Source organism: Erythranthe guttata, chromosome 4, assembly GCF_056151865.1.
Source record: "Erythranthe guttata isolate IM_541 chromosome 4, IM_541, whole genome shotgun sequence".
Lineage (NCBI taxonomy): Eukaryota > Viridiplantae > Streptophyta > Magnoliopsida > Lamiales > Phrymaceae > Erythranthe > Erythranthe guttata.
Genome location: NC_142536.1, coordinates 13,639,569 through 13,703,435, shown reverse-complemented (window position 1 = coordinate 13,703,435; position 63,867 = coordinate 13,639,569). Strand labels below are relative to the sequence as shown.

The 63,867-nt window shown below is 34.1% G+C and overlaps 1 protein-coding gene, 2 non-coding genes and 1 pseudogene across 4 annotated transcripts; 2 read left to right on the top strand and 2 right to left on the bottom strand.

Moving 5' to 3' along the window:
• Positions 1-10,366: 10,366 nt before the first annotated feature.
• On the bottom strand, positions 10,367-11,177 carry LOC148771189 (uncharacterized; annotated as a pseudogene).
• Positions 11,178-19,270: 8,093 nt separating this feature from the next.
• On the bottom strand, positions 19,271-33,965 carry LOC105973490 (SNF2 domain-containing protein / helicase domain-containing protein / HNH endonuclease domain-containing protein). 2 transcript variants are annotated; one of them, XM_012998519.2, is made up of 22 exons: positions 33,493-33,965; positions 32,575-32,934; positions 31,598-31,730; positions 30,829-31,004; positions 29,907-29,980; positions 29,688-29,723; positions 29,514-29,604; positions 29,182-29,241; positions 28,587-28,770; positions 27,053-27,255; positions 25,952-26,053; positions 25,565-25,675; positions 24,532-24,597; positions 24,319-24,417; positions 23,417-23,668; positions 22,015-22,323; positions 21,713-21,900; positions 21,530-21,632; positions 21,279-21,424; positions 20,204-20,283; positions 19,941-20,116; positions 19,271-19,736 (listed from the first exon to the last, which is right to left on the bottom strand). In XM_012998519.2, exons 1-22 carry the CDS (start codon positions 33,844-33,846, stop codon positions 19,491-19,493), a joined length of 3,549 nt encoding a protein of 1,182 aa, XP_012853973.2. In that variant the 5' UTR covers positions 33,847-33,965; the 3' UTR covers positions 19,271-19,490. The 2 variants fall into 2 exon arrangements, with proteins under 2 accessions (XP_012853973.2, XP_088673050.1); XM_088816924.1 differs by having other exon boundaries at positions 29,514-29,585; positions 29,702-29,723.
• A 14,752-nt stretch (positions 33,966-48,717) lies between these two features.
• Positions 48,718-48,791, top strand: TRNAI-AAU (transfer RNA isoleucine (anticodon AAU)). Its single transcript has one exon. It is a non-coding gene; the product is annotated as a tRNA-Ile (tRNA).
• Positions 48,792-52,084: 3,293 nt separating this feature from the next.
• On the top strand, positions 52,085-52,158 carry TRNAI-AAU (transfer RNA isoleucine (anticodon AAU)). The gene has a single exon. It is a non-coding gene; the product is annotated as a tRNA-Ile (tRNA).
• Positions 52,159-63,867: the final 11,709 nt, after the last annotated feature.

The window sequence follows — 63,867 nt, the reverse complement described above, 5'->3', positions numbered from 1 at the left end:
TACACTTACATACTAAAGTTTAATAATGTAGTATTATTCATTTTTTATATAACATTGGTTTTTTTAAATATTACATATTAAGATTTATAATCCAAATATATAGATTAAGATTTAAAAAATCGTATTTCTATCTTTATCTCTTAAGATTTGAGATATATTGATGAAAAATCAGAGATTGATGATTGTTAAAAATTACAGTTAGAAATTAGTAGAGAAAAAATATGTAAAATAAATAATTACAGAAATACCATTAGGGTTGTTTAGGGTTGCCCAGCGTTTCTTTCTTTTATATATACTAGCATTTTTTCCCCGTGCGATGCACGGGATATTATTTCAAAAGTGAAAAAATAATCAATTTAATACATAATAAGAAAATATCGTACACTAACATAGTAAAATTTAATGATGTAGTATTATTCATATTTTATATAACATTGATTTTTTTAAATCTGACATATTAAGATTTATAATCCAAATATATAGATTAGGATTTAAAAAATCGTATTTCTATTTTTATCTCTTAAGATTTGAGATATATTGATGAAAAATCGGAGATTGATAATTGTTAAAAATTATAGTTAGAAATTAGTAGAGAAAAAATATTAAAAATAAATAATTACAGAAATACCATTAGGGTTTTTTAGGGTTGCCCAGCGTTTCTTTCTTTTATATATAAGATATATATATATATATATATATATATATATATATATATATATACATATATATATATATATATATATATATATATATATATATATATATATATATATATATATATATATATATATATATATATATATATATATATATATATATATATATATATATATATATATATATATATATATATATATATATATATATATATATTGTTAAGTAATGTTTAATTCAATTTTATTATTTGATTATATTATATGTTTTTAGGGATTACAATATTAAATTTCATTGGCTTTAATATTAATATTAAAAGAAATGTTACATTAAGATTTATCGATAAAAAACTTATATTTTAATTTTAATAAATTCAATTACAATATAAAATATAATACACGAAACATTTTATTTTGTTCTTTTTTTCTTAAATATTAATTTTAAGTCTAATAGTAAAAGAGATATTACAATTTTTTTTTGTTCAAGATGAATAATAATGTGAATTTCTATTGATTGCTCTACATATGTCTCTCATATTCATCACTTTTATTAAAATAAATGTCACAATATTTTTTTTGTAGAAATTTAATTTTACTAAATTCGAATACAACTTACAGCAATCTATTATGTACTTTTATGTTATTCATGCTGGTCGAATGTTTTAAATTACTTTATTATTATAAATATCGATACGAATAAAATAAAATAATACATCTTACAACGTAATAAAAATATGAAGATAATAAAATATTTAATTAAATTAATAAGGAATTTTATACAAAATTTAATGTATTTAAATACAAAATTCAAAACTTAATTCAAATATTTTATTAATTTTTAAGATATGTAGTAGATTTTTAGGGAGTATAATTATGTAGTACTAGAGCACTTTTTTTAGGGAATGTTAAATGTGGGTCCCACTTTTAGGGAGATAGTAGATTGAGTAGGTGGCATATGGACCCCATTGTTTAGGGAGTGTTTTTTAGTGTGAGTACATGTCACAAGGGAAGTAATGTCTGTTGGAAAGTAATGTTTGTTCATAAGTTGATGCCATTCTGAAGCATGACAAAACATATGGTTCACACATTAATACCATCAAAATTTAATTAGCTACCATAAACTTATAAACATGGCTAATATTGTAAATTAAATATATTAAACTAGTACTTCACCCGTGCGTTGCACGGAGTATTTATCGTAAAAATAAATTTTTTATTTAAAAAAAATCCTCGAAATAGTAAGATCAATGATATGCAATACAAATTAGTAAAAAAGTAAGAGAAAATAAAAAATATATTATGTATTGTGTAAGTAATGAATACCAGTACCATTACCAATATGAATACAAATACCAATACCATTACCGTTACCATTACCATCACCAATATCAATACCATTACAATGACCATTACCATTGCAGTTACCGTCACCAATACCAATACCATTACTAATGCTAAAACTAATGTTATTGCTAATCCTAATTCTGGTATTAACTCTAATTTTAATTCTAATACTAATCTCAATCACTGTTCTAATCCAAATTGTAATCCTGATGGTAATGCTAATCTTAATCTTAATACTTATTCTAACCATAATCTTAATCCTAATAATAATACGAATCATAATTCCAATCCCTATAGAAATGCAAATATGCTAATGCTAACGATAATCTTAATACCAATCTTTATATGCTAATGCTAATGGTAATGCAAATTCTAATTCTAATTCTAATTCTAATCACAATGCCGATATTAATACTAATTCTAATTATAATGTTAATCTGAATACTAATATTCATACTAATATCAATTCTAATACGCTAATACTAATTCTAATCTTAATCATAATACTAACTAACACTAATACTAATACTAATACTAATACTTATATGCTAATGTTAATATTAATCCTAATATACAAATAGTATTACTAATACTAATTCGCTAATGTTAATATTTATATACAAATGCTAATGCCAATACTAATACTAAGGTACTAATACTAATACTAATGTACTAATACTAATATACTAATATACTAATAATAATATACTAATACTGATACTAATATACTAATACTAATACTAATACTAATACTAATACTAATACTAATACTAATATACTAATACCAATACTAATATACCAATACCAATATCAATACCAATACCAATACCAATACCAATACCAATACCAATACCAATATCAATACCAATACCAATACCAATACCAATACCAATACCAATATCAATACAATTACCAATTCTAATATAATTACCAATACTAATACCAATATGAATTATAAAATTACTAATATCAATACCAATATCATTATCATTACCGTTACTATGACCATTACCATTACCATTACAATTATCGTTATCATTATTGTTACCATTGTCATTACCATCACCAAATGTAACATCGTTAGCATTACAATTACCATTACCATTACCAATACTACCATCAATACCAAGATCAATATCAATATTATAGGACCAATATCAATATTGATACCAATATCAATCATTACCATTACCATTACCATTACCATTACCTTTACAATTACCATTACTAATACTAATAGTAATATACTAATATTAAGACTAATCTGATAATAATACTATAACTATTAGTAATTCTAATGATAATCCTAATCGTAGTACTAACATTAATTATAATCCTAACAATAATACTAATACTAACCCTAATTGTAGTCCTAATACTAATTTCAATCATAATTTTAATCCTAATCATAATCCTAATCCTAATGGTAATACAAATCTTAGTTCTAATATTAATTCCAATTATAATCCTAATTCTAATAATAATACGAATCATACTTCTAATCATTATAGAAATGAAAATATGCTAATGCTAACACTAATTTTAATACTATTTATAATATGCTAATGCTAAGAGCAATGCTAATGCTAATGCTAATGTTAATGCTAATTTTCAATAATAATTCTAATCATAATGCTAATATTTATACTAATATACATACTGATATTCATACTAATATTAATTGTAATATGCTAACGGTAATGCTAATCGTAATCATAATCTTAATCATAATGCTAATACAAATATTAGTATTAATAATAATACTAAACTAATACTTATATGCTAATGCTAATGCCAATACTAATGTTAATCCTAATATACTAATGCTAATGTTAATCCTAATATACTAATTCTAATCTTAATATACTAATGCTAACTATAATTCTAATTCTACTGCTACTGCTAATGGTAACGCTACTACTAATACTGATGCAACTCAAATAATGATACTAATATAATTATGACCGAAAATGAAGGGTAAATAAAAAGTAATTATATGGAAATTATTAAACAAAAAATCATTACGAAAACAATAATAAACCATCTACCAATTATTACCAATAATAGAATTTTCTACCCCTTTAGATTTTGGAATAATCTAAGAAACTATAAAAAAGTATAGTTGGAAACATTATAGATTTAGTTTGATGGGAGTAATTTGAAAGAAGATTATGAGGAGTAATTAAAATTAGGGCATAAAGCTATCCAAAATTTTAGTAATTAATTTCATATATAAAAACAAATTGCATAAAATTAGGGGATATGTATCCCACTAATAAAAATTTATGACATACGTAGTGCCAAAAGTTGAAAAATGCGTACTAAAAAAAGTTTTACTTCATGTTTTAATATTTTATTTAAATTAAGCTTGAAAGGGGATCTAATTTTATAAAATATCGGATCCTACAACTATAAATCCCATTTCAATAAAAAACATTAAAATTTAAAAGAAACGTGAGGAATATTAATAATATATATTTGAATTGAGTGCGTGTTGAGGAAAAAAAAGTTGGAACAAAAGAAGATGGAGGATCGAGTACTGAAAATTACATATAATTATTAACACTAAAAGACGATTACATATGATAATATGAAGTAGATCATCATATGAAGTAGTTGGATCAAGTGCTGCAAATTATATATAAATATTAAAACGGAAACATAATTGGATATGATAATATGAAGTAGTTGGATCGAGTGTTGAAAATCACATTGTTGTGGGAGATTATATAGCATGGATTATTACGTAATTTTGGAAATATTTTAAAATTTCAAAATTTGAATTCTAGAATGAGTGACAATCTAAAATTTTGAAATCATTGACTATATAATGAAATGATTTTATTTTATTTGAATTAATTTTGAAATAGTTAATCATGGCAGTTAATAAATATGTATTAAGTTAATTTGGAAAAAAAAATTGATTGACAACTAATTGAGCCACCTAATCCGAGAAAAGTTAAGCCACAATAAAAGACATAATTTATTTTATTTTATGATGCATATAATATGGGGAAAAAATAGAATTGTGAAAAAATGTAAAACTTGTCATTATTTGATATACACATAATCCGGAACAAAAAATAAAAAATAAAGTTGATTTGAATGAATCATATCTTAAAATAGAGATAATTGAATATATATATGATTCAAAAGAAAAAAAGATGATACATGTCAATTGTGGTGAAACTTGTACACACAACAATTGTGGTGAAACTTGTACACACAACAATGTTGTCCAGTTCTCATTTCAAAATCAAAGAAAAAAAAAACTTTGATTTCCACGTTTCCACATGCAATACATGATTCAATGTCAATTTCTTTCATTTTTGTTTGACAAAACAATAATCGATTTTTGGATAATGATAAATATATAAGTCAATTAAATTAAAAAAACTAAATATAAACTTTTACATAAAAAAAAATAAATGAAATTACAAAAATTATATGCAATCCGTAACAATGTAGCACATAGGACATAAGTTAGATTCGTAAACAACATCTGCAAGAAATACATAAAGAAAAAGTATTAGCATAGTTTTTCAGTTAAATAAAAATATTAAACGGATTTAAACCATCTAAATTAAACCATAATACGCTAAATGCATGAAATCAATTCAAAAAAATTACAAAAAAAAAAAACAAAAAAAACAAAAAGAGAAAACGAAAAACGAAAAACAAAAACAACTCGAATGGAATGGGTAAAGAAGAATAGTGTATGGTGAAATAAATAGATGGGAGTTTATATAGTTTTGATAAGAATATAAAAATTAGGAAATTTTTTGAATTCAAATTTCAAATGACATGATTATAGGTGGAAAAAGAAAAAAGAAAAGGTAAGAAATCAAATCAATTCAATTCTGATGATTTGATTTCTATTGATTAGGAATTGATTTTAAAATATTAAAAAATATTTATGGTTGTTGAATATTTTCATTAAACTAAGTATATCAATTAAATATAATCATCTTAAATAGGTAAGAAATCAAATTTCATATCATAAAAATGTATATTCTGATTTTAGAAAATTTTAAAATAAATAAAACATACTTTTTTTTGTCTTTTTTTTTTTGGTATTTTAATAATAAAATTATAAATTTCATAATATATTATTAATATGTTAATTTGAAATCCAATTTTAATGCATTATTAAACAATATTAATATATTTTTTTTTAATATTTTTTTTATTGAATGGATATTCAAATATTCCATAATATTGAAAATAATAAAAAAAAAAACCGTACTCCTTTATTTTAATATTTGAATATTAAAAAAAACGTTTTTTTTCCGAAAATTATTTGAATATTCGTAAAAAAAATTTAGTGTACTGAATTTTTTTAAAAAAGACTACCAATAAAAATATTTTGTACTGGAAATGTAAATAAGATTTTCTTATTTCGATTTTATAAAATATTAATTTTGGAAATAATATATATACACGTGGTAATTGTTTAAATGAATGTATAAATGTTAAATAAGAAATAACTTAAATACATACCAAAATAAAATTGACAGCTCACCAATTGAAGAGTCCGCCTCATCAATTGAACTCCAACTAAGCAATTTTAATAAATGAGATCATCATTTGCCACAATCATTAAGGGCATAGATCATCTTTTTATATTATATATAGATTACCTAGTTTCCTTCATGTAAAACTGTTAGCAATGTTGACTTAAAAAATAAATAAGCTATTATTTACAAACTCATCAACTGGTTCATAACCCTATTACAGTACGCCGAAATTCTATCATACCAAACCAATCTAAAACTTTACAAACACATCAACTGGTTCATAACCCTATTACAGTACGCCGAAATTCTATCATACCAAACCAATCTAAAACTATGGAAATTAGTTGGGCAAGAGTTAGGTCATCAATATGTAATTTGTTTGGAGCATATTTCTTTTTAGTTATTACAACAACCCTTTAAGTTTTTTTTTCTTCTTCTTTTAGCTTTAAATTAGACTGTCGCAATTCTAATTCAAGTTCTAAAAACACATATTTTGGTACATTTATCCCAACAATTGTGGCCCAATAATTAGTTCTCCCAATCACATACAACTCCTTCTAGATCTCCCAATCATAAAAAAAATATATAAAATTTTCAAACGCAATCGCTCAAGCAAAAATTATTCAAAAAATATGATCACGCAAAATTTCCTAAACAATTCTCCAAAATAGTTTCCCGCTCAAACATCGCGCTCACTCAAATAAAAACATCTTATAAATATATACATACTTCACTTACCATAATCACCAATCTTCATATCAGAGAAATAAAAAATATAAAAGAAGAAAAGCAAAGATATAGGCATGACAAATAAGAAAAAAACTAGAGGTGCTCGCCAACTAGAAGATATAGTATATGACGGAAATATCTCGAAACTTCTTAAGCAAATTATGACAACGACAAGAAGAACAGTCAATCCCAATCGGATGGAGACAAGGAAATCGCGTCAAAATGGAGTGAAGCTAGAGGGCTGCTATGGCTTTGATGGAAAATGATGTGCATATCTACAATGACGTAGAGCTAGCTGTTGTAGGGACAACGAAAAAATATTACGCATTCGATGTTAGAGTTGTGATGGACAAAAGTTTATTTGCCACAAAAAGACTTACAGTTATTAAATTTGTAGTAGTATTTAAGTTATATTAGGTCAGTTGTTCTTTGATATTTAAGAGACACCGAAACCCCACTCTATGCTTATGAAAGAAATCTTATCTTTTGTGTTTTTCTTATTGTTCTAAAGACTTTTTGTGTTACTAAGAGATCGTATTAGACCCGGACCAAAACCATTATCATAATTACGGTATGTTACTTATAAAACAAATCGTGAACCGGCGTTTTTTGTCTATACATATAATTTAAAATTAAAAACTTAATGATTGTGATTTTTTACGGTGAAAATCAACATTCAAGATTACAATTTTGATCGAACAGGAAGTTCAAACCGTATAACATGTCGGTTTCCCACCAATTTTTTTATTTATTAAAATATTGTTATAGAACCGGTCGATCGAACCGTGAACCATTCCGTGATCAGTTAAGAGGAAACTGACATGGAACCGTGTGTTTCGAGGATTGATTAAGGATCTCATTTAGTAGACTCAGATAATATCGTAATCACGTCTAGGCAAGAGGTTAATTATGTGAGCTTAAGAGTCTCACAGACAGATGAAGTTGACAATACATAAAATCCAACAATTACTTAGATTGTTTGAACAAAACTAATTAATTAACATATGTTGCTTGAAATGAAAAGACCTACAAATATGTACGTTCAACATGTGGTGTATGTGTGTTTCTACAATAATTAAACATAGATTGGACTCATAATCTTTCATACGACTCTTATGGTAATAATGTTTTTGCCAACCTAGAAACCGGAAGAAACTACTACTAAAGTATATGAATGGTTTTTTTCCTTCAATTTTTATGAATACATAAATACCCCTTAATTACTAAGCATTTACTCGCACTTACATATAAATTAAAAATAAAATTAACATGTTGATATTTACTAAGCACACATGGAGTAATAATGTTTTACTAAAACAATTATTGCTCAATCAACCAGTCTATGAAAAGAAAATGTAAAATAAAAATAGAATAACATTATTTGATAAAATAGAATGTCCCAACATATGATCTCATATATATCACACAGAAAAAGATGTGTTGTTTCACGCCATCTCTAAGATATAAGAATCAAACAAATACAAGAGTTCACCGAAAGGATTAATAGAAGTAAATCAACATTTAGTCAACAAACTTGAGTTTTTCATCAATTATTTGGCGTGTTTGAACAAAACTAGTTAATTAACATTTGTTGTCGGAAATGAAAAGGCCTAAAGTTATACACGTTATACGGTTCAACATGAGGTGAATTTCCGTATTTCTACAATTCATTATACATAGACTGGACTCTTGGTCTTTTATACGGCTCTTGACTACTACTTTTGTGTTCAATGAATTTAAATTGATAAGTTTAATTACATTTGAATCAATATCACGTTGTTGCCCTTTAAATATTGCTTATGAAAATGATATTTTTGTCGAACACAAAAAATGGAAGAAGTATTCATTGTTTTTTAATTACTAGAAAATGGCACGTTGCACGTGTTTAATTAGTTTATAATGCTACGTATGTGATTGCAATCAAAATTTTGTATTGAAACATATGTAATCATTTTTTTTACTTGAGTATGTAATCACTTTTTATTGATATAAGTTAAGTATGGAAGTTGAAAGAAAATTTTATATTCAAGTGTAGATTATATAACCGTCATATGTAAAAAAAGGTTTATTTATTTTATGTAGGGTAGACCAACATATCTTCATAATTTATTCCTCGTTGTTATTTAAAAATGACCATATCTCCTTTGGGTAATTGAATCGAATGAATTTTTTTTTTCAGCACCATGTCTTTTTTCTTTTTGGGTTTGACCACGCGAGTTGAGGTCTTCCTTGCTTTCTTGAACAATTTTTCTATGGTCTCGTCGTCTTGTCTCGAAATGTTTATTTCATTAGAAATGTTTTTCTTTGTTCGTAGTTTTGTTGTTGTTTTTTCTTGTCCAGTATATTAATTAGATGTTCATCTTTATATTCAATGGCCTTGGACTTGTTTTCTCGTATTTTTTGCTTTTCGTCACCTTAGTTTCATTTGTGATATCCATTTCTTTTCCGGTAACTTCTTGATTGATTATGCTACAACATTGAGTTGGGCATTGATAATTGTTGCCTTCTTGTTAAGGGGAATGAGAAACTTAGATTTTCTTGTTTGTAAGCCCAATTCCTTATAATACTTGGATTTAGTTTCGTCCTGCAATTTATACAAAACAAATTGTTATGATAGATTGTGATTTGATGGAAAATTGAAGCAATATAATTTAAATTTATATTTTAGATGCTCTATTGATATCAAGTATATATTCATTTACGGGAAACCCAACATACAACGTTGTTGATTTCTCAAAGAGCGTAACGAAAGCTTTATCGGTTTCTTGTATGACATTTATGAGCAACATATATATGTATTGGATATTACCATATTTGTTAGATAGTAGATGCACAAACAGGCTGAAAATATTACTTTTATATTGTACATTGATGCTGTATCAACATGTTTATTGTTGCATTTTCTGCAAGCCACTATATCTCCATTCTTCGAGATTGATGTTATAACCTTTGCACGAGTCATATCAAATGTATGATTTATTTTTTACCTTATTCACAATGGATTCGATGAAGTAATATAAATATATAATATATGTTATATATTAGTATAACAAACGAATGAAAAACCCTTAAATTGAACTTGATCTGTACCTTGTTGTTGTCGTGGGATCTCCCCGTTGTCTCTCAATTTCCCAGAGCCCTACGCCTTGAAGAGCTTGATCTATTTATAGTAATTTTCAAAATATTATGGTCCCATCGTGTTTCACCTTTTGTGAAAAGAAGTGGATATTGCAATGGATCATAGCATCAATAATAGTGTTTGATTTCATATATATGACCTGAATGTGCATGGACTACAATGTTATGTTCGCACGGCATATTCTCATTGTTTCTTTCAACTCATATATAGCTGCAAATTGATCCGATGTGGGAGTGTTATAAACTATTTGGTCTAATTTAACATCATTTGATATATGAAGTTGCACATCGTCCATTGCAGGATAGTCTTTTAATCTTCTCTTATGGATTAACATCCATAATTTGGATAAGTTTCTCCACAATACTACCTAATAAAGTTGAGCTTTCAAGTATATTCAATCGATTATTAACCTCATTTTTCAGTGTCAACAAAATACAACTGGATTTTGTTAGGGACATCTTCATATGGATTTAATCCTGGAAGTTTTTGATAAACCATTCTCTGTGCTCGAAAAGTATATACCCCGTGCCTAGCCGATGCAAGCTTCTTATCTAGTTTCACGCTGAATGAAGTAAAATAGAATGTACAATTGAAGGCACGTATATTATTTCGAAATTCAATTGCTTCTTGTGATTGTGAGGTAAATAGATAATACGATTCATCCGGAACTTCAATAGGTGCAAGTTTAGTTTTGCCATTACCACAACAAAATGTTGGAGGCTCGTTTTCAAATCTTCTAGCACCACAACGAATACAATCAGGCATTTTTTTTTCAATTAATGTATATATGAGCATTGTGGATCATACATAATTGAATTCCAATAGAAAAAAAATTATCTACTTAATGTTCTGGCAAAATAATAAATTTTCTTATGTAATTATATATACTAAATAATTTGCAACCAATTGATTCATATGGACCATTTGAGATCTAAAAAGCAATGTAATTGATGTATTGTGATTTGAAGGATTAACTAAGGGTGAGAAAAAAAAATCAAGAGAAATCAAACTGAAAACCGAAAAAATCGAACCGAAACATACATCGCATATCGGTTTTCAATTTTCTGTGAATCGAAATTTTCGATTCATATTTGGTTTTTTAAGTAGAAAACCAAACCGACGAACTGAACCGACGCCAATATGACGTCGTTTGGATAAGTATATTTACACAGAACACATACACAGAATATTCTCCCCACTCCCAAACTGAACCCTAGTGCCGCTTCTCAATTTCTCCATTACCGCCCTCAGACTTTCACCGATCGCCGTCGACTTGCCACGATTGAAATTCCCCTCCAAGTTTTCACTGTTCAAGAAATAGGCGAAGGGTAAGTTTTTTTTCTTTTCTTCTATATTTTTGTTTTTTGTTTTTTTTTTTGTTTTTATACCAACATTGAATCTTTGTCATCTTTCTTTTTTGTTTATGGGGCCTTAAGATATAGGTCCCCCGTGATAATTTATTAGAACTAAATTACAAGCCCAACTAAATATTTACTTCACATCATTTATAAAATTCATTCCAAAAATGCCCTTCCACTAACAAATTCGAAATCTGCATTTAGCGAATTCAAACTGCATTTATCATTTTATTTTTTCTGCATTTAATAATTTCATATTTACATCTAACGTTTTTTTAATTTTTTTACAGAATATATTTTTTTCGTTCTCTTTTCTTTCTTCATTTTAGCATTTATACACTATTATAAAAAAAAAATCTTTTTTTTTTTTTCCTTTTTTTCTACATAATATTGAAAATTACAAAAACAAAAGCATGCTATTTTTTTCATTTTTAATCGAATATACATATTTTCTGTAGTAGAATATGGTATATTTCGGTATACTATAATGTACTATGCTTTATTATGGTGTACTATCAAACCCTAGCCGCCAACAACTCCCATCCGTCGCCAAACCTAGCAGCCAAACACAACTGCCGCCAAAACCTTGCGATCAAACTAAGCAAAATCTCTTAAAAAATAAGATAACCAGATGCAATTAGTCAAAAAATGCTTTCAATAACAGCCGACTCTTCAATTCACAGCGTCGTCAGACACTCATAGATAACTAGAGTCATTTGAAAACCCTACTTTTGCCAGTTTGAACCCTAGCACTGCTAGGAAACGTAGACCAACCACCGTTGAGCCGTCCTCACCGTGTACGCAACTTAGCCCACACATACCATGAATTCACAACAACCAGCCCTAGCCACCGCTAAAAATGCAATGAGAAGATCTACACGGGCACATATCTCGCCAACCCTTCCCTGATGCAATCGCCAGTTCCCCCGACCAAGGGCAGTCAGGGACATCGGCGCCGCGTTGTTCCGTTGTAAACTTTTAAAAACTTAGATCTACTAAATAAAGAGAAACAAAAAGAAAGCAAAAGAAAGAAAGAGATAGATTGGGGCGCGGAAAAATGATAGAGAAAGAGAGAGAAGATGAGGAGTTGGGCGACAGAATGAATAGAGAGAGTGGGAGGAAGAGAGAAATAATAGAACGAGAGTATACTGTGATTTTCTATTGGTTATATTAAGGTAGTTTTGGGTAAAAAAAAAATTAAAAGGATGTGTATAAATTTTTGTTAAGAAATAAAGATTTAATAAAAAAAATTCTAATTGAGCTTGTCCCTACATTAAAATAGGTTTGATTTGAGGTGTTTCAACATGCATATTACCCCTTTGTTTAATTTCTTTGCCTAGGATAGTTAATTTATAACTAAAGAAGCAGGGACACATCATGTTTATAAAATAAATAACAATAAATATTGTTCCTCCCATTCTACTTGGTACTTACCATACCAAATGGTGTTTCCCAGATTCTCGTAATTAATACTTTTTTTTTTGTAAGCATCCACGTGGCTATTCAATTCGTCTACAATGTTATTTTATTTCTTTTTTTGCTAAATTCAGTTTTGGGTTCTATTGGTGTATGATTCTTGTTGCTGGAATTTTTTGTTAACCATCAAATAGGACGTTGTTGAAAATTTTGAGAATGGGAAATGGTACAGATGTTTGTTTCTTGAAATCTCGGCTTGCTTTTTTTTTTTTTTCTTTCACAATCTGTATATAGTTGTTCAAAGTCTAGTTCATGGAATAATTGTGTTTAATCTCATTTTGCGTACATGGAATCTGAAGATTAACTTGATTAGGACACTGTGCTTGATCTCACAGTGTTGGAGACTAACGAAAACGAAAATTTGACCGAGCAAAAAAATGACACTAAGCAACAAAAGGACACTACAAACGAGGAACCAATTGGAAAACGAAGGGTAAATTACAAAAAAACACCCTGAAATTAGGCTAAATAATGAAAAACACCTCCACATATCCGTAATAACCAAAATCCCCTTTTGGTTAACTGTTGATCTAGTTTTTTAATAGAACATGTGTACAGTCTATTATACTTACTGTTAAATAGGTGAGAAATAAAAGAAAATATCTGAAATTTATAAAGTCTATTACCTGGAATTAAAAAAATCCGCGAAAAGTCACATTGTCAGGGATTGGTGTAAGACGAAACAAAGGTGCATTGACCACTCAATGTCGTTATTGTAAAATGAAGATCAAATATGAGTCAAGACAATACAGGATTGTTGCTCTTAGTATCTATTTGAAACGTCACTTTCGTACATCGCATGTGTATATGGAAAAGAGGGGCAAGACGCGCTGATAAAAATATAGTTAATCATGAATTATAAACCTAGCGTGAAGGGGGAGGATGCGTGGTGAGCTTACTACTCATACGTTTAGCCAACATACATGCGGAATGGAACATGCTCGGATGTGTATCAAGGATAATAGGTCATTCAGTTTCGTTGATAATGAAGGATTTATGGAGTTTGTGCAAGAGTTATGTCCTTTATTCAAACTTCCTTCTCGAGGGAAAATAGCTAATGATTGTTTGAGGATTTACGTAGATGAGGCCACCATTTTGAAGAAACGGTTGAAAGGGCAAACATTATATATCACCACCGATACATGTACATCAATTCAAAACATCAATTACATGAATCTCACCGGTCATTGGATTGATGATAGTTGGACATTTGTCGCATTTAAGGTGTTGTGCCCATATCTTTAATCTTGTGTTAAGGAATGGATTAGAGGAACAACATGTCTCAGTTATTAAAATCATTAATGCGGTAAAATATGTCAGGTCCTCTCCTCCTATAGAGGCAAAATTCAGAGAGTGTGTCGAGAGGGAGAAGATGGATTGTATAAAAAAAGTTGCTTTAGACGTCGAAACAAGGTGGAATTCCACATATCTGATGTTGGAAACTGCTGAGAAGCATGCTAATATTTTTGACAGACTTCAGTCACTGGATTACAACTTTAAGTAGTACTTTTAACCTGGTAATGATGAAAATGAATCCAATACAAGGAAGCGGAAGAGGAAAAAAGAAAGAAAAATTGGACCATTGGGCGAAAGCACGACGCTTTATTAAACATATGAAGATTTTCTACGGTGTGACTAATCTGATTTTGGGGAACAAATAAGTTACCACGGACTTGTTTTTCAAAGAACTTGTGGCGATGCATGCAAGCATTTCAAATATGTGCTTGAGTTCAGATAAGGAAGATACGAAATGGTCGTCTCAATGAAAACAAAATATGATAAGTTCATGGATAACATTGATAACATGAATCTCTTGTTGTATATGGTTGTGGTGTTGGATCATCGCAATAACATGAGTTATCTTTTGTGGCAAACTAACGCACGAGATACTCAGAAGTCCAAGGATATAAGTAAAACAGTCCGTTCACTTTTGAATGAATTATTTCATCACTCCAGAAAGAAATTCGATAAGGCAAATGGTAAAGGATCTTCTTCTTCGAGTTGTGTTGTTTCTGAGGATAAAACTGGTGATATGAAATATGATTTAGCATCAAGTTATTTGAAATTCTTGTAAGCTAAAGGAAATATCGAGAAGTCTGGGGTTGAAGTGTACTTGTATGATGGAATGAAAAAGAGAAATGAAAAGTTTGATATTCTGAATTGGTGGAAAATGAATCCCTTAAAGTTTTTGATCCTTTCTCAAATTGCTCGACATGTATTAGCAATGTTGATATCCACTGTGGCATCGCATTGGGCATTTAGTGTTCGCGGTAGGATTATTGATCCATTTAAGAGTTTTCTTAGTCCTAAGACGGCTGAAGCTCTTATTTGTGCTTAAGATTGGATACGGTCTTCGCCGACGGACATTGAGCTCTCTGATGCAAAGAAAAAGAACATGGATGTAGGAGATTTGCAAGAAAAAATAGAAAAACTTGACATAGGTACAAGTTTTTAAGTGCTTCTATATTCTAATTTAATTTACTATACTATTATGCTTATTTTCTACATTCTGGTGTATTTCTTACTTATGTAACTTCGAGAGGCATTTGCAAGTGGATCGAAGTTTTTCACCATCCCAAATTGATCTTTCTTAAATGGTAAACTTTTTTATATAAACGCAATTTCTTTGTTTGATGTTACTAACTACAATTACCACTATATGTGTTTTGTAGGTTGGTACGACGTCTATAGAATCCTGGCGTCGTGGGGGAGTTGATGACAATGTCTTTGTAATTGCATTGTTCCTCATTTTGCAGTTTTTTTAGCTTTTTTTATACGAACTTTGGTAGATTTTTGCTACTATTGGAAAAATGTATTATGTGGTTTTGTTGTGGTTTTTTGCGGTTTTTCAGCTGATTTTTTAATGAATGTTGCTGATTTTTATCCGGTTTTGGGTTCGGTTTGGTATTTGGTTCTTTAGGAACCGAGCACCTTGGTTTCGGTTTCGGTTTGAGGCTACCAATACCGAACCGAACCGACCCGATCTCACCCCTAAGATTAACTCCTTCCGAGGTTAAGCTCGAAATTGAGGGAGGCCTCCCAAGTTGTAGTTTCCTTCTTGATTCGGTAACGTGTTCAGCGTAATTCTTTTTTTATTCCGGAGACAACTTCCGGTATCTACTATCCTTCATCTTGGAAAATGGTTTAAGTAAATTTGTCGATTTTCTCCGTTTCGTCACTTTTTCTTCGTATTCTTGCTTATCCGTATGACTTAAAACCGGCGTATTTTCGTTTCATAAGATCACGTCTTCGTTGACGCAATATGTCTATTATGATAGAAAAATATATCAACTATTCTATGATTTATAGTAACATTTACTATACAACTTAAAAGTCGGAACAAATTAACTCAACCCGCAGCATTTGAATTTTTTATAAGGTATCTTCTTGATGCATTACCATCTGCAAAGACACCTTCCAACAATTAGGGAATCTGAGGCGAAATCATTACATATATGCAATATCTTTAGAACCGGACGACTGTTTGGGTCATGGGTTTATAGGGTCGAACCGGTTCAACCGGGTTTTTGATTTTTTGTTAATATGCCATTATTTTATTAATTTTAATATTTTAAAAATATTATTTTCTTTATATTTTTAATCTCCTACTTATTATTTTCACTTTTATCTACTTCACCTCACTTTATACGATATTTTATTGCTTATACTCTATATTTTTTCATTCTTTATTCTTCAAATCCGGCAATCGGCCACCTCTCTTCGATCACCCATGATCATATATGACAATCCTTCGACCACTCATGACTAGATCCGGCCACCCACTACTAAGTCAGTGAAGGTTCGCTCAAATATAGCCACAAATAACTAACTCAGCGGTGATTCGAGACGTTTTTGCCGAAAATCGGGTTCCTTGACTGACTCGCCGGTTCTCAGATTTTACCTGGTCGAACCGGATTTTGCTCATTTGACCCGATTTTAAATGTCAGACCGGACCGCTTTATTGCCGGGTCACGGTCGAACCGGTCCGACCGGCCGGTTCGATCCGGTTCTAACAACATTGCATATATGTTCTCTTAGATGTTCAATTTAACTAAAAATTAATTTAATCATAACTAAATATTTTTTTTATCATTATTCAATTGTAGTCCACATCCTAAATAGTTAGTTACATGGCTTAACACAAAATGGAAAATTGTAATTTTAGTCCTATATGTTGGTCTCTTTAGGGATTTAGTCCTATAAGTTGTAATATTTCAATTTTACATGCAATAATTATGCAAAATTAGTTTTTAGTCCTATTTCACTTGAACTTTGAATTTTACCCGTCGTTTAATGATGTACCTAACAAACTCGCAGAAATTTATTACGGACACTTCAAAATTATAAATGCTCCTCTAATTTGGTTTATAGATGCGTCGTCTCATATAATTAAAGTTTTGCCAATGGTAACTTAGATGTCGAATTTATAAATTTCCAAGCTTCCATATAAGTAAAATGCTTCAAGTTTATTTGTCGCGTCATAAAATTAAACATCATGCAAAATAGGACTAAAACTACTACGTTTACAAAGTTATTGTATGTAAACCTGAAACATGACAAGTTAGAGGACTAAATTCCTAAATATGCCAACATAGAGGACCAAAACTACAATTCTCCCTAACACATAATATATAAGTTGAAGAAATTTCCCATAGTTACTTTCACAATCTTTGTACTGGCACTAGTAGAAAAATGGTTTTTTACTACGATCGTTAACCGTAGCAAAAGGTATTAAATTCGTAGTAAAAATGTTTTTGCTACGAATTTGCCCCATAGCATATACAGGCGTGACAAAAACTTTGCTACGGTAAATAGTCGTACCAAATATTGTTTACGGTAAATCCTAGTATTTATTACGACTTCAAGATTGTTTCGTAGTAAAATGTACCTTTTCTTGCAGCTTTTTACCGTAGCAAACAATTTCGTAGTAACAAGCAAATTTTCTACTAGTGTGGGTTGTTGAAAACTTAGGGAATGCAAATATATTCTTTCTTAAAAGTAAGATAATTTACATGGCTTAAACATGGTTACCTCAGTGATATATATATATATATATATATATATATATATATATATATATATATATATATATATATATATATATATATATATATATATATATAAAGTAGTCATATAGTAGTTCATCGACTTGAATCTTTGTATTCCCGTTAAAAAAATCAAGAGGCGGGAATGAAAGAACTTATTACTTTCTCATCAACTTATTTGGAGAAATCGGTAACACAAAAACAAATAAATAAAGGGTAAATTACAAACACCCCCCTAGGTATGGTCAAATTACAAAAAACCCCCTCTTGTTTGGATAATTACATCTACCCCCTCAACTACGATTTTTTGTTAGACTTCCACCTTTATGGTGCCAAATTCAACATAGTCATGTAGATTCCGTGAAATGTGCTCTAGTTTGTACTCTTTTTGTGTAAAAAATACAGTTTCCGGTGCACCACAAACTGATATATACAAGCTAAAAATCACATATTATGATCATCTTGCTTCATAACGTAGAGTTTGAATGGGATAAAACGGGTACAAAAGTGATAATATTCCATATAATCTCGAAGATTCCACTAAAGTTGATGAATTGAGGGGAGTGGTTGTAATTATCCAAACAAGAGGGGTGTTTTTGTAATTTGACCATACCTCGGGGGGTGTTTGTAATTTACCCATAAATAAAAGGAAACAGATGATGGTTTCTAAGCATAGCAATTGTAGATAAGCAATTCTTCTCAACAGCCAATTTTCTCAATCCAAGCTTAAAATAAATACACCGGATCGAAGAACATATGTACTAAATCAGATAATATTTGTACCTTCTACCTATTACTTAACTGAATCTACAGATTTTATCGCATTACCGTTGTTGGATGTAGACTTGCCGTAGCACATATTACGAAGCAAAGAAGTAGCCGAAAGATGAAACAAGATGAAAGAAAAATAGCAGGGTGTGGATTGAGGCGTACAAGAGAATAGAGATTGACCTATATTCATGTAATTGAAGAGATTGGAATAAGAATAACTAGGGGTGTTCATTCATTACAAAAATGCTACAACATTTGTATAAAACTACAAAAAGTGTTTTGTTTTACCAAAACTCCAGCTTTTGTCCCGTTGCACAACGACTGGGATACTAACGTACCAAGTCGTATATATAAATATCAGTTTCTTTTCTCGGATACAAAGAGTACAAAATACGCACGCAGGCTGTGCAGAAAAAAAAAAGTTCTCATTGATAGAATTAAAAAATTTCGTTTTTCAGTCACCTTATAGCGCCAGCTTCTACAGGATTATCGCAGGGATTTTCCGGTTCTTGATTGTGAACGACCGTTGGAGTTTCACCACTACCAGAGCAGCTACTATATTCCGATGAAGACTTGGCAATAACTTGTTGCTCAAGGTTTTGCATGTCGGTTGTATCAACATTTGGTACCGAATATGCACTCCCAGGAATCTCGATTAGTAGATCGTGATCCATTTCGTTGCTTTGCACCTCTAAATCACGAACCTGAAATTCCAATGAGTTTATCAAGATCAGACAACACTTGTTACATTTATTCTATTTTCCATTACAGAAAAAGGTTCCTCCAAAAGTGTGGAACAAAAACGAATGTCTGCTTAAATTAACCTAATATAGGATTATATACATATTTTTTCTAACTCTGAATAGACACATACATATATTCTACTAATGAACAGAGTGGTACAGTACCTGGAGCACATTATCAATTTTTTTGGACTTGTTGATATTTGCGAGCTTACTCATCGCATCTTTGAGTTGTTTCTTAGCCTTCTTCCGAGCAATACGCCGCTCCGAACATTGTGCGGTGGTGACATCAGCATGACAAGCAACACAGAGGGTCCTCAGGTTTTCTAGCTTGCATTCACCTATACAGTTCCAACATGAGAAATCATCACATCAAAGAGTATGAACGTTACCAATCAATAAATTTGAACAATATGATTTTGACATACCTCCCCCTTTATACACAGCTATGATGTGGTCTGCATGCCAAGCATTGCCTCCTGTCGGTTCATTAACAAGCTTTTCCAGTCTGTGATATGCCAAACAAACATTACTACTCGGAATATATACTGGAAGATTGAAAAATAATAATATCAACAAACAAACTGGAGAATCAACTGCGTCCTTGATATTTACGAGCACCTTCGATGTAAATATCAACAAATAATAAACTGGCATCAATTTCATGTGGGCATCATACAAAAGACGCTAATTCCCTACATCTCATAAAATTTATTTCAAGGACTTTTATACCCCAAAACCCATTAGTTTCTTTTCTTTTCCCATGTATCTCACTATGTTAAGTATCAACTTCTCCAATTTCTGTCTAAAACATCTGTCACATTCTTAACCAAGGCATTCTTGAGTACTTACATTTTTTCAAACACTGGTTCTGAAACACTAAATCAAAAATCTTAGCCAAATGATGAAAATTTTAGTGAGTCTCCGGCTTGTTGTGGCTATTTTCCATCTCTATACAATAATGAGCTCAATTTCATTCATACAATATTAATTTTATACAATAATTTGTCGTTTGTTCACTACAACTTACTAAATATACAAAAATCTAATTATAATTATAAATTTCTACGATTTTCAGTATTTGTTATTTCCAAAAGAACCAAAGTAAAATATTTAGTATGAAATTTTGGCAACATCAGATTGTTGATTTACCACAATTGTAGTCTTACCAGTTGCACATCCCCAGAAAATATGAACTTTGTCAAATAGCAATATGAAGCAGGTTGGCGGATTCAATCCATTTGACATTCAAGTTTTAGGTTTAGGTGGTGAAGGGTGGATTTGAGATGGGGAGGGAGGGTCTCAGGTCCAACATTTCCATCATGGGATAGGTTTTAGATTTGGCCGAACCAAGCAATTTTTTTTCAGTTTCAGCCATTGACAGAATACCAAAATCTGATTTAAACCAAATTGAAGAGTTTTCAAGAAGGCAAGCTTTTCTTCAAAGCTTCAACTTTTTTACTAAAAAATCCAAATGTCCCAGAAAGACACGGGTGAACTTACAGTTTTTCACGTTTTGCTATATTTGGAGCCACTTTCTTGATATACGCCTGCCGTTTCTCAAGTGATAGAACTCGTAAGTGCTTCACAAGTTGATGACAGTTTAATTGGCAATTTGTGCAAATGCCATGTTCAATTTGGAAGAGCTCCTGCAAGCTCCTTTAAGTTAGTCTCAGCAAACTATAATTCAGAAATGTCTCGGGTGACAAAATATTTATATCATCTAAGAAGTAGTAAGTGCACCAAGTTCAAACCTCGCGAAGAAATCTATTACTAGTTCGTGAGCGATATTCTCCAAAGCAATCCATACTACAGAAAAGGTCCTCAAAGAACTGAGGTATCTTCGCATTGTTTCCCCTGCAATAAGAGAGATTTAATTGGTAACCTGTGCAATGTTTCTCCAGGAAAAAAAAAATGGATGAGTTAATCAGACTTACTTGCAAGGAGTCTGACAGAGCTTGCAGAGAGGTTCATCCATGTCGGACCAACCTTGGGTGTAAAGTTTCTCTTTTTGAGAACGACTACCAACGAGATTTATTTTTTTCCAAACAGCATTTGATGGTAATGGATGGCTAATCTCAGCCAAAGGTGTCTTACGTCTTTTACTTCCACCCTTTAGCAATCCCTGGGAAAATTAGAAATAGAATCGTGTTAACAAACATCTAGAAGGGTCCGACATACTTAAAATAAATTGATTTCAATAAAACTCGCATACAATAATACTCTGTAATATACATACCCCATTATCATGGTTAAGACTTTCATTCAAATAGCATAGCTCATAAGAAAGTGGAAGTTGCAAAGGTTTGTTGATCAGTTTCCTCTTCTCAATAGGGCGGAGCTCTTTCCATTCATTGATGAAAGACATTAGAGCTCCGATATATACTGAACTATCGTCTGTTGATTTGTTACGCGTTTTCTCTTTTTCCTCTCCAAGTTGATGGCACTCGACTTCCTCTTGCCTAAAATTCTTAAAAAGTGGTTGTGGTCTTGAATTTGTTCCTGGGGTGCAAGAATACAAGTGAATCCTTCCAGTATGCTGGCTCACCTGAGTACAAAAAGAACTTTAGGAAGAAATCCTTACTAATAAATACAATATTGGGCAGAACTCATCTCCAAAAGATAGCTCAAGGAGAGAGAGGGTGTTTATTCCACATAAATACATTATATGGGTCCAGCAAAGTGGCGATGTGGGACAAATACGACCTCTACGCTTAAGGTATGAAAGTGAATGTATTAAAAAAGTGATTTCCTTTAACTGTTACCACCAACATCTGGAGGACAATACATTGTGGTTAAGGATGGCAATGAAAGTAAATACTATACGTTCACTTCGTATCAAACTGAAGTTGGATATTTGCAAATCAATCCACAAACTGGAACCACAAATAGGTACACATACCGTAAGGCTAAGGAGCATATAGGTTAACTGGACTCAAGTACCCTCCATTATAGGACATTAAATTTCTGTCCACAAACTTTGATGATTCAAACAATTATGACTAGAAGTATGATCATCTCAATCAACAATTAGCATAATTACGGAACTGGAATCTTTCTCAAAAATTCATCAACCGAGATAACTATATTCCATATCCAAAATTTAAGGATTTAAACAAATTGCCCTACAACATGAGGATCTTAGGAGATGGAGTCGATCACTGGATTACACAAGAAAATTGTCGGTACAATTTGCATTGTCCATGGGCGTTTACCTAGTTTGTAAATATGTACTTCTCGATAACCAAAACCAGCTGGTCTGATAAATAACCCCAGTTATACACTTTGCCAACAGTTTATATCAAAAGTTGGAAACCTTCCAAGTTCTTGAAACCTAAACAATTAAACTTAATATTTTCACTTGTAAAACCGTGATGGTTGAACCTAGAAACAATCACAATTTTCTTCCATGTATAGTATTATGAGTTGCTTCTTCGACCAACCTCTCTAAGAATCTCATTATCACTTTCAGATAATTCCACCTTCCAGATATATACCATTTCTGTTAACTAGATTTCATTGTTTTTACTATGTCACTGACCAATATGTTCAGTTTTCTTGAAAAGGAATCAATTTAATAAAAAGAAAAAAAGGGATGCAACAACGGCAGCAACCAACTTAAGAAAAAACTAGTGGTCTACCTCAAACCGAAGAGCGGTTGACTGGATAGAGTTTTCCACTTCAAATTCAACTTCGTTGACACATCCATCTCCGTTTAATGTTGCTTCACTCTTGTGTGGTTCACCATCAACCTTGTTCTCCTTTACACTTGTTTCACAAGACACCCCTGGAAGCTGTGTCTCATCATCCACACAAGAGTTTTGAGATTTCACTAATGGCTTGTTCTTCTCACTTGTATTCTTGGTGCCGTCAAGATAAGAAACACTCTCGACCTAGAATCATTGAGCAGCAATACACAAACATAGAACAAGTTCTCAGAAAAGAAAAAAAGAGAACATAATCCTAAATTTAAATCTTTAAAGACAAAAGAGCATTGTAATACAGAAAGCAAGGATTTTAAAATGTGTGGATTCCTCACTCGACACTCAAGACTATTTTAGAAGTTTAATCACACTTCAACAAAGGAAAATAAAAGGATGTTTTGAAGAAGAATGAAAGAGTGCCTAAGACTAAGTGAGCAATGCGGCTGGTGTTACATGATGTATGCTTGGTGAACTGTTCTTCAAATGAATGATGACACAATGGAAGCAATGCAACTATGAAAATAGGCGATAACTATTCAATTGCAAAAAATCAGTGGTTAACATAGTGAGAGAAAATAATAGTACACCCAAAATGATTGTGTCAATCAGATGAGGAGCTTCTCATAGCATTTGATGAACAGATAGTTGGATGTCAGAATTCAGGTGCTATGCCTTAGATTTCTGGCTACGATAATCTTGTTAGGAATTTTTTGTTGCCCAATGCTAAAACTAGCATTTTGCAGAAAAAGTCAACAGTCTTATTCCGTTTAAGAGCAATAAGCTCGATTATTTAAAAATTTTACATCCTAGAAGTAATATAATTACTTTAAAAACGATACCTTTATTTCCTTTATCGCATCATACTTCCCATTAACAGTAGAAGAAACACGAAGCAAACTTTTGTTAAGCCTCTGCCACTGTAACTCATCTGAAGTATCCTGGATATTTACCAAGAAAGGTAGAAGAGAAATGATGTCAGTGCTGGACAAGGAGATTCTTGAGAAATTATTAGGAAAATAACCAACTTATATATCGTATCTTAAAACAGGTACCTTTGCGCAGAAAATATATATGTTCACGGGTCTCTTTTGCCCATGCCTGTGAGCTCGATCTTCAGCCTGAAGATGTTATAGAAAGTATAAGCATCGTGTAGTATACAAACATTGTTAACATACATATATATCGATAAGTCCTAAAAGTATGTGAATCATGCACTCTGAGATTCTAAAGGTATGAAGATAGTCATAATAACTCCCCTATAAGTCATATGGAATTCTAAAAAAGGCAAAACATTCAGAGCATGTGATATTCCAACCTTCTCAAGATCTAAATCCTGAAGTCAGATCTAAAAACAAGCAAACTGCAATCAAATCCTAGAAAAATGACAAATCCAAATATTCAGTTACCAGTCGCACAAATCAAATAACACCATCTTTGTCTCAAACTTATATTATGCAACCAATAAATCATTTTTGCCACATCACTAAATGTACCAGCAAACATATCACAAAAGTTAGTTAACACGCTAATTAGATCTTGCAAAAGAAAATTCGTAATGAGCAGTCCAGGACATGCTGAAAACATGGTCCATCGTGATAGTCCCCACCATAAAAACAGAAGTGGAGAATATATCACTTGGTAGAAAAAAGCTGCAACTATATAAAGTACAGGAGGTGGTGAACTTCATTTACTGAAAAAAAAAAAGTGAAATCTTGCTGTTCAGAATTAGCCGATGATTGATCTAAAGCAGATGCACATATTTTTTCATTAAAAAACAAAAGCTCTTGTTAATAATTTGGCTACCAACACAATATATATTGATAAGATCAAGTAGATTTGACATTCCACTTTTTAGTATGGTACAGGCAGAACTTCTGAGTAATGTTAACCAACTCCAGAAACACCTCTCGAGGAAATCCATAAAAACTTGTAAAAACAAAAATGCATGGTAACATGACTGAAAATTAACTTTAATTATTAAAGTCCGCATTAAAGGAAACTCTAATTATTATTCGTAGTTAGCTAGGTACGATGATAGTTGAGCTTCAAATTCAGACAAGATAAAAAATAGTAAATAATAGGCACCTGCTGAATATCACCAGGTCTCGTAGGTAGCTCAAGGAACACAACATTGTCTGCTGATGTTAGGTTAAGCCCAGAGCTTCCGGCACGAATACCAATCAATGCAATTTTAACCTGATAAAAAGTTCGACGAGTTTCTTAGTTGTGGAAGATTGAATGTGAAAAAGAGAACTTTTGGTCTTATCTTCTGTTGGTTCCGAATAAAAAAATAACATTATGGGAGGCTTCAGTAAGTAGATAAATGGCATTAGAATTGAGAAGCAGTCAAAACACTAGAAACAAAACATCGTAACCTGTTCCATTTTATTATTAGGAGAACGAAATAAAGACCATAATAGGACTAGAGTAGATAAATAGTCAGGAATGACAAAGAAAAGAACATAAGCAAACCTCGTTTGATGATTGGAAGGACTGGATAGCTGACTGCCTATCGTTACCATTTATGGTGCAATCAATGCGAACAAACTGAATTCCTTTCTCACATAGATATGCCTGTGTAATGGCAAAAATATGATAGTGATTAGTGAGTACACATAAACTCATGTGCAATATCATAAGATGATGGCGAGTACTAGCAGAGATAAAATATATAATCACATGGAGATCTATCACCAGCCAATCATGTTGAGGGTTGTCTGCTAAATTGTTGATATTTTTTTTCACATTGAGTGCAGCAATGCATCATATGATTCATATCAGTATATAGCATCTCATGATAATAACAGGTGACAGATGAAATTTCACATCAAACTAGGACAACTGTATATTCATTCATATTACTGAACCACCAAATGGAATAGAGAACCACAGAGCTATTTTCCTTATCAGGTCAATATTTAAATCTTAGCAAACAGGTTTGCTAAATAAACCTCCGATTCACACTAATATCGTATATGGGTAATGTGATGTCCCAAGCTTCTTAGCGAAAGTATCAACTACTGACATATGTGAACAATATCCCGTCTACAAATCGCCAGCACTCCCTCATTAGCTCAAGCAAGAAAGTAAGTTGCTAATGAAATTGTGGGGATGTGTTGACAGTTTTCCAAATTAACAAAAGTGTTGCATGGAACCATAAGATCAAGTTACTTATGTAAATGTCATTCACATTGCTTGTTTATGATACGATCAGAAATACTTGATACCCTTTATATATCAACAATGGTATTCTGAGAATTTGAGAGGTGGCAAGGACAAAAGAAAATATAAGCCGAAAAAGGGTGAAAGCAGTACAAAAATTTCATCTGCCAGTTGAATGACAACTACACGTCAAGCAAATCAAAAATACAAAAAGGCACAGACAAGGGGGTAAATAAAGAGTGTGATACCATCTTTTGTTATATATCTCTACATGGCCAAAATGTTACCAATATAAAAAATTAGAATTTGATAATGAAACCATTCTTTAACTCTGCAAGCAAGCATCAGATAACATATTAAGGGAGAAAGGCATGAGGCACATGTCAAAATAAAAACGAAGGTAATTATTACCTGCACCCCATCAAGCACCTTATGATGATAAGCAAATATGATCATTTTGTGGGAACTAGAACTCTTTTTTGTGGTTCCATCTTCATCTTCATCTGCCTCCACCATAATAGGATGTATAGATAGCCACTCAAAGAATCCGGGTAGTTTAGCTAAACCAAGAGCTGAGAGCTTTTCTGACAATTTCTTATTCATGTCTTCTTTATCTACATTGAAAAAAGAACCAACAATTTCAGTCTACCGTATGCTACAATGCAACCTCTATAAGTTGAATGCTTTCTTTCTCCACATGTATTAACAAATCAAATGCTCCAAACATGTGTCCAACTTCATTCTATCTAGTATTATATACTAAGAGAATGTCCTTATGCGTATTAACCATCAAAAATCCAAAGAACTACGGCAAAACCAGATAATGGTAAAGCTTGATAAACTTAGTCCTTTTTCAGTTGTTGAATGAATGACCACCTAATTTAAAAGCTTAAGCTGTTAGTGACGTTAATCATTTAATATTTATATCTCCAACTTCAATCTTTCCAAATTTACCCGGATCCTCGTTTTTGTCATTTGTAAGAGATCAAGATCAATCAGGACTAGGACAATGGGGCTAAGGTAGTAGCTAAAGTCACATATAAATAATTTGTCGGACTAACATGAAATCAGAACATATCCAAGAGATTAGTTTTCAAATCAAAAAGCTCCAAAGAAGAAGCCTTAAGTATCAGTGAAGCAGATGAATTTTTTTTACAACACGTCGTAGCAAACTACATTGACTTCTCCAAGTGCAGCATTATTTAAGGAAAGCACAATAATATCTCAGTGGGCAACAAAGGATGACTCGTTATCTTTTGCTTGTTTTAAATCACCAGAACAGAAAATGAAAAACAATACGGAGACTGTATTTACAAAATCAGCAAATCCAGTTTAATACAAATCAATCTCCCACTTGAATATTAATAAAAGGAAAAAAAGAAAAGAAACAAAAAAATGGGCCACAATGAAAGGACCTTGACATTTAAATTACCCTTTTTCCAGTATTCAGAGAACCAAACTATAATTAGTTAGTTACACAACAACTTAAGAACTGAAACTGACAGACCCTCTATCAGCTACCAAGACTTGGCTAGAATGAACCAAGATCATGTTGGATGTTTCTATTGTATAAGATAGAGAAGATCTTAGCATAATATTAAAAAAACCAAAAAATCAATATTATCTGATTATCATTAAGTATTGGGTGGAATAAGAACTACCGGTACTGCTATAGCACGGTTAATTGAGGTCAAATTTTAGCAGTGTATTTGGATTGATTGTAAAGATGCAAAATTAAACGCCATGCTTGTTGAAGTTAAAAAAAAACAGATGGAAAAAGAATTCTAGTTTAATTGCTGATCATGAGGGATGAGATGGCAATAAATTGGGCTGTGTATTCAGCTAATGTAAAATATATTGGGTTATAGATGACGGGCATCTAATACATGTTAACAGCCAGCGTTGGTAACCGCGGAATATGCGTTTAATACATATCAAAGCATACCTTGATCTTCATCCGAAACATTAAGAGGTTCATTTTCAGCATCGCTGTCTACAGAAGCATCAAGATTCTCAAGACCGAGAGTCGCCATAGCATAATTAATATCTGATCTCTTCAAAACTAATTTTATTATTTGCCGACGTTTGGGTGGTAGCTGCAGCAACACATGCTCCTTCAGGCGTCTTATCTGTGGTATCACAAACAATTCAATATCAGCAAAGAGAATCAATTTAGAAAAGCCAGCGGAGGAAAATTGAACATTATGAGAAGAAAGTATACATATTTGAACAGATTGCCATCAAATCACAAATCTATTTCAATGGCACATTGTGAGATCTAAGAATATTACTATGATTTTTTCTTTAGTTTGTCAATCAAATAGACAAATTATAGAGCATCAGAAAGTAAGTAACTAGCGCGATCCTATAGCTATATTTCGGGTTCCAAGTGTCAAACTTTCAAAACAATTATTTCGATAACAATCATCGGTAGGAGATCTGTAGTGGTACTCCAGTGAAGCCAGATTCAATAACATAACAAAAAAGTGCATGAGTTTTTTAACACTCGAAAAAGAAGAAAACAAATACTCAAATCTTACCATAACAGTTTGCTTCAGTAAAACGTTTAATTCCTCCAAGCGTGTTCCTCTCGAGAAATCCTACAAAGGAGTCATAACAACACATTTGAAGAGTAGCACTTCATGTAAATGTACGAAGTGGAAAATTTCAGAAAGGAGCATAGCCACAGATCAGCAAATGAATAAATTAGGGAACAGACAAAAGTTAGATGGAAAAGAATATCAGTAAATCCACATTAACTGGGCCTACTTTTTAAGACAGTTATCGATCAAGATAGAAACCAGATAAAAAACTTATGGTTCTTCTACCTTTTAAAGAAAAAACGAATAGTGCTTCAAGTGTCAACAATTACCTGGAAAATTTTCCCTTGACAACCCCGGATAAGTTTGATGCAGCAGTACGTTTTTGCAAACTCGTATTTGGTCTGCCCAAGCAAACCAGGCCTGCGTCATTAAGACCTTAGCATTTCCAATAAAACTGGGAAGGTATTGACAGATCAGCTCTACAAAAATTCTGAACCACTTACCATAAAATATTTACCTGATGAAAAATGTCATAAGGCCTATTATCACCTAGGAGAACATTTAACCCAATATTAGCATTCATTTTGATGTTAGTATGGCTGACACAAATTTGACAGAATTCTAGGAGAAAGTTAAAATAAAAAATTCAAAGTTGCTGTAAAAATGAGAAACGAGATTACTGTACAGCTTATATAAATTAAAAAGTAAGTTGATTCAACAACCTTGACAAAGAGGGAGTTCCTGATAGTAGAATAAGATGCTTCACCTTCGTAGACAAGTCAAGTACAGCTTTTAGCTGTAAAAAATGAAAAGCTTCTAAGTGTTGATTGGCTAATGCAATCAGGTTTAATATATAAAAAATCTTGAAGCGGGAATCTAAATCTGAAATATTATTGGCATGAAGAAAGACAAAAAGCACAACAAAAAATAAATAAACAAAGGGTTGTATGATTAAATAAGCCAGTAAAGTCAATATTTGAGGGCATCAACAATCAGTTGGATCGATACCCAGTCCATGTTGAGGAAGTTAAAGAGAGAAAAAAGTACTTTCCAGCCTAAATTTGAAATGGTTAATTTTTTACCTCTCGTCGATATTAAATCTGAAATAAGGAGAAAGTGTTGATGAAAAAACAAGCTAGAGGTAAAGCAAGTATTTAATGAAAGAGTTTACAAATGTCTTTATTATACTCTTTTCTATGTTCTTTTCCACTTTCTACCCGACCAAAGATGGTATTAAATTTTCTTCCTCTCTCAATTTCAGCTTTGTAGTTCCACCATGTCTTAACCATATTATTTCCTCCTCAAATTATCAATCATGTCCAATACCATCATATCATATTTAACAGACTTACATGAGTATGTCTATGCATGAACCCATGCATGCCCTTTTCTTAGGTTGAGTAATTAAATACATTCAGTTGCAATTTTGAATCATTCCAACACTACCCTGATCAATTTACCAAATTCCACCAGGTTAGCTACCCAGTTTTAAGTGATGAACTTTGTGAAAGAAACCTTAGTTTTTAAATTGCTTTTTTGAGAACTTAAACTTAGTACTCAATTTCAATAGAATAAAAACAAACCAATCCAAGTTCAATATGTCGCTCTGTGATTAGTTAAAAAAAACATAGAAATGTTTTGTACCTCATCTTTTTCTGAAGTTTTTTTGGTGCAGTGTAGATGATGTGATTCATCAACTATCAAAGTGACCCATTCTTGTTCCAGAATGCTACTCTGCAAACGACGAAGCATAGTGTACGATATCACCACAATTCTTGGACGTTTAGCTAACCGTGTAGGATTATCTTGATGACCAAAAACTGAAAGGGAAAAGCAGAAGCAGCAGTAACTTTAAACAAACATTACGGTATGCAGCAGAAGGAAATATAGAGCAACTCACGTATATTTAAAGACTACTAATCAATATAAGCTAGCCTAGACCACGTGGTCAAGGTACAAAAACTCTTCAGCAATGCACGTGCGTTCATTTACATAATAAGTTCATCTGAAGTTGTGTGCAAACCACACTTGAGAAATTAACCATATCACATGTAAATAGCACTTTTCGTACTATCTATATTCACAAAAAAAATGTTATGAAGCCTGTCAAAGTGGCTCTGCCATTTTTCAAGTTCCCTTTTTCGATTTTCTTGATTGCAAAGGGAAAGAGGGTGAAAGAACCATGCACATCATTCTTGAAAGAATTAATCATGATGGCTCAAGTAAAAAAGAAATGAGGCAACATGACTCAAAATTGAAGTTAAAAACTATATTAGTTAAACACCATAAGTCATCAATCGTCATGAAAATTTGCTGGTTAAGACAAAAAGATCTTTCAAGTATATGTTTAACCAAAGATGGAATAATAGATAAAAGGGAAAATAATAGTAGCAACTGACTCTGGAAAAGATACCTAGGTGTATATCAGAGGGCAAACAGAAAGGAAACCAGCGCTCCAGTTCTTCTGCCCATGAATATCGCAAAATAGCTGGGCAAACAACAAGTATAGAACCTTCCTTCATGAAACAGCCAGCCAGTGCAATAGCCTATTAAATCCGAGGAGTGTGATTAGTTAAGAAATCCTTTGATCAAGAAAGATTTTGTAGCAATAAGTTCAAAATGTAACACGAAGTCAGATGTTGTCGTGGCTTTCTACACCTAACAAATAGAACTCAACATTTTGACCTACTTTTTCAACACTATGTATATTTCAATTCTTTCCTTCTAAAGAAAGAATCAGCTCTAAAAGCTATTTATAAGTCATTTTTTACGAAATAGAGCATCTATTGTAACTACAATACACCTTGCATTTTTCTCTAGCAAAATTAGGAGATGCACCCAACATAAATTTCAGTGAGGGTAATCAAATAGAACCAAATAAGAAAAAATTGCAACTATATCTTATGGATTTTCTTGAGAACATCAATGGAGTTTATGTAGTTTTTACACCCAAAGAAGTCCTGCAACTGCAAATCTTGGTGCCTTTTGTTTAAGATACTTTTTAACAGCTCTAATTTTTTTATCATACTTTTTAGCAGTGCACTTTCTTTTTCTGCTTCTCTCACACTTTCAGTTTTGACAACTATGGCGGTAGCAACTTCAATATAATCCCACTCAATGAAACCAGCTTGCATGCAATAGCCTATATTGAAACCATAATGTCACCGATTTGGTGATGCAACTCTATAGCCATTGAAAGAAGCTTCCATCCAAGATAATGCAACATAACTTTTCATATTGATTTTGACAGATGTAAACGTTTCTCATTTGTAAAACATGTACGAGTACAAATAGTCACGGAGAGAAGAAACGAAGAAGGATCACTGTCCATAGCATACGACCCTTAAAAATGATATTTAAATTCTACGAAATTCAAAATTCCATCCGTACCTGTATGGTTTTCCCAAGTCCCATTTCATCTGCTATGAGACACCGACCACCCCTCCTCAGCCCAAAACGAACACCATCAAGTTGAAAAGGTAACAAAGCATCTAGCAAAGTTTTGGGCAGCTCGGCCATCAACTCATTAACTTTCTCATCAGTTACATGTTCAGGCCTGCAAGGTATCCATTTTCCAGCAATGAACGAAGGTGAAAATCTCTGCACAACATTAAAGGTTCCCCAAGGTATTTCGTCACATTCAATGCCCTTACAATTCTTTATGGACTTTAGGACTGATTGATATTCGCCAAGCTTGTAGACACCGGCATTACCGCCCCCAGTGATCTGGGTGTAGTGTAATAACTCAACCTAACAAAAGAGAAAAAATGGAGTGCATACTGATCAACCAACTAAATACAAAATGGAATGTAGTTTTACACATAAAATAATAGTAACATAAACACATCAAGGGTCGGATATATCGTACTTGCGATAGAATTTGCCTGTTTTTACGTTCAAATGGAAAACAAAGTTGTCCCAAGAAATATTTTAACAGAAAGAAGAGCTTTAATGAACCATAACGAACTAGGGTGAAGTATCATAATTCATAACCATAAACCATCCCTTTCAAATTTTGAAAGGGAAATAAAATGATTTAGGATTTTTGGTCTGCATTATCCCAGGAACAAGACTAAATACAGAAAATAAAATAAAAATCCCTTCAGTATTTTATCATCATTCGTTTTTGCATACCTTCTCTTTTTTTTTTTTTTTTGTTTATGTACTACTTTACTAGTGTGTACTAAATTTCCCTCAAATTTGAAGTTGTTCTTTAAGAAACCCCAATTTCACTCAATCTACATTTTCATATCCTATTTTAGGAATGTCCCGAAAAGCAAACAAACAAAACAAACAAAAATTACTTACATTGGAGAGGCAATCGCTAAGCCTTTGAAAGCAAACATCCACCCCAGGGAACACAAAACCCTCAACAGCAACAGGGGTGATGGAAAACGAATCGGGCGAGCATATTTCGATTCGGGCCCGGAATTTCTCCGGTTTTGGGGCTGTTCCAGTTGATTCGGCGGTAATTGGCTGTTTGGGTACGGGGAAATTGGCGGTGGCGGTCGAAGAAATCTTGCGGCATTTGAAAAGTTCCCAGCAATCGTTCTTTTGATCGGCGGCGGAGAGGATTGCCTTCCGCTTGGCTAGGGCCGCGGCCCGGTTTGATTCGGCTCGTTTGCGTTGTTCTTCTGTCAATTGTTCTTGTTCCGTTTCCATCTACTTCAAAATTTCAGAGCTGTTGATTTCAAATGAAAGCATGGAGCGAGGGAGCTTTTAATGGGGATGTGCAGCACGTGAATGTCACGCTCTATGTCCAATCGTAAATAGCCTTTTCTAGAAAACAAATTTAATTTTTCTTTTCCATAAGAATAAAACTACTTTTAATTCCAACTTTTTTTTTTTTTTAAATTAGAAATTCATTCCGATTTCAAAAGGTTTCGAACATTATGGAATTTTGTAAATCACACAAGTTCTAAAATTACAAAAAAGTTTCGAATTGTTTTGTGAATGGGACGAAGAAACGGGCAAAGGTAAAAATTTTAAAAAAACGAAAAAAAAAGAAAAAAAAAATAAACTAAGGCTGTGTTTGGTAAGCTTTTCGGCTTCCATTTCCATTTTATTTTGGGGAAAGATGTTGTGGGAGAAGAATTTGAAAATTAAATAAAGTTTGTTTGTGTTTTGGGAGGAGACAATTTGTACTATAGCAAGTCAAATCATGTCTGAAAGGTGTTGGAAAAATGTATTTTGGAAGAAGAATTTAAAAGATAAAGTGATTTGATTTTGTATTTTAGTGAAGACAATTTTCACTGTAGCGGTCAAATCATATTTGTTAGAGAGAGAAATATTTGAATTTGTTTTGGGGAAAGTTTTTGAAAATAGTGTAGAAAGATAATTTTCATTTTGGGGAAAGTGTGGAAAGAATTTGAAAACCGTAACAAACATAGCCTAAATGTTTGGAATGGTTTTGGAAGTTATTTTTATTTTATATTGGGGAAATATGTTTTGAGAGAATTTGAAAATGAAAGTAATGTATGTTTATAATTTGAGATTAAACAAACTACACCGTCGTAGTCAAATCATGTTTATACTTGTTTGAAAAAAAATGTATTTTGAAAAACGAATTTGAAAAATAAATTGATGTTTGTTTGTTTTTTGGTGAGATGTTTTTTTGCTGTAGAAGTCAAATTTTTTTAGTGTATTATTTTTTTTTTTTTTTGAAAAGCTAAACAAATACAAATTCGTTTCCGAGAAAGAATAAAAGTGAACGTAATACAGAACCAAACATTTTTCGAGGCTTCTTGTGAACGAGAAATAGCAAAGGGAAAACGTTGTTGGCTTTGTTGGCACGAGATTTCTATTTGTGAAGATTGAAGAAATCCGCCATACGTGGAAATTAAAGATTGGCAAAGATTTGTTTTCCAAGTTTATTTTGGAATTAATTAGAGTCCTATTTTTGTAATATTGTTATTAGGACTTAGATTTATTTCCATGTATTGTATTCTAGTTAGGTATCTTTTGTATTTATCTAGAATAGAAGTAGAAATCGACTAGGATTCTATTACCTAGTTAAATCGATTTCTTAGGGCCCAAGTTAGGTTTAGGGTGGAGATTTCGTGCCTATATAAGGCCCTCAACCTCATATGAGTCCAATGGAGCTTTACAAAGAAAAATCCCAGCATAAAGGCTTTGAAGGGTGCAGCCCGTGCTGCAGCCCTGTCTGCACGGCAGGTGTGGCAACATAACAGGTTTCTTCTACCAGGCCATAAAGAAGATCGTCGATCCGCCGTTTGAAGGAAGTTCAACATTGGAGGAAGTCCAAGAGTGCGGATGGAGGAATTGCTTTGATTATCAACAAGTTCGAGTCGTGTGCAAGAACGGCGTATCACATAAAGAGGGAGTCTTTAGTGTTTTATTAAGTCCTATTAATGTACACATAAATCTGAACTAGTTTTGCAAGTCCTCGTGGATGTAGGGTACGTTTGTATCCGAACCACATTAAATTGTTGTGTTCTTTATTCTGCTTTTCGTAGATTTATTACTGTGACAACACAACAATTCTGTTACGTCACCTAATGTCGTAACAAGTAGTCTGTCTCAACAGATGAGTAGATATCCATAGGCATTCAAAATTCAACAGCTACAAATATTTATTGCTTCGGTTGCAAGCAGGAGATCAAACCACTATTCATGCATTAAAGGAATGCATCCTTGTTAAGGATATTTGGTTGAATGCACCATTCAGTTGTCCAGCGGGAGAGGAATTTGGTTCGGTTTGGTCGTGGTTTGAGTCTCTACAATCTAACTTGAGCCCGGATAGGTTCATTTAGGTGATGGGACAACGGAAACTGTATTATTCATGGTGAGAAGGCGATGCCAGCTCATGACATCACTAGTTGGAGCACCTCCTACCTAGGATTTTTCACTCAGGCTCGGAAAATATTATCCCAAAGACAAGCATCAACCTCATCCAATCATTTGAAGTCAGCCACCAGCCGGAGTTATTAAGATTTAATATCGACGCTAGTTTTCCTGTATGGTAATGATTCTATGTTATCTCAATGGTAGCTCGTGATGCTAGTGGCTCATACTTGGGATGGATGGTTCGTCGGTAGGGGGTCGACCTGCAATTGCGGTTGAAGAAGCAGTTGTTGGTCTTCAAGCTGTGCGGATGCCGGCGAACAAATGATGGAATGCAGTTAGCTCCGAAGGGGACAACATTGGGGTTATGACAGCATTATAAGATAAAGATATGTTCACTTTCCTCATAGGGGCAATTATTAAGGAATATCTTGGTTTAGTTCGCTCTTTTCAAGTTTCTAATATTTGTTTAGTTAAACGTTTGGGCAATGCGCTTGCACATACCGTTGTTTCGACTCTATGTCATAGTGGTGGCGAGGGCCATGTCCTCCCATTCTCTCTTGCTGTTTTGGGTTAATAAAATCTCTTTTGTCAAAAAAAAAAAAAATTTGTTTATTGCTAGTGCATATAGTTTGATTAAATAAGGTGAGAGGTGACTTCATGATAAAAAGAATTGTTTATAATTGGTGTGTGATGCATTTATTGATTTAATTCAATCAATTGAGTTTAGATCAAAAGACAAAAGCTCTTCTATTAGGCATGTGCAATGGGCGTACATCAGATTCCAACAAATTTAGCCTGAAATCAGCCATATATGGCAACATGATACAAGAAAACGAGTTCAGATACAATCATGCAATATTTTTTTTACTAAGGTGGTAAAGTGCAAAACATTCCAAAATTCAGTCTGCAAAGTACTACCTTATTATTGATAAGTGTTCATTTTGCATGATTTGCACTTATCAATTCGTCGAGTTTTGGTCTTTGTTCGTTCGAGTTTTCGCCTTTATTTGTATATATTATGTTATTTTTGTTTTATTTATATTTTTGCCGGTCCGAAACGATTTTGGAAGCGAAGCCGAAAATCAAACCAAACACGTGCAAAAGTGCATTCTTGCGGATTGTGGCAGCGTTTGGTATTTCACGCATAACTTTTGCATACAACCTCCGATTGAGCTGATTCAAGCTTTATTAGAAATCTAATTTCAATATCTACAACGTTTTTGAAATGTACAATTGTCAAATTCGGGCTACAAAAGGGTCAAAACAGGGTTTGAAGTTTACGCAGCAGCCATATCGCGATCCACTTTCCTGTATCACGATCTGTGTGTCTCACAGAAACTTTTTTGATTAGGACCCAGATCGCGATCCACTTTGTTTTATTCCGATCTGGGGGTTCTTACATAAGGTTTTTTGGTCAAGAACCAGATCGCGATCCACCATCCCCGTATCGCGATCTGGCAAGGCGGTGCACAGTTTCCTAGGCTGCCAGATCGCGATCCAAGAAGCCCATATCTCGATCTGGGCACAGAATTCGAGACCACATATTTTTCTTTGATTTCTTACTATGAATAGAAGTTCTCTTCTTCATTTTTTAATATCAAGACCTCTTCTTCGACTTTTCTTAGGTTTTTCTTCGGTTTTCGACAGTTCTACGCGGGAAGCTTCAACGAGGGTTTCGACTCAGGTTTTTCATAATCTTTTCTTTCTGTTTAGTTTATAATTTCTCGTGTTCTTTTATTTTGATGCTATGTTTGTAATGAACTGAGGATTTTCTTTTAGAGAAAATGAAACCTTGTATATATTATTTTTGATTTCCAGATCTGTGATCTATTTGTCGTTCTTTGATTTTGTTTATGTTTTCCTGTATTAAATGCTTTCGATTGTTTGGCCAACAGTTGAATGGATTGTAAATCGGAATGAACTCGAGAGAGGATTTCTCGTTTGATTTTAGGAAAACATAGCTCGGGTTGTGGAAACGGAGACGTGATGCACCTCGGGTAGCCCTTAAGGACTTGACCTAAATGTGCTCTCTTAATATCAGGTTCTGAACGGAGACGTCGGACCTGTGGGTAGAATCTAACTACACTGGAGACGGGGGTAAGAGTATTTTAGTGTCTGGGTTAGCAAATATGGAATTGACATTAGATTCGGATTTGTAGATCTTTATCGATAGTACATTGGTGGATTTTACCCTAGAAATCATCACACGTCGGAATTCCTCGCTTATACTAATGGACCGTTGTTTTTATTTATTGTTTCTTTTTAGTTTTATTTTTACCATCAATTCTTGATTGTCTAGATGATTTTTAGGATAGTATAATTACGGTACTTGGTAAACTTAGGAACTTTATTCCCTGTGGATCGATATTTGGAATTCACTATTCTACAAAACGCGATACTGTCTACTTGCGGTTTTTCATACGTATGTTTTACGCGTATCAAGTTTTTGGCGCCGTTGTTGACATTGCTGAGGAATTAGTTAATCTTGAATTTACTAATATCGTTACCAACAACTATCCTTACTTTGCTTTAGACATTTTTTTGTTTTTGATTTTTTTGATTTTTTTAGCAGATTTGTATACATTGATGGTCTCGATTTATGATCTCTCTCTTTGCGAGCTTCAATCCAGAGCATATTACATACAACAAGAGTTGGAGGATATTGAAAGACATCGAATGTTGAACCTAGAAAATAGAATTACACAGACAAATGAGCAATTGTGCTATTTACTAGAAGAACTCCGCTATGTGGCAAATCTTTTCAAAAAAAATCAGAGATGTCACATTCATAAACCACATCCGACCATCATATATGAACACAACGAGGTATTTACAGATTTTCGTATGAACGATGAGGTTGAGCACATTGAGGGAATTATTCATCCCAGTTCTGTAGATACTTTTGCGTGTGATGAGAGTGAAATGAAGATGATTGTAGAGGAACTTGACGAACAAAATCCTATCCACATTGTAACTCCGGATTTGAGTGTCAGCGAGGAGATGAGTTTCAATTTTGAGGTAGAGCTTAATCCAAAGATCGAATATCTTGTGTACACGTTTGAGAGATCGGTAGGCAAGCAACCCATCCTAGTCTCCTACCGACTGATTTTCAAAGCAAACGAAAAGTTCCATGGGATGGGATGGGCACTGCAACATTGCAATCTAATCCATGATATGATTTCAAAGTATGGGTCTACGAAAATGACTCAAGAAGAGGTGGACATTGCTCTGATGTTGGCAAAAAGTCATGTGCCACCGAAGAAGATTTTAATACATTTGAAAGAGAAGAACTTGGCACAGGATGTGCATTTCAGACAAGCAATGAAAAGGCGAAAATGAAAAAACAAGCTAGGGGTGGGCATACAATTATGCATCATTTGGTTGGTCTTGAGGAACATAACTATTATAAGTGGATCCGCACTAATCCAACTACGCATGAAGTTATTGATTAGATGTGGGCTCACTCTCATTCGGTTGAAATGTTGAGATTGTTTCTGTATGTTCTATTATTCAACTGTACGTACAAAACAAATGTGTACAAAATGCTTTTTTTGGAGATTATTGGTATTTTCTCCGAGGGTCTGAATTTTACTATTGCAGTGGCATTTATGCGCCATGAGAATGAAGAGCATTATACATGGGCGTTGAACAATTTGAGAGGCTATCTCCCAAACAGTGTACTGGGTGAAGTTGTGACTGATAGAGAGTTTGGGCTGATAAAGGGGTTAGACAATGTGTTCCTGGAGTCATATTATCTTCTATGCACATTCCATATCAATAGGAATGTGGGACTTCGTGCTGCACAATGCTTGGGTAACAGTAAGTCTCGAGGAATTGCAGTCATTCGTGGGGCTTGGCAAAGAGTTGTAACTTCACTATCTGTTGCAGAATTCGAAAGTAATCTTGCGGCGATGGCCGATGAGTACAGAAACCATTCGAATCTATTTGAGTACCTGGAAACGACTTGACTTATATACAAAGATAGGTTTTTTCATGCATGGACATATTTTGTATTCCACATCGGCAATACCTCGACAAACAGGTCATTTATATTACTTGTGCAATATAAATGCGTAATTTATTACTACTTGTGGATTTAAATTTTTCTTATGTTCATTAATTAAGGTTGAGAGCGGTCATAAAGCAATAAAGGACTTGTAGTCGTCGTCCATTGGTGGATTTCACACATTTTGGACACAATATCACTCATAGATGATTGTTCAACTTAATCAGATTCTCAAAACATTTGGCAAATCAAACAGGATTCGAGCGAAGACTATCAATATACCCGTTATTAAAATTTTATCGTCCGGAATCGTCACGCATGCGGCCCTTCTACTTGTGGACGTTGAGCGTGAAAACATTGTCGAGGATTGCAATTGTTTTTTGAAGAACACTCATGGTCTCCCATGCAAACATGACATTGATCTTAAAGAGAGTAGACGTGATGGTGCATTTTATGCTGAAGATGTCCATAAATTTTGGAGGACCATTATTGTTTTGGATGGCAGTCAAGCAGAGAGTGTTCATTCAGTCACCGATCATAGGACAAAAGCACTTAGAAGATTAGAAGGATTGATTGATGAATTGTGTCAACGTTTGTACATTGAGATTAATGATGGGCGGACGTAGTTTTTTAAAGAATGCACCCAGGAGAGGCGAAATTAAATGAGTTGTCAGCATAACGACCAAAAGGTAGACCAATGAACAAATCCACACACCGAGATTTTTCAGCGTGGGAACCTCGACCAAGAGGCTGTCAATGTAGTAGAGGTCGTGGCACACCTTCCGACTCATCTAGCAAAAATTTTAGTTGAGGCCGCTCATCTACTATGAGTGCGCCCGAACCGGAACGAACTGCCCAACCTGAGTTTATTCGGAATCTACATTTTGCACTTATACCCGAGGTCGTGACGTGGAAGAACGTGTTAGGCGAAGGCAACTGCAGATACAAAGTTGTTACATGTGCAGTCAATGGCAATGAGAATAATTGGTATAATGTTAGATTAGATGTTTATAACTTTCTCAAAAATAATGAAGAGTTTGTCAAAGACTACTATGATGGCGGGAATTACATATATCAAGTGATGACAAGTGTGTCACATTGGCAGAATCTACCAGCACCACTAAATAAATGGATAACTATTACGGACGTGGGGGTGGTCATAGCAACATGTTACAATGCTTTGGTGTTGTCGACTAGCAATTCGGGAAATGAGACGTAGATTTACCACTTTTCTCCCCAAATGGTGTTTCGCAACTATCGCATGAGATGGCCATTTTATATCTGGCTGGAGGGAGTCATTTTGTGTATGTGAAGCTGAATGATCATTGTCTACTACCTCCATTTTATTTGCAGTGGCGGAGCTATAAGAACTATAGTGTAGCTTATTTGGACAATGCATTGGTAGGTAGACGACTAGTGTGGGACATTCTAAACAGTAGCTGATGTATTTTTTTTATATAGTTTTGTGTTGTTTGATGTTTATGTAACATATTTTTATTGTTAGATGTTTTATTTTTATTCATTTTTTATGTTGTAAGATTATTTTTTTCTGACCAACCAGACTTCAACAAATTTGATGCTCTACGTCTTTCTTATTTATTATATTCGTATAATATCAAATTTGCAATAATATTTTTTTTAATAATGATACCTTAATAGTAATTTTTTCTATAAAAGTACAAATATTTCTAGGATTTATATTTATAACAAAAGTAGACACTAAAGAAATATGAAGAAAACAAAGTACTAATCCGGCATAATCAAAAAATCTAAAAACACGTAGTAGTCCACTGATAATATACAAGAATAAAAATAACTAGTAGTCTGCGATAATAAAAAAACCTAACAGTACGTAATAATCCGCCGATAATTAAAAAAAACATGAAAATAACTAGTAGTCTGTCGATAATAAAAAAAAATGAAAATAACTAGTAGTCCCTTATGTGTCGTCTGCTTCGGAATATGGCATACGCAACGGTCCGACATCATGCTCGTCATCCATAACGTCACCGAGGACATCGGGCGGCTGCAACAGTAAATAATCAGAAAATGGCGTTCACAACTCGTGAACCTATCTGAACACAATATACGGTACGACATGATATCCTGGAATATGAGATGGCGGCAAGTGATCATAGTTGTACGGATGCAACAACCGTGTGATGTCATACACGAATGGGACTAGAGATGGCTCTGCTCTCTCCAATAAATTGATAGTGGGATCTACACGGAGGTGAGTACGAGGTCTATATCAATCAATCCATGTAACCGGTAGCCACCTCCCAAGTTGGATGCGCCCTATGATCGTAGTAAGTCTGCTCAAGTTTGTGCTCATGGGGGATACTCCATGCCTGGTCGTTGGACTCGTAACATATTTTATACGAAACAAGTCTTTTTTCCCTTTTAGCACCACACATAGGTTGAATAGGGGACACCGGAACAATCTGTCAAAAGTCGAACTAGCGCAAGACTCTATCGAACATATAAGGCTCGATCGTCTCCATGAAGCTGATAGTACCGTGATGGGGTGTCTTCTCGACATGACGCGCCACATTCAGGCCAAACGGAGTCCAATATACCTATTGTAATAAAATATACATATTAATAATACAGTTGATCAGACAAATGAAACAATAAGTTATGTAAGTTACTTACATACATTGCACGTAAATGATCAAACATTCAACAATACTCAAGTAATCGGTTGCTATCCTTCCGAACCACCTGTGATACACGCCACCTCATGCATCACGGGTCTCCTATAACGTGTGCTTTAACCGTCGAAAGTTGAAAACTCAGAAAATACTCGTATATCCAACACTATATCATTGTAGGAAACATAATTTTAGAACATTTCAAATATTGATTATATTAAATAATTGAAGAAAATACACAAATGAATAATTACCTCTAACAGACTCAGACATCCGGAAATCTGCTTCGCCTCAGCTCGTGAAGACATGCCCAACTGTCGGTATAGATTTGCCAATGTACCAGAGCCCCACGAGTACTCTCCAATCTGCTCGATATCCTCTATAAGTGGGCGAAAATCAGGCTTCACTATGGCTCAACTCTTATCGACGAATAAAGACGATCCGAGCAAGTAAGCGATGTATGATCGCACCTGACACTCGAACGAAGCTGGGGAAAGATCTCAGTATAGCTCATTCAAGTCCTCTAATAGAGGGCCGCCAATGTGCCACCAACTCTCCATCTAGAGAATATCGAGTCTGAATGCTCTCGCGCCAGATTCGATCTCCAAGCTCTTTTCCATATCAGTATAAGGACGAAGCCCACTAACTCGCAATCCCATGATATAATGCACATCATAAAGTGTAATCGTCATCTCTCAAAAAGGTATAGAAAACATGCTGGTGTCTGGCTCCCATCTCTCAACGAATGCCTCTATAAATGGGTTATTATGCTGAGGGAGTACACAATGCTGCAATTGGTACAAACATGTACCCTCCAACAATGCAATAAACCGAGCATCCATTGGTCCATGCCAACCAGTCACAACTTTCGTACTGTATTGCAATTTTAACCATATATTGCGCCTGTAAAAGATATATTCAATCTTAAGTATACAACAATCTACTATGCACATTTAAAAAAAATACACTAAAAATTAATAAATATTACCTTTCCCTAACATATATCATAGGCGACGTACGCTCCGAAACTCGATATCATGTGATAGTCAGTAGGCCTACCGGGTACCGGACCAGTCAACTTCCACGGACGAGTAGCAGCATCGAATGAAGTAACACCCTGACGATGAGTAACAACACCAGATGAAGTAGCAGCAGCACCGGTCTAAGTAGTCGGGGGTACGGTAACTGTATTGCCATCTAATCCAAAATCTGGCACCGGAAAAAAATATTGCCCCTGGAATCCTATATGTGCATCATTATCATCCTTATCATGCGATGGATCCATCTCTGCCTCTGACTCGGCCAGTCGCAATTGCGCTCGCCCCGCCGTTTAGATCCAGTAACCTTACGCTTGTGTGTCCTATCCTCTCGTTGTTCAGTAGTCTCAGATGTCGATCCCTCATTTCCAGCAAATCCATCTGGTCTCATGCCTCGTTTCATCGGACCTTTGCCTAGTCCGTGTGGCCAGACATTTACAAAAATGAATGTATGCAAAATAAGTAACTCATGAATGAAATAAAAACAAAATATTGTTAAACTAAATACATTTAAAAAAATAAAGTTTGAACAGGACGACTGGTCCAGGCACTGATCAGGGATTTGCACGCATGGACTGGACGTGCAAAGCCCTGACGGCGTCTAGGCTAGGCGCAAAAACCAGAAAAAATATAATTCTAAATCGGACGATCGGTCCAGGCGCCGGTCAGAGATTTTCACCCCTGGACCGGACGTGCAAACCTCTGACCGACGCCTGGACCGGTCGCCAAAACTATATTTCTACGCCCAAAACGGGCGTGTGAAAATAATTTTCACCCCCGTTTTGGGTCTGGAAATAGCGCACAACAACAACGTAGAACAGATCCAAAACGCGATTTTTTGGGAGTTTCACATGTTTAACCATAAATTGAACATATAAAACTAAATTAGATGAGAAATTACCGTTCAATTTAGAGAGATTTCCGGATTTGGGAGGATTGTTAGGGTTTTTGTGAATTTTGAGGCTTTTGGGGGTTTAGGTGGGTTGGGTGTCTTTTTAGAGAGAGAAACGTAAGAATACAACGAATAGTATTCGTAATTTTAGTACCGCGTAAATAATTTAAATTATTATTTTTATTCAAATACTCAACATTAAATTCCTTTTATATATATCGAGGGATGCATATCGTGCACGGAAATGCTAATGAGAGATGGATCTTCCTCTTATTTAGAATCATCAATTTAAACTAGGGTTTTTTGTGCATAAGTCCCTAACCAACCATCTTTATTATTCTAGATTTAGGACCTATATCTCTTTCACCAATAAGTCCATCCCTTTAATATTTATTATAAATAAAGGAAACATTCATGTGTATGACAATATTACCCCCAATCCTTTATACCCAATTCTTAATTGTAACCCCAATTTAATCAATTTTGTCCACAAAAATCCAATTTGGGCCACAAAAATCCAATTTTGTCTTTAATTTTTCAAAAACTTTTCTTTCACAAATTATTTTTTGCAGCCAGATTCCGGTGTTGACTTTTATTTTTATTTTTTTTTCTTGTCTGTTTTTCCGCCGCTGGATTCCCATGTTGACCGCCGGTCTCCGGCGTTGATTTTTTTTAGTGTTTTTTTTTGTTTTTTTTACGTTCGCCGCTAAACGTTGACTGTGCTGTCACTAACAGTAAATTAACGTAATTATATTGTCAATGACAATTAATTAACGTAATTATATTGTCGTTGACAATACATTTATGTAATTGTTTTGCCGTTGACAGTAAATTAACGTAATAGTATTAATTTTTTTATTTTTTGTTATTTTTTTTTATTTTGTTTGATTTGTTGACAAATCAACGTAATTATTACTGTCGTTGACAGTAAAATAAATGTAAACACAATAATATTACTGTCAACAACATCAATATTATCATTTTTTAGGTTTTTTTGTTTGAGTTATTCCCGGAGTAACGTAATAATATTATTGTCTATTATTGTCATATTATTGTGGTTGACATTAATATTACTGTTGTTATAGTAATATTACTGTCACTCACATTAATATTAATTCTTTTGACTTTTTATTATGTTTACATTTGTTGAACGATCAACATAATAATATTACTCTATTACACAATTATAATGAGTTTTGTTGTATTAATATTACTGTGCTAGAGATTAATATAGCAATATTAATGTGTTAAACTGTAGTATAGTTAATTTTACTGTGTTTAATAGTAATATAGTTAATATTACTGTCAATCACAACAATATCTTATATATAAAATAAAGGAACGTTGGGCAACCCTAGAAAAACTCTAATGGTATATTTGTAATTAATTAAATCTTCTAATTACTAAAATCTCTTTTTCGTTCTTTTTTAACTTTCGCTCCTAATTATCCTGCATATTATTTGTAATTTTGTTTTTTAATTCCATCGCTCTTAATTTTCAGCCCTAAAATCTCTGATGCACAACTAATTAAATTTACTAATTATTAAAATCTCTTTTTCGTTTTTTTGTAACTTCCGCTCCTAATTTTCAGCCATAAAATCGCTAATGCACAACTAATTAAATCTTCTAAATATTAAAATCTTTTTTTTTGTTTTTTTGTAATTTTTTTATTTTATCTCCAACATATTTTTTGTATTATTTTATCTCATATTTCTTTTTATTTTTTTTTTCTATTTTTATCACATTTTTAATATTATTTTATCTCCAGCATATTTTTTGTAATTTTTTATTTATTTTCCATCTTAATCTTTTTTGTTCAGATTTTTCGGATTCCCAAAGACTTCCAACACTTTCTGAGGTGAACATAATGTATGCTCTTTAGTATTTCAAATTATTTGTGCTTTGGTATTGATCATAAGTTTCGTAAGAACTATAATATCTCTTGATTGTGGCTATTACGTATCTAAGTGTATTACTATGTATATCATGTATGCAGTTGTATGAACACTCAATGCAATACATTGCGATGGTAGTCAATTGGTGTAAGGGATGCAGTACTGACTTCAAAACTTTTTCGTGTTTTATAATAGTTTCTATCGTTGAACTTGCAGTCATGGCATTTTTGTTCCTGCACGAGCTGACATATTATATTTCGACATACACTATACATCAGGTTCGTTTGTTCGTTTACATAGTTTTTCTTTATTCTTACTGTAGCTTGTCCTTATGGTTCTTAATATGGGATATAAAAACTTGGCCGATGTCAGTTGATTTAAAATGTGGAGAAACGCTTCCAATCCATATAAATATTACATTCCCCTTTTCTGCCTTGTGATGGTTAGTTTTTTTTAACCTTTGTTTTTCATTAACTTCTCCTATACCACTCCTTTAGTCAAATCATTGGATTTATGTGCTTCCGTGAAACTCTTATCTTCTTAGTGTAGTCACATTTTCCACGTCTTATTTTACTATGTGTGAATCGTTTCAGTTCTAAGCGTCGATACAATCGATATGTCGGGAAAGTATGAAGTTGATCTTGACACAAATATATGGAAGGTTAGGAGAAGGGCTTAGTTACGATGCAAGATGCAGAGATAGACTTTTCCGAAGATATGTTGTCGATAAAATTTCATCATACGAATACATCAAATGTTTGTGTATATACTTACAACATCAAAACATGCAATTTGTTGTCTCATGCATCGCACGGGTACAATTACTAGTTGTTGTTTAAACGAAAAAATATGTTACAGAAAGAAAAAAAAAAATCGAAAAAGTCAACGTCGGAAACCGATGGTTGAAAAATCAGGAGGCAATAAAAAAAAGTCAACGCCGGAGACTGGCGAAAAAATCCGGAAGAAAAAAAAATGAGTCAATGCTGGAGATTGACAGTCAACGGCGGTGACGGACGAATTTGTCCATAAAAATGTGTTTTGGGTCAAAATTAAATAATTTGTGATATTTGGGTTCAAATTGAGGTTAAATTAAAATTAAAGTATGAGGGGCTATTTTAGTCTTTTACAAAAATATGGACCATATGCTACTTATTTTTAAAGGAGTTTATTGTCAAGATCTCTTTATAAATAAATACCCATTGATGGACTTATTTGTTAAGATCCCTTTAAACTATGCAATAAATATTAAGTTAAGTACAATTTACAATTTTACACTAATTTAATAGTTTCTATAATATTGTTTTTAGTTTGAATTTCGACCTAATATAATTGTTATTCTATTTTTTTTAAATAGTTTAAATTTGTTTAAAGATTTATCTTATCATATTAAAATATACTGAAAACTCAATAATTTTATTAAGGGTAAATTCCACTTTACCCCCTTGTACTCTGCCAGAACCACTTTACCCATTTGTACTTTTAATTTCGTCGATTTGCCCCCATGTACTTGTACAATTTCCCAATACAACCCTCATCGTCAATTTTTTTTCGATTTTGACTCTAACGTCATTTGGTCAAGAGTCATAATATTGACGTAAATATTGACTTTTTTCGATTTTGACTCTCGAGATTAGAAAAGAGAAAGTTTCACACATTCATATATTTTTTTTGTTTGCACTGGGTGGAATCGATCAATTTTTGGGTCTTGATTTTTACTAAGTTAGGAGTTCAATTTGGGGATATCTTTGAAGTGGAACTGGTGGGAGAAGAAGAAATGACAATACTGACGGAGGAGAAACGACACGTTATAGGCAGTGGCAATTTTGTAATTTACAGAGTTCACCAAATGGCGTTATAGTCAAAATTGACAAAAATTGAAGGAAAAGGGTTGTATTGAGAAATTGTACAAGTACAAGGGGGTAAATCGATAAAATTGAGAGTACGAGGGGGTAAAGTAACTCTCAAGCAGAGTACGAGGGGGTAAAGTTGAATTTACCCTTTTATTAATATATACGTCATGTGTATTAATAAATATATCTATTTTTTTTTTTTTTTTTGAGTAATTCAAGTCGTTACAAGGGGAAGTAGGGGAGGGGGGCACTCGAACCCTAGCCCTTTTACCCTATTGGTAAGGCTAGGTACCAAATCTCCTAAATATATCTATTATAAAATATCATTACTTAATACATAATCCCATATATTGTTTAGCATATCATAACTATCGTTTTACTATATACTCATTGGCCCATTAGCTCAGTTGGTTAGAGCGTCGTGCTAATAACGCGAAGGTCGCAGGTTCGAGACCTGCATGGGCCATAACTAATTCCACAATCGCTTAAAACAAAATCTCGTTTATGTTAAAAATCATCACCTACATATAATTTGAACTTAAGAAATATTTTTATTATTTAAAATTTTAGCCCTAATTTGGTTGTTACTATAATTTTTAAATAATTTTTTTTTCTCTTCCAATATTAATTTTATACTATATTTATTGAAATATGCTAAAAAGTTAATAATACTATTAATATAAACAATATAATGTACTACTGAATACATCTAATATAAAGTATAGTAACTAATACATGATCCACTCTATTTTCTAGGATAAGATAGTAGTCTTTCGAAAATATCTTCGGTGGCCCATTATCTCATTGAAGGGAAAAGCCCAACGGAAAGCCCTTATGGGAAGTCGTATGAAAACTTATGGGAAGACACCTTATGTTTCTTGTCCCACGTTAGTGTCACAAGTGAAATATTCCACTTCAGTATCTATAAATATGTGAGTTCATTCGCATATGAATCAAAGTTTTGTTTCGCTAGTTAAAGGTTTTATTGCTTATACTCTCCAACCGATTTCTAACTGAGTGCCGGAGGATAATTGTCGAGCCACCCCTTGCTTGCCACCTAGAATTTTTCATGATTTATTTTGCAGGTTAACGAGTGGTATTCTCCTCTTCGACTGCCTAGCACACGTGGCAGTGATTGTAAACACTTGAGCTAAAAAAAACTCTTCGGTTGCACAATCGAAATTTGAGCATCATCAAACACATAAACGGTTGGTATATGTTTTCTCTATCGAGCAAAACCTAAAGTGAAATTAGAGTTCAAATAGATATCTCACTGAATATTATAACAATAAAGTTTGTATTAATTTATGGGTATTTGGCACTTTGCACCCTTAAATTACATGCCATTGGCACTTTGCACCCTAAAATTAGAAAAATGGCAGAATGCATCCTCCAATTACATTTTGCTTGGCACTTTGCACCCTAATTCATTTTTTGGCTAGAAAAGTGACCTGCTACCTGTTAAGTGAGATTTGAATAGGACAACATATTTTTTTCTTTTCTTTTATTGTTCACAAACTTCCATTTCTTTTATGATTTCTTAGATGAGTACGAGATTAAATCCAACAACTAATTCAACCATCTCTTTGTGCCAAGGAGATAAACCAAACATTATAATATTCATTTGTAGAGTTTTTCTTATCTTTTTAGTTAAATATCTATTCCATAATTACATATAAAAATTGATTTTTTTAGGCATTTGATTTTTTAACCAATTGATGTAATGAAAACAATAAAATTAAACCTTTTTTTTACACACAAATAACCATAATATATAAATAATTCTCCTTTTAAGTCCATATGAACAAGAAAAAAATAAGTTTTATTATCTATGTAAAATACTATCTAAGTGGTAAAAAATTATGGAATTGCAGATTGCATGACTTTTATTTGTATATACTATATTAACAAACATTAATTTTGAATGCATGCTTTTAATTGAATACGTATTTATTTTAAAATAAATAAAATATAATTTTATTCAAAATTGGAGTAAAGTATCCCTAGACTCTTGATAGAGAACAATGAACATTATAGTTGTTCTTGGTCGGGTTTGGATATGTGAAATAGAGAAGATAAAATATATTTAAGTTTGTGAGAAATAAAGAAAGACAAATCCACCCCTCTTCAACAGGTAGCAGGTCACTTTTCTAGCCAAAAATGAATCTGGGTACAAAGTGCCAAGCAAAATATAATTGAAGGTGCATTCCGCCATTTTTTCAATTTAAGTGTGCAAAGTGCCAATGGCATATAATTAAAGGGTGCAAAGTGCCAATTACCCATTAATTTATTTTTGTTTATTATATCTTTGAAAATTATAACAAAACCTCACAAAATAAAAGACATAAAGTTATAGATCTACATGTTGGCTTTTCAATTGAACTTGAAGAGTTCATTTGGGTGAGTTGTGATGAATATTACACATACAACAAAATTTGTATGTTTGTAACCATTCCCCCGTATTATACTCTAATAATAACTTACTTTACTATTAATATAACTGATTCTACAATGTTTCAATGCATTTCACCATCATTTCATATTTTTATGGGTTTTTATAATTTATTTTAGCATATTTTTCTTCTCAACTTTGTATTACTTTAACTATCCTAATATCTTCGAAATGATAAAACCAATTTCGTAAATACAAAATTTTTAATGTGTAACTCCATTTTTTTTGGCTTGTCTGTTCCAATTTAAAATGATGCGTTTGTGCTTCAGATGAAAGAGTTATGATAAAACTATCTCATTTTATTATGTTGGCTTTATTGTATGTTGTGGACTCCTTTGCATGTCGAAGATGCCACTTGGGAAGATGTGGAGGGGATGATGAAGAAGTATCCAAACATGCAGCTATGAGACATGGCTGATGAAAGGTGGGACAAATGTCGTGATTACGTTTCACATCTTGGAATTCAGGTTAATGAAAGAGATGAAGCGGCGTCGGTTTGAAGAAAAGGGGGGTATCTTTCATTTAAGAGAAGCGCAATCTGTCAAACGCACTTCTCTTGTTAAGTCTGCGCTTGAAAAGCTCACGTAGAGTATCTCCACTGCAGAACTGTGGATCTAGTGTTGGAATTATAAGGATTTGATTTAAATATGGAAAGAAATGTGGAAATAACTAGGATATCTTAATAAATTTTGATTAGTTAGCTGTAGCTAGAGTATAGTAGGCCGTAGCGGCAATCCCTAGCTTCTATCAAGTTGTTTTCATCACTTTGTAAGGCAACAAAGCCATATATTTTTCATTGAGGTATCGTGTGCACTCGGAGCTCGATTTTGTAGCAATTTATTGATGATTTCCAAGTTTTTTTCCTTTCTTATTATTGTGTTTAAGTCCTAGTTAATGAGATAGTTATGTATAGTAGTAATCTACGGACGGCGGGCAAATTGAGAGACTTGTAAGTAGTGAAGGTGTTAGTTAGCAAAATCTAATTTATAATATGTTTAACTAATTTTGAAATCATAGTTTATGCACGACCTATACATAATAATATTTTACTTCAATATAAAATAAATTCATTTTTTTTATAATATTTATATGAGTTTAAGTGTTGATATAACTTTTAAAATGGTTTACGATTTTTTTCAAGATTTCACTTGTACTATATCTATTAAATATATTGAAATCTTAATAATATTATTAATATACACATATATGTATTGAATAATATAAAAATATAAATTATTAGGAACTTAATAAAGAATCCGAACTAGTGTTTCATGAACAATAGTTTAGTCTTTGGAAATATTTTCAATGGCCCATTAGCTCAGTTGGTTAGAGCGTCGTGCTAATAACGCGAAGGTCGCAGGTTCGAAACCTGCATGGGCCATAACTAATTCCACAACCGCTCAAAACAAAATCTGGTTTATGTTAAAAATCATCACCTACATATAATTTTAACTTAAGAAATATTTTTATTATTTAAAATTTTAGCCCTAATTTGGTTGTTACTATAATTTTTTAATAATTTCTTTTCTCTTCCAATATTAATTTTGTACTATCTTTACTGAAATATGCTAAAAAGTTAATAATACTATTAATATAAACGATACAGTGTACTAATGAATACATCTAATATAAAGTATAGTAACTAATACATGATCCACTCTATTTTCTAGGATAAGACAATAGTCTTTCGAAAATATCTTCGGTGGCCCATTAGCTCATTGAAGGGAAAAGCCCAGCGGAAAGTCTTTATGGGAAGACACCTTATGTTTCTTGTCCCACGTTAGTGTCACAAGTGAAATATTCCACTTCAGTATCTATAAATATGTGAGTTCATTCGCATATGAATCAAAGTTCTGTTTCACAAGTTAAAGGTTTTATTGCTTATACTCTCCAACCGATTTCCGACTGAGTGCCGGAGGATAATTGTCGAGCCACCCCTTGCGTGCCACCTAGAATTTCATGATTTATTTTGCAGTGACTGTAAACACTTGAGCTAAAAAAAACTCTCCGGTTGCGCAATCGACATTTGAGCATCATCAAACACATAAACGGTTGGTCTATGTTTTCTCTATCGAGCAAAACCTAAATCAATGAAATTAGAGTTCAAATCGATATCTCACTGAATATTATAACAATAAAGTTTGTATTAATTTATATTTGTTTATTATATCTTTGAAAATGTTAACAAAACTTCACAAAATAAAAGACATAAAGTTATAGATCTACATGTTGGCTTTTCAATTGAACTTGAAGAGTTCATTTGGGAGAGTTGTGATGAATATTACACATACAACAAAAATTGTATGTTTGTAACCATTCAACCGTAATATACTCTAATTATACCTTATTTTACTATCAGTATAACTGATTCTACAATGTTTCAATGCATTTCACCATCATTTCATATTTGTATGGGTTTTTATAATTTATTTTAGCATTTTTTTCATCTCAACTTTGTATTATTATTGTTAGAGTAGGTGACCAGCAAGCCAACATGTGGCTGTGGTCTTCCGTATTTATTATGTTAATAAACGAACCTTTATTAGTATTAATGATAAAACAACTTGGCATTCTATATCTTTGTCACAAGCATAGATATAGTCCTTACAGTTATTACAAGTACTATAATTGATCGTTAGGATCGTGAGATATTTACTGAAGTATTATAACTGTTAAACGTGTTCCTAGTCGAAGGGTTACGCCACTAATGAGGATATCGGCCTTTCCCATTAAGAGACTAACAGTTAGTGTATGTGTACTGCATCTCATCTGTAAACGGTATTGTGATATCGGCATGCATTAGTGGGTGCTCGTAAGTTGATGAGTTCACTGAACTCCCTCACCCTAGAAATCTCTAAGTGGTTCCCAATAATCGAGTAGAGATATCTATGTTAGAGTAGGTGACCAACAAGCCAACTTGTGGTTGTGGTCCTTCTCTTTTTCCTTGTAATAAAACAATCATTTTTCGTTCGTAATAATAAAATATTTCATTTGGCATTCTATATCTGTTATCCCATGCAAGAAGCATAGATATAGTCCTAACGAGTTACTCTATTACTGTGAGTTGATCTAGTAGAATCGTGAGATAACTCAGCAATGTAATGTAACTGTTAAACCTTGTTCCTAGTTGATGGGTTACGCCAATAATGAGGATAGTGGCCTTTCCCTTTTGAGACTAGCACTTAGTGTATGTGTACTGCGTCTCATCAGTCCTCGGTGTTGTGACATCGGCATACTTGAGTGGGTGCTCATACTGGATGAGTTCACTGAACTCCCTCGCCCTAGAAATCTATAAGTGGTTCTCATTCACCGAGTAATAGGTTTCTAAGATATAGTTGTACACCATTAGTCCTTAAGACCCAGACATCACCGTGACTTCACTAGAGGACCGATTGTATCGTGACCTGTCCCTGAGTCCCACCACGGACCACTCCAAGGGCCAACGTTCGTGCTATCCGAAATCTAGTGTAAAGTATGTGCATTGTAGTAGGGGATTCGAGCGCTTGAGTAGTCATGGATGTCCTGTGTGTTCTGACGGTTTATAATCCAAGGAATCTCTGGCCAGAGTTGATAGTGGGGTGATTAGGGAAATGTGTTTCCCTAAGTCTCACACGAACGGATTTGTAATACCTAGAACGTTCGCACGGTTATTGAACTTTATAAGAGGTCTCGGTGAACCAATGCCTCTAGATCAATCGGGACATGTGCTGCGAAGGGATCGTACTGTACGCTAACTATATCATAAGGTTCTTGCAGGCACTTCATTTGTATCTAGGGAATCATGATGCGTAGTTGCTAGACGCCAATCTTGATTCGTTGGGCACCGATTTGATCGGGGATTAGGTAAAATGAGTTTTACTCTAATCGGGACTCTTCGGAGGAGTTCGTATAAGAACAATGTGTTGTTCGAATCGCAAAGAGTTGTGAGCCCACGGCTAGCATACACCTGAACCATTGAGGGTCACACTTCTCGTGTAATATAGATCCTTGATAACAACAAGCATAGATTAATGTGTTAATCTTTGAACGATTGGATGTCGATATGATTGAATCCAAGATTCGTAATTGTGAATTGCGAATTGGAATAAACGTGGAGAAAGAGAGAAATGCGGAATTTAGTGAACTTTCTAAATTGGGAAGTTTCCCGATTTAGCAAGTCCACAGAAGTGGAAGTTTCCAATTTTGGAAATTGGAAATTTCGAAGAGGCACTCGTATCGACGAGGACTTTGAGCTCGTCACAAATATAATTTTGTTATAATTTTGTGAACGATCGTTTATTAGAAACGAGGCCGACGAGGGAATGGGCTTAATGCATCAGTGGGTCAAGCCCAATGACTTAAGCCCACTAGGGTTGAAAACCCTTAGTATAAATAGACCTCAAACAAGAGTTTGAGATCAGATTTTCAGCACCAAACCCTAGCCGCTCAAGCCCTAGCCGCTCTCCCCTTTGGCCGTTGCTGCCCCGCCGCGCCACCGCCGACCACCGCCGGTTTTCTTCTCTCGTTTCCTTCGTTTTATTATTGTTGTTATCTAACTCATTTACATCTAGTGCTGTAGTTCGAGTGGGTCGAAAATACGAGGTGAAACCTAATTGGAGAGGAGCTGCTGCCCCGACGAATCCACGCACCGCCGCAGCACCACCGCACGCGCCGCTACGCCACTCACGCGCCGCCGCTGCTGCTGCCATTCACCGCCGTTCGTCGCTTGCTAGATCAGCTTATTCCAGCCGTGAGTTGCAGCCCCGAGGATTGGTAATTTGCAGCTTGTACGTGATTGGTTCTAGGTTTCGATTCGTCGAAATCTCACGCTACAAGAGGTAAATGAATCAAAACTTTCTTAAATTAATTCGAGCATGTTTGTATGAATTATGATTTATGATTATGAGTAATATATGATTACGTGTTTCGATTTTATTGAATGATGAACAAGCATGTTTCGTAATTTTCGGTTTTACGTGTTTTTAAATTAAATCAATAATTACCATATGTATGGCGGAAGCGTTAAGGTACGTTGACTCTGTGATTAGTTTATGCATGTAATCGAAACTAGTTCGATCTAAAATTTTAAATTCCGCTGCGTATACATGCACGATCCCCAACAATCTATGGTATAGTTGTACACCATTAGTCCTTATGACCTAGACATCACCGTGGCTTCACTAGAGGACCAGCTATATCGTGACCTGTCCCTGAGTTCTACCGAGGACAATCCCAAGGGCCAGTGTTCGTGCAGTCTGAAATCTAGTGGGAGGTTTGTGCATTGTAGTCGGGGATTCGATCGCTAGAATAGTCTTGGATGTCCTGTGTGTTCTGATAGTTTGTAATAATTTTAAGTCTCTGGTCAGAGCTGACTAAGTGATGATTAGAGAATTCGATTCTCTAAGTCATGCACGTAACGATTACAACACTTAGAATGATCGCACGGTCATTGAAAAAATAAAGAGGTCTCGATGAACCAATGCCTCTAGTTCAATCAGGACATATGAATCGAAGGGATCGTACTGTACGTTAACTATATCTGAAGGTTCTTGCAGGCACTTCATTTGTATCTAGGGAATCATGACGCGTAGTTGCTAGACGCCAATCTTGATTCGTTGGGTGATTAAGGTGAAACAAGCTTCATCTTAATTGTAACTCTAAGGGAGGAGTTTTGACCACAAAGGGTTGTGGGCCCACGACTAGCTTACACCTGAACCATCGAGGGTCACACTGCTCGTGCACATGAGATCATTGAATAAACGGTCAGAGATAAAATGGTTTTGCATGATTGGAAGTCAATATGATTGGGTCCAACATTCGTAATTTGGAATTATGAATGAGAATAAGAAGAGGAAAAGAATAGGCAAACGTATTAGTGGACTTTCTAAATCGGGAAGTTTCCAAATTTAGAATGTGCACTGAATTAGGGTTTCCATTTTTGGAAAGTTGGAAATCGAGAGTTGGCACTCGTAATGACGAGAACATTATAATGATTCCGAAAATGTAATCTTTACAATTTTCCGATCATTGAATTGAGAGAAACGAGCAAGTAAAAGAACTAACGAACTTAACCTGTTCGGCCCGGTCCAACTTAAGCCTGTTAGGGTTTTATGCAAGACACTATAAATAATTGATTTATAGGTCTTGCACAAAACAACACACACAAACTCTAACCATAGCCGCTCCCCCTCTCTCTCTCGGCCGCTCTCCCCGCAGCCACCACCGGCGCCGTCGCCGGAACCTTACCGGAATCGGCCATCTCTTGGCCGATTCACATTGGTAGTTCTTTCATTCTTTCTATTCTTCCGTTTTTCTAACTATTACGTGTCCAGTGCCACGTGTTTAGTAGACCGAAGTATACGAGGTGAAATCCGAGAGGAGGAAGATCGAAGATCGAAGATCGAAGAATCGAGGAGCTGCACACGAGCCGACGCCGCACGCATTCCCACGCGCCGCCCGAAGACAGCGTGTGAGCCACACACGCCGCCGTTGCTCGTTTAGTAGCTGCTGCCGCTCCGCCGTTGCTATCGCGGATTGTACGGATTGGTTTCCGTAGCAATCTCGCTTTGCTTAGTGCGCCTACCTCACGCTTCAAGAGGTAAACTTACGAATCCATTGTCCCTTGATTCGTTTTTGTTTAAGTTAATCAATGCATGTTCGTTTTAATAAAAGTTTGTATGATTTTATGTGTCTACATGAAATTGATTTTATAATTGCGAGCATGATTGTTTGATTTAAACGCGAGCATGCTAATTGATTTAAATTCAGTTAAATAATTAAGCATGTATGTTGTTTTTAATTTCGCTCGAAGCGCAAAGGTACGCAATTAATTGTTTTCAATTATCGGGCATGTGTTTATGCGCTTTAAAGTTGTTTAAATCGCATAAAATTTTTGTTTCTGTTGCGTACACGTGTCGGATTCCCAACAGTGGTATCAGACCTCGTTGCACAATTAATTGCGTTTGTTTTAATATGCTATGATTTTATGCATGTTCGATTTATTAAAGTAGCGATTGTTGTATTATGTAATTGGGAGTTTTCGTAACTTTAAAATATTTTTGAAATATTGTTTAGAATTTTTCCGCTTTAAAATTGTTTAAAATTGGAAAATCGGATCTGAAATTATTTTTAAAACATCATTTTTTAATTGTTCGTATCGAACCGGTCGAACCGGCGGGTTCGATGGTTGTGCGCGATCCAATTGACCGAATCCAAGTGGATTCGGGTCGGTCAGACCGGTTCTCGGTCCGACTGACCTGGCCCACTGATTTGCGTCAACTGGACCGGGTAGAACCGAACCGCTTCGGTCCGAACCGGTCAGACCGGTCGGCTGAACCGGTTCACTGAAAAAAAAAGAAAAAAAATTATTCAGATTTCTAAAGTTAAACTTAAAACAAATTGATTTTAATTTTCAGAAAATTATTTTCAATTGATCCCAATTAGACAATCGAGTCAACAATCATCTATTTTAGTAAATAGGTGTTAGATTAATTAATTAATTTAAATTGTTAAATTGATTTTAATTAATAGAACACACATATATAATATTGATTATAGTTCAACTTAATTAATAGTACCTCAACATTATTTGAATGAATTATGCTAGTTGAGATTCTATAATTATTTTGAAAAACCTCGGTAATTAATCAATGTAATTAATTATGTAGTTAGGTCGTATGTTCCATATGCGTTTCCATATACCTTTAGAAGAGAACATAGATGTAGGAATCACATAGACCAATCCGAACCTTCTGATGAGATAAAACTTTTTAATAAAAATCCCTCATTCTTAATCTAATTAAGAATCATTTCAAGCTATAAAGAAAAACCAATCTGTTGAATTTTTCTTTCCTTTCTGCCAACGATTGAATTATGTGTAGCCATTTATTGTAGTGCAGTAAGCTGTGTTAGCGGGGAGTGCTATAGTAAAGTTAGATGTAATTCAATTGACATAGCGATGAAGGTAGCCATAGAAAAGGGTTATGCTATATTAACTAGGGACTACATTAGTTTGGCATAATCAAGTTCTATGAGCATCTTTGATTGGTAGGTTAGGCTTGACACACGACGATTTTGATATTCGCGAGATTAACTTACTTCATTATCAAGTGTGAGGAAAATTAATTTAGGGTCATATTGTGGATATGATTGATTGTGATCTTCCTTTTGGCAAATATAATCGGGCTAAATTAACTAGGGGTTATATTTGTCTATTGGACCTAAAGTCCATTAAGAAAAATTAGTTATTTCGTTTGTCTACTAGAGGGAAGTGGAACTCGATAAAATTAGTGGGAGAATAATTAAATAACATAAGGCCAAACATTTAATTGTAAACAATCATTTAACGGGAATCTCTAATAATCATCTTCTCTATACCTCTCAGATAATCATGTCTAAGAATCCCATATTGTCAATCCTCGACAATAAACTCAATGGCCCTAATTACCTAGATTGGTTGCGTAGTCTTAAGCTTGTGCTAACCGTTAAGGGGCGTCTCTATGTTCTTAACGAGAGACTTCCTGCCACTATACTTGCCACATCGACTGATGCTGAAAAAGAAACTTATGAAGCATGGGAGAAAGATGACACTCATGCTAGGTGTTATATGATAGCCGCCATGGAGCCCGCGCTTGCGAGGAAATATGAGTCTCACATGCATGCTTTCGATATAAAGGCTCATCTCAATAGCATGTATAGTGAGAATATTAGGGCATCGAGGTACGCTGCTACAAAGGAGTTGATCACGGCGAGACTGCGCGAGGGGACTTCGGTCCACGAGCATTGTCTCAAAATGATCAATCTCCTTGAAAAGCAAGTGAATCTCGATGTCACCCTCCCGGCCGAGCTCTCTTTGGATTTGATCCTGTTATCTCTTCCTAGTTCCTATGAATCGTTCATAGTGAACTTCAACATGAACAAACTAGATCCTCTATTGGATGAGTTAATGAACATGTTGATCAGTTTCGAGTCCACCATTAAGAAAGAGAAGTCTGTTCTCATTGCTGCTACTTCTAGAAAGAAGAGTTATTCCCAAAAGAAGAGAAAGGAAAGAGTTCCCTTCCCAAACAGCAAGTTCGAAGTGGGTGAAGGTAGTGGGGGCCCCAAGGCAAAGGTCAGCAAGCAAGTTGATGATGCTTGCCATCTTTGTGGAAAGAAAGGACATTGGCGCCGCAACTGCAAGGCTTACCTAAAGCCGAAAAGTTCTGAAAAGCGTACGTATTTCATTGACGTAAATTTGTCTGTCAATTCTTCTTCTTGGGTATTAGATTCGAGTTGTTGCTCACATTTGTGCAATGATTTGCAGCTAATGACAAGAAGTCGAAAGCTTAGAGCGGGTGAGACCTACCTAAGGATGGGGAATGGAGCAAGAGTTGCTGCTGAAGCCATTGGCACGATTTACTTAAATGTTTTGGATTCTAGTTTTCGTATTGTTTTGAACGATTGTTTATTTGTTCCGTCTCTCATTAGAAACCTTATTTCTATTCATGTATTAGATATTGAAGGTTTTATTTTTGTTTTTGGAAATTCGATTTGCATTATACAAAAGAATGAGAACTTGATTTGCAAGGGACGACTATTAAACAACTTGTATGAACTAAATCCAAATGAAATACCTATTAATGTTATATCAGCAAAACGTAAGGAGATAGATAAAAACCCCGCACAACTTTGGCACGCTAGATTAGGTCATGTCTCTTTAAGAAGGATGAACGATTTTGTTAGTGAAGGATTGTTCTCTTTGGAGAACGTGAAATCACTACAAACTTGTGAATCTTGCCTTAAAGGGAAAATGACCAAGTCACCCTATAAAGGGAAAATGGAACGAGCCGAAGGTCTTTTGGATTTGATCCATACGGACGTATGTGGTCCACTAAGTGTTAGTGCGAAGGGTGGATACAACTACTTCGCTACCTTTACCGACGATTATTCTAGGTATGGGTATGTGTACTTGATGAAGTACAAGTCCGAAATATTTGAAAGGTTCAAAGATTTGAGACACGAAGTAGAGAAACAACTCGGACGAAGTATTAAGAAGCTACGATCCGATCATGGTGGAGAATACTTGAGCATCGAGTTCATTGACTATCTAAAAGAGAATGGAATACATTCTCAATGGCCTCCACCTGGAACTCCTCAACTTAATGGAGTTTCTGAATGTTAGAATCGAACTTTATTGGATATGGTTCGATCAATGATAGGGTTCACGAACTTACCGGCATATTTGTGGGGTCATACACTTCGCACTACCGCGTATTTGCTGAATAGAGTTAACACCAAAGCAGTTAAATTCACACCTTATGAACTTTGGTATTCCCGGAAACCCAACTACAAATATATTAGGATATGGGGTTGTCCCGCTTATGTGAAGTGATTAGTGGGAGACAAGTTGGATAGTAAATCCGACTTGTGCTATTTTGTAGGATATCCCGAAGACTCAACGGGATACGAATTTTATTATGTCAAGGAAGCAAAGACGTTTGTTTCGTGAAATGCCACCTTTTTGGAAAGGGAGTTTCTATCCAATAGAAAAGGCAACATGATAGAACTTGAAGTAGTTCAAGGACCGCAAAGTGAAGTTCAAGTGCAAGAACAAGTAATCGAACCAATACAACAATCCACTAATATACCTCCTGAACCTACGGTACACAGATCCGAAAGAGTTTGGAAAATGCCGGATAGGTTATTCCTCCTCGAAAATGATGAAGATCATGTTGATCTTGGACAAGATCCAAGAACATACAATGAGGCCGTATCGGATGCGGACATGGGACATTGGCTAACTGCCATGAAATCCGAAATGGACTCCATATACTCCAACAAGGTGTGGACCTTGGTAGATCCACCTAAGGGAATTGTTCCTATAGGCTACAAGTGGATCTATAAGAAGAAAATTGGAGTGGATGGAAAGTTATCGACCTATAAAGCTAGATTGGTAGCGAAAGGATATACTCAAAGGCAAGGTGTTGACAATGAGGAAACCTTTTCGCCAGTCGCGATGCTGAAGTCCATTAGGATTTTCCTGGCCATATCTGCGTGGTACAACTACGAGATATGGCAAATGGATGTGAAGACCGCCTTCTTTAATGGAGATATTGAGGACGAAATTTACATGGCGCATCCGGAAGGCTTCATATCTTCTGGAAGTGAGCAAAATGTTTGTAAGCTCCAGCGATCCATTTATGGATTGAAACAAACATCCCGTAGTTGGAACATTAGGTTCGACTCAACTATCAAAGAGTTTGATTTTGAGAAGAATTCGGAGGAACCTTGTGTATACAAGAAGGTTAGTGGGAGGGCAGTAATATTTTGGTGCTTTACGTTGATGAAATTCTACTCATTGGGAATGACGTAGGAATGTTGCATCAAACGAAAGCATGGTTGTCCACACATTTCTCGATGAAGGATTTGGGAGAAGCATCTTATGTATTAGGAATACACTTCTATAGAGATAGAGCAAGGAAGATGCTTGGCTTATCCCAAAACCTGTACATAGACACCGTTATGAAACGGTTTAGCATGGAAGAATCGAAGAAAGGATTCTTGCCAATGTCCCATGGGGTTCGTCTCTCGAAGTGTATGTGTCCGCAAATACCTAGTGAAATCGAGGAGATGAGAAGGACACCTTATGCTTCTGCCATAGGAAGCATAATGTATGGCATGCTATGTACGAGACCCGATATTGCGTATGCTGTGAGTGTCACAAGCAGATATCAGTCTAACCCCGGCCCGGCTCACTGGAAGGCCGTGAAAGATATCCTCAAGTACTTACGAAGGACGAAGGATATATTTTTGGTCTATGGGGGTGCCGAGTTGAAATTAGAGGGGTTTACCAACTCTAGTTTTCAATCGGATGTGGACGACTCAAAGTTGAACTCTGAGTTTTTATTCACGCTTAATGGTGGTGCCCTGTGTTGGAAGAGTTCTAAGCAGAGCACGACGGCTGATTCCACTATCAAAGCGGGAATACATTGCAGTGTCTGAAGCTGTAAAGGAAGGGACTAGGATAAGGAAATTCATCCAAAAGTTGGGTGTAATTCCTAATGCTAGTGATCCAGTATCGTTGTACTGTGATAACACCGGAGTCGTGGCACAAGCTAAGGAGCGGCGATCTCATCAGAAGTCGAAGCATATTCTGAGAAAGTATCATGTGATCCGAGAGATCATTGATAGATGTAAAGTTAAAGTAGAACGAGTCACCTCGGAAGAGAACGTTGCAGACCACTTCACGAAGCCTTTACCGAGATCGGTCCACGAGAAACATCGAGAGTAGATGGGATTACGATTCATGGATAGTTGGCTTCAGGTCAAGTGGGAGATTGTTAGAGTAGATGACCAACAAGCCAACATGTGGCTGTGGTCTTTCGTATTTATTATGGTAATAAATGAACCTTTATTCGTATTAATAATAAAACAACTTGGCATTCTATATCTTTGTCCCTTTGTCACAAGCATAGATATAGTCCTTACAGTTATTACAAGTACTAGTAATTGATCGTTAGGATCGTGAGATATTTACTTAAGTATTATAACTGTTAAACGTGTTCCTAGTGGAAGGGTAATGCCACTAATGAGGATATCGGCCTTTCCTATTAAGAGACTAGCACTTAGTGTATGTGTACTGCATCTCATCAGTAAACGGTATTGTGATATCGCCATGCATAAGTGGGTGCTCGTAAGTTGACGAGTTCACTGAACTCCCTCACCCTAGAAATCTTTAAGTGGTTCATAATAATCGAGTAGAGATATCTATGGTATAGTTGAACACCATTAGTCCTTATGACCTAGACATCACCGTGACTTCACTAGAGGACCAGATGTATCGTGACCTGTCCCTGAATTCCACCGAGGACCATCCCAAGGGCCAGTGTTCGTGCAGTCTGAAATCTAGTGGGAGGTCTGTGCATTGTAGTCGGGGATTCGATCGCTAGAATAGTCTTGGATGTCCTGTATGTTCTGATAGTTTGTAATCATTCTAAGTCTCTGGCCAGAGCTGACTAAGTGGTGATTAGAGAATTCAATTCTCTAAATCATGCACGTAACGATTACAACACTTAGAACGATCGCACGATCATTGAACAAATAAAGAGGTCTCGATGAACCAATGCCTTTA

Bases quoted from the DNA above. Each gene is read 5' to 3' on its own strand.
- LOC105973490 (XM_012998519.2), bottom strand. From the start codon at position 33,846: ATGGAAACGGAACAAGAACAATTGACAGAAGAACAACGCAAACGAGCC. The intron at 31,731-32,574 runs GTACGGATGGAA...CGGATTTAATAG, and splicing joins GACTTGGGAAAACCATACAG to GCTATTGCACTGGCTGGCTG. The intron at 27,256-28,586 runs GTATGCTTTGAT...TTTTCAATGTAG, and splicing joins TGTTTCGGATGAAGATCAAG to ATAAAGAAGACATGAATAAG.